Source organism: Hypanus sabinus, chromosome 32 (assembly GCF_030144855.1).
Source record: "Hypanus sabinus isolate sHypSab1 chromosome 32, sHypSab1.hap1, whole genome shotgun sequence".
In the NCBI taxonomy this organism is placed as follows: domain Eukaryota; kingdom Metazoa; phylum Chordata; class Chondrichthyes; order Myliobatiformes; family Dasyatidae; genus Hypanus; species Hypanus sabinus.
The window spans coordinates 1,197,254-1,269,342 of record NC_082737.1 but is presented as its reverse complement, the minus strand read 5'-3'; the positions used below and the strand labels follow the sequence as shown (position 1 = coordinate 1,269,342).

The following is a 72,089-nucleotide window of genomic DNA, read 5'->3' as shown; positions in this document are numbered from 1 at the left end:
TGTTAACTTTAAAAGTAAAATAGATATTAGTATTTGCACAAACATTTATAATGTACTACAGTATAATCACACCCGTATTAGTTCACATTTTGTAATATACACCTAAGCTAAGATCACAGCCATTTAGTACCTTTTTTTGCTGACGAAAATGAAAAAAAATAGGCGGTTATTAAATTGGAGTCTGATGCTACAGGAATTTATTAAGATACAAGATATTAAGATATTAAGATACAACATATTAAAGGGAATGACAATGTAATCGCTGACTGTTTATCTAGATACTATGTGAAGGTATATCTGTATTGCTTTATAGTTAAGAACACTTCTGTATTTTAACTAAACTCTGTAACCTGTAAAACGCTGTTCTAGTTAATTTTCCCCTTTGGTGAAAATTCCTAGAAGGATGGGGGTGTTACGAAGGATGAACAACTCTGATGGGCAGAAGGGTGCAGCGTTGCCCATGTCCCCTCCCCTGGGAGAATTACAAGCCGTTACTGTTGCCAGGCTGCTAATGAGAGAGAAAGAGATGGAACAAAAACATACTGGGACTGAAACATTTGCTACAGATAAGGGAGAGATAACACAGGGAGAAAGAGACTTGTTGTTCCACCATATTATGATTCCTGAAAGACTTATGGCTTCGGAGAAGGATTGTTTACTTGGGACTATCCTGTTCATTAAAATTCCTCAGTGGACAGCTGGAGTGGGCTGGTTTGATGGGCTAAGCCATTCAAAACTGATTGACACCTGAGACCCCGTGAGTAGGGATAAAAGTGAGGTCTGGGGAGACGCCCCTCAGACGCACCAGGAAACACACTAGTGAGCACTGCTTAAGTGTTGGAACCCACGAGAAGGTGTGGGGCATCGGAGACCGAACGAAGGATCGGTCAATTTTAACTCACAGTGTTTATAGCGAGGCCGGTGAGGTCTTGTGTGTGTGTCCACCCTTGCCTGGGTGACGAGTCCACCATAGAAGAACGGTCTAGCAAAAGGCGAGAGGGGTCATACCTGAATGGCCACAACAACACATCGACGGATCAAGAACGTAAAGGAAGGTTTGACTGGCTGTCACTGTTTGCTCGCTCTCTCTCTCTCTCTCTCTCTCTCTCTCTCTCTCTCTCTCTCTCTCTCTCTCTCTCTCTCTCTCTCTCTCTCTCTCTCTCTCTCTCTCTCTCTCTCTCTCTCTCTCTCTCTCTCTCTCTCCAACAATTACAACACATCGACCAACAACTACCTCAGCCTGTATGAACTGACCTGAACTTTAATTTCACATATGACAATTCATTATCCCCTAGACATCGATAGCTTGTTTATTATTGATTGTTATTATACCCACACTTATAGGTTTAGTATTACTAACGTGTATTATCTGTATATTTGCATTGTTGACATTGATTTGTATATTTTACCAATATTTTAACAATCGCCGAGGGTTTTATCCGTCGTCGTTCCAAATCCACTTTCGAATTATCACCAATAGTAGCTTATCACAGGGCTACTGTTAACACATAAGTAGATTCCACATGGGTGCCCCAATCACACAACGTGATAACCACTAATGGATGTGCTGGGTCGATGCTCAACCCAGCCTTGTGGGCACTCGAAAGTTCCAACCAGTGACCCCTGAGTCACTGGCTTCCTTCCATTGTCTGACTCCAAATGCGACTGACTGTGTGTGAGTCAGTGTCCTTCCTTAAATCAAAACAAGCTGCAGAGTCAAGTAATTCCGCCCCTCTCGCTCTTAGTCAGAGTTAAACAAGAGCCGAGACAGCCAGCAGCAGACGTCTTAACATAACAGTCCACGGCAAGATAAACCTAAGGGTTCATCACACCAGCGCTACAGTGAAGGAGACAGATTTGTGATCACTACATTTCTGATCACTGAAACATTTTCTCCTACGGAGAGTTCTGACAGTTGACATTTCCCAGTAACAAAACAAGTACAGCCTCTCCTCCAGTTGAAGTGTCTACATATTATGGCAGGAAACCTTCTTGAGCACATTTAACAAACTCCACCCACATCTCCCTCACTGAGATTCCACAGACAGAGGCAACATCTGTGGTGAAGAAGGCATACGGTGTTTTGGCCTTCATCGATCGTGGAACTGAATTTAGAAGCCGTCAGGTAACGTTGAAGCTATATAGGACCCTCATCCGACCCCATTTGGAATGCTATGCTCAGTACTGGTCGCTTCACTACAGGAAGGATGTGGAAGCCACAGAAAGGGAACAGAGAAGATCTACAAGGTTGTTGCCTTATTGAGGAGCATGCCTTATCAGAGTAGATTGAACTCGAAATTTTCTCCTTGCAGCGACGGAGGATGAGAGGTGACCTGATAGAGATGTACAAGATGATGAGAGGCATTGATTGTGTGGATAGTCAGAGGGTTTTTTCCAGGGCTAAAATGGTTACCACAAGAGGACACAGGTTTAAGGTGCTGGGGAGTAAGTAAGAGGAGATGTCAGGGGTAAGTTTTTTACTCAGGGTGGTGAGTGCGTGGAATGGGCTGCCAGCAATGGTAGTGGAGGCGGATACGAAAGGGCCTTTTAAGAGGCTTTTACATAGGTACATGGAGCTTAGTAAAATAGAGGGCTATAGGTAAGCCTAGTAATTTCTAAGGTAGGGACATGTTCGGCACAACTTTGTGGACCGAAGGGCCTGTATTGTGTTGTAGGCTTTCTATATTTCTATGTTTCTATCTCCTTCTCTTACTTACTGGTGCCTCTCATACAGTGAGATCTCCGTGTCTGAGCCGGTAGAAATCCTTCCTGAAACCTCACAGATAGACGTGATGATAAGCTCCTTCTGCCTTCATTTATTTACACGCTGTCTTTCTCCCCCCCCCCCCCCACACCCCTCACCACACTCCCTCAGCAACACACACACACGACAAATTTTCTGTTCGGGGATGTCTGCTCACGTGTGGCTCCCGATGTGGTGTTACTGTGTGAACTTGAGGGAGATGGGACCACCTACAACCTCCTCACTCTCTGCTGTGAGTGGTGTCAGACGCAGCGACGGGTCAACGACTACTTTCCACACTGGCTTCTCGAAGCAATGAAACCAGAACTGGGCGGTGGAACAGTTGATGTATGTTATGAAAAAGTACGCAAAGCAAACAAACAAACGTCATGTATCCTGAGCCTCTGCAATGAAGAGCCTATTGTTCCCAGTCAGTGAGTCAGTTAGAGGACAACCACAGTGATGGGTCAGCATTGAGCAGAGGGACAGGAATGGACACAGGTGCTGGAGAGGAAATAGTCACAGGATTACTGTTGCCAGGTTTATAATGGGTCAGTATTGTGGAGTGGAAGGTGCAGATCATCTGTAATGGACAGCAGACATTAGAGGGGGAGTGGACACAGGATAAACCCCCGGTGCGGTTGGCTATGGGTCAGTAAAGGGGAGTGGACATTGTACAGTGTCTGTAATGGAGAAGGGAATTAGAGAGAATTTTAAGACACAAAGAAGTTTATACACAGGTGCAAGTGTGTAGTCACAATGGTCCACTGTGGGGTGTTTATCTCAGACTGCAGGAAGGCAAATGGCACATTGACATTTATTGTATGGGGGGGGGCGTTGTTGGTCATAGAGTCATGGAGCATAGAAACCGGAACTTCGGCCCATCTAGTCCATGCCAGCCTGCTCCTCTGCCTCGTTCCCAGCTCTCTGCACCCAGACCATAGCCCTCCAGACCTCTCTCATCTCATCCACCTATCCAAACTTTTCCTAAATGTTACAATGGTATTTGCATCTACCACTTCCATTCCACTCACACCACCTTCTGAGTGAAGATCCCCCTCAGATTCATCTTAATTATTTCACCATTCCCAATAAAGAGACCAGAGAATAAATTCCTAATTTATTCAAGCTCTCCCTGTAACTCAGGTACTCAATTCCCGGCAACATCCTTGTAAATTTTCTCTGCACTCTGTTAAGTTTATTGATATCTTTCCTATCGGTAGGTAACCAGAAGTGCACACATTACTTTGAAATCAGCTTCACTGACATCTTTTACAACTTCAACATAATATCCCAACTCCTTACTTAATGCCCTGATTTATGAAAGCCAATGTACCTAAATCTCTCTTTTCAACTGTATCGACCTCTGACACTCCTTTCAAGCAAATGTGGATCTGTATTCCCAGGTCGTGGTTCTACCGTACACCTCAGAGCCCTAACATTCACTATGTGATTCTTATCCTGGTTTCAGCATCTCACACCCATCTGCAATAAATTCTATCTGCCCTTTCTCAGCCCCTTTTCTCAGGTGGCCCAGGTCCCGCTGCAAGCACTGGTAGCCTTCCTCGCTGTCCATTACACCCACACTCCTGAAGTCAGTGGCAAGATTGCTGATCCTTTTGACCACATTACCATCCAAATTGTTGTTATAGATTACACTGAACGGACTTAGCCCTGATCCCCACCACCTGTGACAAGCCGGAAGTTAGAAAGACAACCAACCTACTACCATTCTCTGGCCTCTCCCACTAAGCCAATATTGAATTCAATGGATTACCTCATCCGGAATGTCGAGTACATTAACTTTCTGACCAGCCTCCTATGTGGGAATTTGTCTAAAGATTTGTTAAGTTTCACATAAACAACACTCACCAGCTTTGCTTCATCAACCTCTAGGTAATCTATTCAAAAAACAGTACGTTTGTCTGGCCATGACCTGCCATGCACAAACCCTTGTTGGACTGTCTCATCAAAATACTTATGTATCCGGTCCTTGACAAAACCTTCTAATAATCACCTACGACTGATTGTCAGGCTCACCAGTCTGTAATTTCCTGGCTGATTGCTGGAGGCTTTCTTCAACAATGGAACAGCATTAACTATCCTTCTGTTCTCAGGCACTGAACCGTTGGCTGAGGATATTTCAAATATCCAACAGGGCCACTGTAATTTCTGTACTAGCCTCCCATACAGGCTGAGGGTTCCTCTTGTCAGGTCTCCGAGGGACAAATTATCCGAATTTGCCTCAAAACAGCAAACACCTCCTCCTATGTAATCTGGATATGGTCAAAGACGTGCTGTCCTTTTGCCTCAGTTCTGTAGAGTCTGTGTCTGTCTTTATTCATAAACGACAACGGTGGTCTTCAAGAGACTAATTCTCTGCCCTTTGCTATCCTTTGATCTTAATATATTTGTAGATTATCCTTGAGATTCTCTTTTATCTTGTCAGAAAGAGGACGCTCATGAACCATTCTGGCTCTCCTGTTTCCCTGTTAACTATTTCTTGCTTTCCTTATGCTCAAACACATCATTTGATAGTAACTTTCAATAACTTAATAGTTGTTTAACTTCACTATAACTCGATAGTAATAGTACATAATTCCCATTATAAAGAGAGTAAGGCAGCAGCTTTTTTTGTATTGGAAGTTTGCGAAGATTCGGAACGTCATCTAAATGTTTAAGAAACGTCTATGGATATGTGGTGAAGAGTATGTTGACTGTTTCCATCAGGATCCGGCACAGAAACAACAATACCTACAAATAAAGTAGTATGAGCACATCTATACGGATGCAGTCGCAGGAAAGCATCATCTTACATCGTGGACACCCACCATCCAGGTCATGCTTTCCTCTCAGTGCGGCCCATCAGGAAGAGGGTGCAGGAGCCTCGAGACTCACAACACCAGGTTCAGAGACAGATACTAACCGCTAACTGTCAGGCTATTAAATCAGAGGTGAAAACTTTCACTCGCCCCAAGCAACTTGTTATATTCCAAATACAGTGCAACAAATGCATTACATCCTGGCATTAAATGCCTTTGCATTACATCCCTGATCTTGCATTTTAGTCCTCCCAAAATAAATGCCAATATTACATTTGCATTCCTGAACACCAGCTAGCAAATTAACCACGAGGATTCCCTGACCCGTTTACACTTCCGAGGAGCTCTGCACACCATAGTTCTCGAGATGATGTTCTGTTTGTGCAAAGGAAAGGGGTTTCCTAGTAAGCGAGCAGGGAGAAGACCTGGAGGAATATATTGGTTCAGTCCTAGGATATATTAAGTTTTGCACAGAAATGTAATAACACAAAAGACCATTAAGGTGTTTCCTAATCAAAAGCAATGTGAGGGCACTACGCCAGGGGAGCGTGATGCAGCCATCAGGTCAGGAGACAAACAAGCCTACAGAGAAGTACGGGGAAATCTCCACAGGGGCATCAGGGATGCAAAGCGCAAATACAAATTGCGCATTGAAAATCAATTTGTAACAACAACCCCCGCAGTGTGCGGAAAGGCAGCAAGATGCTGACAGACTACAAAACCAATAATCTGCTGCCAGATGATGACGTCACCACTGCCTGATGTCCTAATCCAGTTCTTTGCCCGCTTTGATACTCAGAGGGAGGAGGCTGCTCCACTCATCAACCCACCTGATGGTGAGTCCACACTGGTCCTCAAGCAACATCAGGTGAGATTCATCCTGAGGAAAGTGAATGCGAGTTAAGGCAGCTGGCCCGGCCGGGTACTGAAAACATGCGTCGACCAGCTTGCTGAGGTGTTTACAAGTATAGTTAAGCTCTCACTACAACAAACTGCTGTTCCAACATGCCTTAAAACCTCCACCATCACCCCAGCGCCCAAAAATCAGCTCTGAGTGCGTGAATGACTATCGCCCTGTAGCGCTGACACCCATAGCCATGAAGTGATTAATGCTATAATCCCTCCTGGTCTGGACAAACACCAATTTGCCTACCGGGAAAACCGCTCCACAGTGGCTGCAATCACAACAGCCCTCCATATTGCTCTGACTCACTGCATTTAACACAGTCATCGCCCATAAACTGGTCAGCAAACTGAACACTCTTGGCCTTGTGCTCATGGGTCATGGACTTTCTCACAAACCGACCAGAGCAAGACAGAGTTGGTAAGTACACCTCCACTACCCTCATCTTAAAATAGGCATATATGGTCTTACTCTCTAATGGTGTTTCACAGTTAAAGATGTCTTGTAGGGACATTATGTATACTACTCAATAGTCTTTGATACTGGGGCATTCGCAGAAAGTATGACCTTGGTTTGCATTTTGATTTCCACAATTCTCCAGCAAACAGGAAGGTTGCTATCATAATGGGATTTCTGAGAGGGTGCAATAAAATATCTTATCAAGTTTTTCCATCCGAAACTCCTCCATTTCAGTGAACTGGTACACTTCCATTAGCACCTCCATATTATTTTCCAGTCCACCTCCGATATAATAATCCATCCTTCTTTCTCCCATTTTATTTTATAATTTTCTGTCTCTTTTTCTACAGTGCTTTGAAAGTATCCAGCCCACAAAACATGGTTCACCTTAGTGAGTATTGTAACCAGGGTTTTTGATCAACTTAACTGGAATTCTTTATTTCTGAATTACGTGCTCCTGTTTTCACAGTGGAGCTGAAAAAAAAAGTGAAGAACTAAATAATCAAAAACTGAAATGCCAGCAGTTCAGAAATAAACACAAAATTAAAGCTAAAGAGTCCTTAATTTGAGATCATTGGAGAAGGGAACGTCTCAATCTGCGTGCAGTTAACCCCTTTCTTCAAGAACCTGATGGTTGGGGTAGTAACTGCTCTTGAACATTGTGATGCGAGTCCTGAGACTCTGATACCTTCTCCCTGATGGTCATAGCGAGGAAAGTCTGTGGTCTGGGTGGTGAGGATTTCTGATGATGGACGCTGCTTTCTTGCAAGAGCATTTCATGTAGACCTGCTCGGTGGTTTGGAGGGATCTACCAGCTACCTACTGGGCCAAATACAATCACTTCTGTAGGATTTTCCGTTCAAACGCATTGTTGTTTCCATGCCAGGCTGTGAAGCAGCCGGTCATTACATTCTCCACCACGCATCTGTAAAGATTTCACAAAGTTTTAGATGGTAAGCTGAATTTTCGCAAAATGTTAAGGAAGTCTCAGGTGTCAATCAGTTTTGAATGGCTTAGCCCATCAAACCAGCCCACTCCAGCTGTCCACTGAGGAATTTTAATGAACAGGATAGTCCCAAGTAAACAATCCTTCTCCGAAGCCATAAGTCTTTCAGGAATCATAATATGGTGGAACAACAAGTCTCTTTCTCCCTGTGTTATCTCTCCCTTATCTGAAGCAAATGTTTCAGTCCCAGTATGTTTTTGTTCCATCTCTTTCTCTCTCATTAGCAGCCTGGCAACAGTAACGGCTTGTAATTCTCCCAGGGGAGGGGACATGGGCAACGCTGCACCCTTCTGCCCATCAGAGTTGTTCATCCTTCGTAACACCCCCATCCTTCTAGGAATTTTCACCAAAGGGGAAAATTAACTAGAACAGCGTTTTACAGGTTACAGAGTTTAGTTAAAATACAGAAGTGTTCTTAACTATAAAGCAATACAGATATACCTTCACATAGTATCTAGATAAACAGTCAGCGATTACATTGTCATTCCCTTTAATATGTTGTATCTTAATATCTTAATATCTTGTATCTTAATAAATTCCTGTAGCATCAGACTCCAATTTAATAACCGCCTATTTTTTTTCATTTTCGTCAGCAAAAAAAGGTACTAAATGGCTGTGATCTTAGCTTAAGTGTATATTACAAAATGTGAACTAATACGGGTGTGATTATACTGTAGTACATTATAAATGTTTGTGCAAATACTAATATCTATTTTACTTTTAAAGTTAACAGTCAACAGTCATGGTGTTTTTTTATCTTCCACATGCTTTGTCAAATTCCCTCAAAACCAGATCCTGTGGCATTTTGTCAACCCTTGTCCCTTTTCCATTTAACTCTCACATGGTTAGCTTGCTCACCAGTGCGGAATAGGCTCTCACATACTCCTTTCATAGGAGATATCTTATCACCAATGTTTTCCACTTAGCCCATTTATTGAACTTCCACATAATTCTTTATTTTTGAGCAAGTCATTAATTTTATCTTCAGGACCCTTCATTCTATTAGTTTTCAGTTTAACATCTGCAAGTTGTTTACCTTTAAATTTCCAAACAAACTGTAATTGATTCACAGGCACCTTGTTAACAAGCCATTGTTCCTTCAGCGTGGTTACTGCTTCTAAAACCAATTCAGACTTAAATTTTCTTTATTCAATTTAGGAACTACACTTTTCCCTGCAATAATATTCACATCACCACCTTTCATCTCCTCACTAGCTTTTAACACAAACAACTGAGAACTCTCACTTACGACTAGTACCAATGTTAGCCCTTTCTTCACTGAACCAAGTCCATCTGACCCAAAAGAACTGCATTCCTTTTCAACTAAATCAGATACCTCAGACTTTTCCCGAGTTTCAACTCTAGGTTCAGTACCCTGTGACTCCACAGGAACATTAACAATCTGAACACAAGCAAACGGGACATCTACCTCTTCCAGGCTTTCCATACCAGTCCCTTTTCCAAATTCTAAGTTCCCCTGATCCTCCCAGTTACTCTCTGGGCAAATCCCATCCGGAGTAAACACAACCCTGCGGGTTAAAACAACTTCATCTGCTAACGTAGCAGACTCCTTCAAGGTAATGGCATCTTTTTCAGCTAGGACTGCCCTTATATCATTATCGGGAACACATATAAATTTTTCAACTTCAAACTGCTCTGTCAAGCCAGACAGATCATCCATGTCCAACCCTGGACCTTCTAACTGCCTTATCTGTTTCTCATCTTTATTCTGTGCCTCTATACATTCTGTCTTGGCTAAGGGTAGGTCTACCTCCTCTCCTTTACTCTCTTTCACCTCACTGTTCTCCGTTTTATCAACCCCTAACCCCTCTTGGTACGGGGTCGGTAAAAACGTCTCAGCCAAACCAACACTGGACTCATTTAAACTGTCCTCTTTCTCAGCCGCCTTTCTCGATATGCTGCGAGTAATTGCGCATGCGGGAGAGATCTTAGAATCTAGGGCCGGGTCCTCAGCACTCACCGGCTTGCTTGTTAATTTCACTGCTGAACACACGTCACCACCTGCTAAATCATTACGAAGAAGGACGTCCACGCCGTCTCTCGGTAATTCCGACTTACTTCGACTGGTCCAGATACCAGGTCACATTTTAAAATGATCTTGTGCAAAGGTACAGCTTCTGTCCCTTTTCCTATACCTCTTAAAACTACCTCTCCAGTCTCAGGACCGAAATCTAACACCTTACTTAGGATCAATGACTGATCAGCCCCAGTATCTCTCCAGATTCTCACTGGAACTGGGGTCTCTCCTTCTTTCACAGACACCGTCCCTTCTGAAGTAAATTTCTCACGCCCCTCTCGTACTCTATTTACCTTTGCCTTGCTCGTCGATTTGCTGATCAGCTCAATACACCCTGTAGGGACTGCCGTTTTCCCTTTTCCTGTCTCCTTCTTCGGAGCAAAGCACTTAGATGCAATATGACCAACCTTTCCACAATTATAACAGGTCAATCCAGGAACCTTCCTGCCAGCCTGCTCCTCCTCCTTACCTTTACCACTAGCTCCCGGCTTATTCTCTACCTCAGCCGGTAGACTTCCTTTACCGTCCCTACTGCCTTTCTGGCAACTCTTATTTGAGGAAAAACTTTGTCTTGTGGGTTAGGGCATATTCATCTGCGAACCTGGCAAATTCCGAAACAGACTTATTCGTATTTTCGTTCAGATACATCCTGATATTATCCGAAACACAACCTTTAAATTCCTCAATCAGAATTAACCCTCTGAAACAATGGAAATCCTCCTCCACCTTTTCTGCAGCACACCAACGATCCACGAGCACACCCTTTTCATAGGCAAACTCTGCATACGTCTGATTCCACAGTTTCTTTAAATCTCTGAACTTCTGTCTATATGCCTCAGGTACCAACTCGTAGGCCCGAAGGATAGCCTGCTTTACTTCCTCATAATCCTCAGACTCCCCCTCGGACAACGCCGCATATGCACGTTGAGCCTTCCCTTTTTAATACACTTTGTAACAACGCCACCCACTGATCTCTGGGCCACTTCTGATTCACTGCCGCCTTTTCAAAATGCAAGAAGTAACTATCAACATCTGTCTTCTCGAACGGAGGTATTAACCTAAACTCCCTACTAACATTAAACTTCTCCTTTCGGTCTGCCCCGTTACCCACATGTTGCCAATTCTCCCTCTCGAACTACCGTTGTTCCATCCGCCTTTCAGCTTCCTCTTTCCTCCTTTCAACTTTCCTTTCTTCCTCCTCTGTTTCCAGCTGTTTTAACCTAAGTTCATTCTCCCTCTGCTTCTCCTTCTCAACCAACTCGGCTCTTTCTTTCCCCTTTTCGCCTCCAACTCCTTTAGCAGGATCTCATACTCCATTTTCCTCTTCTCCGTATCCAACCTTATTTTTTCCATCTCTAACTGAGCCACCCCAGCAACTGATTTCTTTTCAGGGAACAGGTTCAAAGCATCAGGTGTGGACACATCCTCGGATATATAATACTGGGCTATGGCCCTTTGTATCTCCCACTTTTCCATTGACGACTTCACCTCGGAGATATCTAATCGTTTCGCAACCTCCACCAAGTCGGTCTTTGCGGCACCCCCTAGCGCCTTCAAAGTCGGCTTTCCTAGAAATTTGTCTATTTCCATCTCTGCTGGTTTCCCGTCTGGTTACCCACGCAACCAGATCAAATAACGGACTTATAGCCCGATTCACTGGCCCCCCTATGTGGTATCAAATCTACAGACGAGGCTCCAATTTGTTACGTACCCCGTAACTGGGTGTCTTACCAGCAAAGATAGAAGTATCCGTTGCAGTCTGGTACAATTTTCAAAACAGTGTTTATTAGTAAAATATACAAATCAATATCAACAATGCAAATATACAGATAATACACGTTAGCAATACAAAACCTAATAGTGTGGGTATAATAATAATCAATAATAAACAAGCTCTATCGATGTCTCGGGGATAATGAATTGTCATATGTGACATTAAAGTTCAGTTCAGTCCATACAGGCTGAGGTAGTTGTTGGTCGATGTGTTGTAATTGTTGGAGAGAGAGAGAGAGAGAGAGAGAGAGAGAGAGAGAGAGAGAGAGAGAGAGAGAGAGAGAGAGAGAGAGAGAGAGAGAGAGAGAGAGAGAGAGAGAGAGAGAGAGAGAGAGAGAGAGAGGAGAGAGAGAGAGAGAGAGAGAGAGAGAGAGAAGGAGAGAGAGAGAGAGAGAGAGAGCAAACAGTGACAGCCAGTCAAACCTTCCTTTAAGTTCTTGATCCGTCGATGTGCGATGTGTTGTTGTGGCCATTCAGGTATGACCCCTCTCGCCTTTTGCTAGACCGTTCTTCTATGGTGGACTCGTCACCCAGGCAAGGGTGGACACACACACAAGCCCTCACCGGCCTCGCTATAAACACTGTGAGTTAAAATTGACCGATCCTTCGTTCGGTCTCCGATGCCCCCAACTTTTCTCGTGGGTTCCAACACTTAAGCAGTGCTCACTAGTGTGTTTCCTGGTGCGTCTGAGGGGCGTCTCCCCAGACCTCACTTTTATCCCTACTCGGGGTCTCAGGTGTCAATCAGTTTTGAATGGCTTAGCCCATCAAACCAGCCCACTCCGGCTGTCCACTGAGGAATTTTAATGAACAGCATAGTACCAAGTAAACAATCCTTCTCCGAAGCCATAAGTCTTTCAGGAATCATAATATGGTGGAACAACAAGTCTCTTTCTCCCTGTGTTATCTCTCCCTTATCTGAAACAAATGTTCCAGTTCCAGTATGTTTTTGTTCCATCTCTTTCTCTCTCATTAGCAGCCTGGCAACAGTAACGGCTTGTAATTCTCCCAGGGGAGGGGACATGGGCAACCCTGCATCCTTCTGCCCATCAGAGTTGTTCATCCTTCGTAACAGTAGATGCTAAAAAAGATAATGGTTTTAATAACAAAATCAGACTCCAGCCGTGGTCTATTACTGCTGGTTCATTTAAACCATTACGGGTACGTAACACCGGAGAGGGATTGGAACAGACGATTTGCAGGAGGGGGAAATATGATGTTATTAGGCAGAAACTTTGGAGCATAAATTTGGAACATATCTTCAGTGAAATGCACCGCAGATATGTGGCAAATGCTCCTGAAATATTTGGATGGATTTCTGCAAAGATCCATTTCACTGAGGCAGGGAAGTGATGGTAGGATAAAAGAACCATGGTGTACAAAGGATGTAGAAAATCTAATTAAGGAAAGAAAAGATTATGAATGGTCCAAGAAAGTACGTGTGGTTAGAGCTCCAGAAAGTTACAAGATTGACAGGAAGGAGCATAACAAAGAAATTCGGAGAGCTAGAAGGGGTCATGAAGAGGCCTTGGTGAGCAGGATTCAGGGCAACCCCAAGGCATTCTACAAGTATGTGAAGAGCAAGAGGCTGAGCCGTGTGGGAATAGGACAATTCAGGTGCGATAGTGGAAACGTGTGCATGGAGTATGAGGAGGTAGTGGAGGTACTTAACGAATACTTTGTTTCAGTATTCACCAGTGAAAAGGAACTTGACAGATATGGGGATGACATACAGTGGACTGAACCGTTTGAACATACAAACATTAAGAAAGAGGATATGCTGGAGCTTTTGAAAAACATTAATTTAGAGAAGTCGCGGTACAAGTCGCGGACGAGAATGGGAAGAGAGGTAGGAGATTGCTGAGAATCTTTGCACCATGAATAGAGACGGGATTGGGGGGTTGGAAATGTTGTTCCCTTATTCAAGAAAGGGAGTAGAGATAACCCAGGAAATGATAGACTGGAGAGCCTTACTTCAGTACTGAACAAGTTGGCGTAGAAGATTTTAAGAGGCAGGAGTTATGAGCATTTGGTGAGACATAATTTGGTTAGGTATAGCCAGCATGGCTTCGTCGAGGGCAGGTCATGCCTTACGAGCCTAATTGCATTATTTGAAGAAGTAACAAAACACACACATGAAGGTAGAGTGGTGGATGTAGTGTAGATGGATGAAAGGAATCCAAGGAGGCCTTGCTTTATAGATCGAGGACTGGCTTGCCCAGAGAAGGCAAAATGTTGTTGTACATGGTTCATATTCTGCATGGTGGTTGATGACCAGTGGTCTTCGGCTGGGACCTGTTCCACGACCCCTCCTATTGTAATTTTTATAGATGACCTGGATGAAGAAGTAGAAGGGTGGATTTGTCTACTGATGACACAAGCGTTGGGGTGCTGTTGATAGTCTGGAGAGTTATCAGAGGTTTCAGCAGGACAATGATAATGTGCAGAACTGGGTTGAGAAGTGGCGTATGGAGTTCAGCCCAGATAAGTGTGAATTGGTAAGACTCAACAGTGTAGAGGATCAGAGAAATTTTGGGTCCATGTCCATCGGACACTAAAAGCCGATGCGCAGGTTGACAGTATTGTTCAGAAGGCGTATGGTGCCTTCATCAACCGTGGGATTGAGTTCAAGAGCCATGAAGTAAAGTTAAAGCTGTACCTTGGTCAGACCCCACTTGGAGTACTGTGTTCAGGTCTGGTCACCTCACTGCAGGAAGGCTGTGGATACTGTAGAGAGAGTGCAGATGATATCCACAAAGGCTTTGCCTGAATTGGAGAGCGTGCCTTTTGGAAATAGTTTGAATGAACTTGACCTTTTCCACGGAGCGACGGAGGATGAGAGGGGAACTGATCGAGGTGTACAAATGATGAGAGGCAATGATCGTGTGTATAACCCAAGGTCTTTACCCAGGGCTGAAATAGCGGTTTTTTAAGAGACACAGATAGGTACATGGAAGTTAGTAAAATAGAGGGTTACGCTGTAAGGTAATTCAAGCCAGTTTCTTGAGTAGGTTACATTTTCGGCACAACATTCCTGGCCGAATAGCCTGTATAGTGCTGTAGATGGGACCTGCCTTACGCCATCCACTTTTCCGTTCCCCTCCCTCCTCATTGCCCCCTTCTCCTCTCTCCCTCCTCCCTCCCTTCTCGCTCAACACTTCTCTGGCTCCTCTATCTGAGTATACGAAAATCTATTTTTCCTAGTGATCTAAAGAGCAAAAGTGAAGTGATACTGGATGTAATGGGGGTAGAAGCACATGACAGGTTATTTCGATAAGTATCTTGCACAAGTTTTAACGAAGTTACCTGCAGTTCACTAGAAATAAGAGAGTGTCGAGGTTGGAGGGGCGTAATTGAGTGTAGTTACTATCACTAACGAGAACGTGATTGGGAAGCTGAAAGGTCTGAAGGTATTTAAGTCACCTGGACTGATGCACAACACCCCCGATTTCTGAAAAATATAGTTAGTGAGGTTGTGGAGGCATTGCTAGAGTCCTTTGTGAATCACTCTGATCTGGGATGGGTCCTGAGGACTGGGAAATTGCAGATGTCAGTCTACTCCTTAAGAAGGGAGGGAGGCAAAAATAGGAAATTAGCAGCCAGTTAGTCTGATTTCCTGGTTAGGAAATTGTTGGAGGATGAAGCTTCGGGATGCATGATAAGATACGGCAAAGCCCGCATGATTTCCCTGATGCGAAACCTTGCCTCATTAATCCGTTGCAAATTTGTTTGAGGAAATAACAGTCAGTAACAGACAATGGAGAGCCAGTGGATACTGTTTGCTTGGATTTTCAGAAGGCATTTGACAAGGTGCTGCAGCCTGGATTAATATATTTAAGTCTGGTGGCCCTATCAGAAGAAGGGTGTCCAGGCTTTGCCGCGGGTGCAGAAGACGTCAACCCGGATGCTGCCTGTATTAGAGGGCATGTGGGATAACAAGATCTTGGACAATCTGGGCTTGCTTTCTCTGGAGCGGAGGAAGCTGAGAATAGATCTGATGGAGGTTTATAATATATAAGACAGACGGTATATGTTACTCCAGGGTTGAAATGACAAGTAAAAGAAGGCATATATGCAGACTGAGATGGGGGTAATTGCAAAGGACATGTTTGTTTTACACAGACAGTGGTGGTTACGAGAACTGCTCTGCCTTGGATGGTGGTTGAGACAGGAGAATTGGGTGTTGCTAAGAGAGGTTAAAATAGGCACGCAAATTTACGGTGAGTGGAAGACGATTTAGGGAATCTGTTCCATTTTAACGAGAAGTGGTTTGTGAGAGGAATGCCCTGCGGTGAGTGGTGATTGAGAGAGATACATTAGTGAAGTTTACGAGACTATCAGACCGGCAAAGGATGCTAGAAAAAAGCAGGGTTATGGGCTGTGCAGCGGGGATGTGTGGGACAGAGTCTGCGCACGGGGCAGCTGATGCAAGGAGAGCACGCGCGAGTGGTGGGGTACAAGAAGTGCGCACAGGCAGTGGGGCGGTAGAGTCCAGGCAGCGGGAACGAGCAGTAGGTCAGTTTAGCAGGAGTTGGAGGGGGTGGGAGCATCCCACTAGACCTCACTCAGCCTGGAGGTTATACGCTGCTGTGCTAGTCTGAGAGGCGAGGGGGAAGGTAAGTGAGTGGGAGGGTGAAGTAAGAAGCTGAGAGGTGATAGGTGGAGCCAGGCGAGGGGGAAGGTAAGTGAGTGGGAGGGTGAAGTAAGAAGCTGAGAGGTGATAGGTGGAGCCAGGCGAGGGGGAAGGTAAGTGAGTGGGAAGGTGAAGTAAGAAGCTGAGAGGTGATAGGTGGAGCCAGGCGAGGGGGAAGGTAAGTGAGTGGGAGGGTGAACTGAGAAGCTGGGAAGTGATAGGTGGAAAAGGTAAAGGGCTGAAGAGACCCGAAAAAATTGTCTCTTTATTTCTCAACAAGTATCTTGAGCCTGTCTTTACTGTGGAAGTTACCAGCAGGAGAGTGTCGGGGTGGGGGTTGTGGGAGACGTAATTGAGTGTACTAACTATTATTAACGAGAAGGTAATTGGGAAGCTGGAAGGTCTGAAGGTATTTAAGTCACCTGGAGTGATGCACAATACCCCCGATTTCCGAAAAAAATATAGTTAGTGAGGTTGTGGAATCACTCGTACCTGGAATGATTCCTGAGGACTCGGATATTGCAGGTGTCACTCTACTCCTTAATAAGGGAGGGAGGCAAAAATAGGAAATTAGCAGCCAGTTGGTCTGATTTCCTGTTTGGGAAATCGTTGCAGGGTCAGGCTTCGGGTCAATGATAAAATAGGCCTAAGCCCGCATGGTTTCCCTAATGGGAAATCTTGACTCACAAATCAGTTGCAATTATGTTTGAGGAAATAACAGTCAGTGACAGACAAAGGAGAGTCAGTGGATAGTATTTACTTGGATTTTCAGAAGGCATTTGACAAGGTGCTGCACCCTGGAGTGATACATTTAACTCTGGTGACCCCATCAGAAGAAGGGTGTCCAGGCTTTGCCGAGGATGCAGAAGACGTCAACCCGGATGCTGCCTGTATTAGAGGGCATGTGGGATAACAAGAGCTTGGACAAACTGGGCTTGCTTTCTCTGGAGCGGAGGAAGCTGAGAGTAGATCTAACGGAGGTTTATAATATATAAGACAATCGGTATCTTTTTCCCAGGGTTGAAATGTCATGTAATAGAGGGCATATATGCAGGCCGAGATGAGCGTAATTCCAAAGGACGTGTGAAGTGCAGTTTGTGGGTGCGAGGACTTCTCTGCCTTCAGACACAAGCATTGGGGAATGTTAAGAGTTGTTAATAAAGGCACGAAAATTCACGGTGGTTGGAAAACGATTGAGGGAAGGTGTTTGAGTTTAACGGGGAGTGGTTTGAGAGGAATGCCCTGCGGGGAGTAGTGATTGAAAGTGATATATTAGTGAATTTGACAAGACTATCAGACCGGCAAAGGCATGCTGGAAAAAAGAAAGGTTATGGGCTGTGCAGTGGGGAGGGGCAGCTGACGCATGGAGAGCACGCGCGAGTGGTGGGGTAGAAGGAGCGCACACGGGTAATGGGGCAGTAGAGCCCAGGTAGCGGGAACGAGGAGAGGGTGTGGTTTAGCAGAAGTTGGAGAGGGGGAGGCATCCCACTAGACATCACTCAGCCTGGAGGTGATATGCTGCTGTGCTGGTCTGAGAAGCTCTGGACCACTGTTGGAATGACTGGGCTGCGGGGGACAGCAGTAACCTTACATCACGGTTACTCCTCAAATCAGACTCAAGTTCAACACCGCAACTGGAAGCTACAGCGGTTTGCTGATTTAATCCTGACAAATGTAAATTACACAACTCCAGCTAACGTGCGGGAATAAATAAGCATCTCCCGATTCACTCACAGGCACACACAATTACTTGACCGACGTCAATGAGTGACAGCTTGAATAATCAGTCCCGTTTCTCACCATCACTTTGTATGGGGGTGTCTAAAACCCGATGCAAAGGCGCAGGTGCCAAGGATGCAATGAGACCACAAAACAAGTGATAAAACTTTTACTCTTTATTCATGGCATGCTATGGGGGGAAGTTACAGACTGATCTCCCAAAGAGCCAGTACAGACACCGCCCTCCCCCAAATCACAATTCTCCACAATTTATAACATTGATCATCACAGGAAATATAATTACGCGAGTTAATACAGTTTTAGAACAGTTTCGATCACAAGCTAAGATACAATTAGATGTAAAATCATCATTGGTTAGTTATAATTATTTCTATCAAAGCTAGCCTGGAGACAACATTAGTACCTCATGCTGACACCTTCCCCTTCTCTCGAAAGATCTACCCTGTACGCATTCGTACCCATATTTAGTCATGTCACACCTCAAAATGCTTTGTGTGACCAGATAATTCCTTATTTGGACCTATGTCTAACACCATTAGGGAACAAAGTCTGGTACGTCACTTGTTGCTGGGTAAGGTTCCCTTTTGGCTGTCCAGCAACTAACATAAAGTGATTGATCATTAACTAATCACAGCCCTTTAATCTCTTTTAATCTATCCCGCTATTTACCTATCCCTTCACTCCATCAGGGACCGATGATTATAAAGTTACACTTCACAGCAGTGTTCCAGATCGCTGCAGATCCAGGGTCACTGCCAAGGTATTTGTAAATTTAACATCATTATATCTCCACACAACAAAGAATGTACCGTCCTTAGCAAAGGGAGCAAAATTATCCATGGATAATCCCACCCCGGAATACTGGTGTCCTAGAATGAGCCCCACACACAGATTTTTTCCAGACTGTGTAATTCCACAGGGCGTCACTTGGCGAAGCACTCGGACCCGGACACCCGGCGAAGGAAGCGCTGCGGACGCGAGGCGGAATTACATGACTTCAGAAACGCCTGGACGTAATACAAGGCTTAGCTAAAGACAAGATTAGTTAACACTAATTTATTGTGGAGTATTGTGCACAGTTCTGGTCACCGAATTATAGGAAAAATGTCAACGAAATAGAGAGAGTACAGAGAAAATTTTCTAGAATGTAACCTGGATTTCAGCACCTAAGTTACAGAGAAAGATTGAACAAGTTAGGTCTTTATTCTTTGGAGCATAGAAGGTTGTGGGGGCTCTTGATAGAGGTATTTAAAATTATGAGATGGAGTTTATAGATGGAGTTGACGTGGATAGGCTTTTTTCCATTGAGAGTAGGGGAGATTCAAACAAGAGGACATGATTTGAGAGTTAGGGGGCAAAAGTTTAGGGGTAACACGAGGCGGAACTTCTTCACTTAGTTGTGTGGAACGAGCTTCTAATAGAAGTGGTAGAGCCAGGTTGGATATTGTCATTTAAAGTAAAATTGGATAGGTATATGGACAGGAAAGGAATGGAGGGTTATGGGCTGAGTGCGGGTCAGTGGGACTAGGTGAGAGTAAGCGTTCGGCACGGAGCAGAAGGGCCGAGATGGCCTGTTTCCGTGCTGTAATTGTTATATGGACATATGGGTATATGGTTAACACCGGTGGGAAGTCAACCTGGAGCGCAGGCATTAAAGGGGAGGGTGGTGGTTAAAGGGAATGCCGTTGAGTAGGCCAAAATGTCCCCAGACGGGGATGTTCACACACTCAGATGTTCACGTGATCACAGTCAGTCGGGGTCTGATTTCCTTCAGAGATCTCAGTTGCTCCCTCCTTTTCAAATAGAATCGATTCCCTACCAGTCTGAAAGAGGAAATAAACGAGTTACTAACACTGTCAGCAACACGGGCTTGGGTTCATGTTTCAACAACTCTCACAGACAAATATCACCAGAATCCCCGCGGATCCGCTGATATTTCATCACATTGAGCACTAACACAAACACTCACCGGATCCACTCCAGACTCGGGAGTGTCTGTATGAGGCGGCGGACAGTGGGGACTGATTGGTCTGTGAGCGAGTTTAATCCCAGGTACAGCTCCATCAATGATCTGTTTGTACTGAGAGCGGAGAGGAGATCCTCGGCACCAGAATCTGTGAGACCGACTCTCCCCAGCCTGGAGATGTGAGAAAGTGAAGGTGAAGGACACAGAGAGAAAGGATACGGTAGAAATTCCCAGTGTTTATCAGTAACACAGTTACTGATCACATTACTGTTCAGTGTCTGACACCCAGTGACTGTGAACGCAATCTCCCACAGTCTGGTACTTACTCCAGTCTCTGTATTTTACACTCCGGGTTCCTCAGAGCCGCAGACACCAGTTTCACTACTGAATCTCCCAGTCTATTCTCCTTCAGGTCCCGGTCCATCAGTGATCGATTTGTACTGAGAGTGGAGTCGAGATCCTCGACACCAGAATCTGTGAGACTGACTTTATTCAGCCTGGAGATGAGAGAGGATAAGGGTGAAGGACACAAAGAGAAGGAAGATGGCACAACCCCCCTGTTTTTATCAGTAATACAATTTCTGATCACATTAATGTTCAGTGTTAAACACCCAGTGACTGTAAACATAGTATTGTAGTTTCTACTCTGGGTTACTGAGAGCCGCAGACAGCAGCTTCACTCCTGAATCTCCCAGGTCATTCTCCACAGTCTAAGCACAAACAGGCAAATTGATGAACGAGGCAAACACGAGGAAATCGGCAGATGCTGGAAATTCAAGCAACACACACAATATGCTGGTGGAATGCAGCAGGTCAGGCAGCATCTATAGGAAGAAGCGCTGTCGAAGTTTCGGGCCGAGACCCTTCATCAGGATTAACTGAAAGGAAAGATAGTAAGAGATTTGAAAGTAGTGGGGGGAGGGGGAAATGCGAAATGATAGGAGAAGACCGGAGGGGGTGGAGTGAAGCTGAGAGCCGGAAAGATGATTGGCAAGAGGGATACAGAACTGGAGAAGGGAAAGGATCATGGGACGGGAGGCCTATGGAGAAAGAAAGGGGGAGAGGAGGACAGGCAGAGTGATGGGCAGAACGAGAGAGTAAAAACCGGAGGCGGAAAAAAGCTAAATATTCTAGGGATGGGGTAAGAAGGAGAGGAGGGGCATTAACGGCAGTTAGAGAAGTCAATGTTCATGCCAGTCCTTCCAGGTGAGGCGACACTTCACCTGTGATTTGGATGGTGTGGTATACTGCGTCCGGTACTCCCGGTGTGGCCTTTTATATATTGGTGAGACCCGACGCAGACTGGGAGAGCGTTTCGCAGAACACCTATGCTCTGTCCGCCAGAGAAATCAGGATCTCCCAATGGCCACACATTTTAATTCCGCGTCCCATTCCCATTCTGATATGTCTATCCATGGCCTCCTCTACCATCAAACTTAATCCACACTCAGGTTGGAGGAACAACACCTTATATAGCGGCTGGGTAGCCTCCAACCTGATGGCATGAGCATTGACTTCTCTAACTGTTCGCTTATCACAATTCCACACAGCCTGATTTACTACAGTTCCGTCCAGATTCCTAACATTAACATAACACAATGGAACGTGTCACAGTTCACAGTCAGAGAGAAATGAAGTTACCTCAACTCCTGGCACTTATGCAGCTCGTGTCCCAGCCGTTGGAATCCTTCACGCTGAATGTGGCAACCAGAGAGATCCAGGAGTTTGATTGTATCACACAGTCCGATGACATGGGAGAGAACCGCGCAGTCAGTCAGGGTCAGTGTTGTTGCACTGAATGAAAGTGTTTCCACAGATTCCAGTACGGCCTGAGCCAGTCCTCGATCCTCAGACTCAAATAGGTAGTACATTGTGTTCAGGAGGCTTCTACCGGCTTCACTCCATCTGCTTTTACTCTGGTGTTTAACTTCCTTCTTCACCCAGTCAATCACCTGGCAGGTTGTTTGTTGAGCAAGTGGACCCAGAAACTCTTCCAGGACCAGAGCTGTCTTTCGGGATGAGAGACCAGCAACAAAACGGAGAAATACCGCGAATCGCCCGTCTGTCGTGTTGTGGGCTACAGTGAGAAATTTCGAGATATCTTCGGGATCTAGAGTCAGGTATTGTGCGAGCGCAGCTACAAACTCTTGGATGGTGGGGTGTAGGAATTTGTACAGCACACAGCGGTCGGAATCCTCCCTCTCGAAAAACTCCGTCAGGAACCCAGACAGGAACTGGGAAGGATGGAAATTGTATTTAATCAAATCTTCATCTGTAAACACAATGTTCCTCTGAGGCACTCCTTCGAATGCCATCTGACCAACTCCGAACAACACATCACGAGCGTATTCAATCTCACTGCCGTGAATTTTTAAGATGTTGTCAATATAGCAGGAATACAATTGGGTGATGGTCCTGGGAAGTCGCTGAGGGTCCCTGACTCTTTGGGTGAAGAAGGGGCCCAGTGCCAGAGCAAGAATGCAGCAGAATGAGGGGTTGTGGCTCATGGTGTACAGGATCTCGTTCTCCTTCACGTGTTTGAAAACAGCGACCGCCACCGCCCGATCTTCAAAATATTTGATGAAATATTGCTTACGTTCTTCACCAACAAATCCCAGGATTTCAGCCCAGACACTGATTTCTGCCTTTTCCAATAAATGTAACGCAGAGGGACGGGTTGTCACCAGCACTGAACACCCTGGGAGCAGTTTGTGCTGGATTAAACTGTACACAATGTCGGACAATTCACACCAGGACTCAGGATCCGGGCAGTGGTATTGAGGTTCTGTGTCTCTCCGACTGTCAGTAAAATCGATTCTTTGTTTGAATTCATCCAAACCATCAAATATAAACAACAATCCCTTTGGGTTTTTCCAGACCTCTCTCAGCAAATTCCCAAAGTAAGGATACTGGTCCAGAATCAGTTTTCTCAGGTTCGTTCTACAGTTAATTGAGTTTAAATCCTTGAATCTGAAACGGAAGACAAACTGGAATTGTTGGTATATTTTCCCTGTGGCCCAGTCATAAACAATCTTTTGTACCATTGTCGTTTTCCCAATTCCCGGATCTCCAACCACTGCTACCGAACTCCCTGAATTGATTTCACTCTGGGAAAAGCTGCTCTGGAACAACTGATCAGTCCGGATTTTTTCCAGCTCTTCGCTGAGATGTTTCTCTCTCCTCTCCTCGTGGTCTCTGCCTCTTGCCGTCAGCTCATGTTCCACCAGTCTCCGATCTCTAACAGTAGAAATGACCGTGAGTTCAGCGTATCGATCAACCAGCTGGAAAACCTTCTCCTTCTCCGTCATCAGGATCGTGTTCACTCTCAGTGTTTCAGTTTCTGTCCGCAGAGTCTCCTTGTGTTTCTGTTGAACATCTTCCATGGGAACAGAGAATGGTAAATGGCTCATTTGACAAAGAACTTTATAACAGCATTACGATATTGAGTGCCAGAGATAACATGAATTAATTCAACCCCTCCACGGATGTTGTTGCAGAAAGTAAAATTCTGCTAACAAACACCGTATTTGACAGGAATGAATATCCCAGATAATATTCAATCATCATCTTCAGGTACAAATTCCATGTGAAGATAACATCCTTCTGACATCCTATTCCGTGTGAACGAATATCCTATTGCAATTCTGACTGCACTTCTGTGGACGTTTTCCTTTACAACAACATTTCTCTATATTTAAAGCATTGTTATCATTAGCAAGTGATGTGAATGTGGAAATATGGACAGCGGACCCTGTGCATTTTCACATGTACACACTGGGGATTCACAGGTGTCTACTGCATCCTGCATCAAAGCAGGAGCAGAATATGCGCGAAATTCTCAAGTAGGGCCGCATCTTTATGTTCAGTGTTCTGCATCTTTCTCATCCAAAGTACTTTTATACATCTCTCAAAATCCATCTGCTACTTTATTTAATTGTTTTAGCTTTACTGATGAAGGAGTGTATAATTTAAAATCGTCCATGAATAGAGGATGCATGTTTTATTTGATTTTTTCTGATTTGAGACACGATCTTCATCCGATTCAATAAATTAGAGAGCGGGCTTCAAGCTGGACAAAACAGGTGAGATGTCCGAAAACAACATTGTAAAATAAAAATAATACTGAGCATTTTTGAAAGATTTGAAAATGCATTTTCCAATTTAAAATAAGAACACCTTAAGTGTTAATTTATGTGTAAGAAATGTTTGTGAAACATTCGTACGCATCATGCAAATGTAAATGTTATGGTTTTTGTCGTTACACAATGAGTCTCAGAATGAAAGGCATCCCTTTAGAGGGTGAATCTTTGGAATTCATTGCTGTAGTTGACTGAAGGCCAAGTCACTGGGTATATTTAAACCAAAAGTTGATAGTTTCTTAATTAGTAACAGTGTGAAAGAGGAGAAAATGATAAAAGAACGAAAATAAATTGGCCATGATGGAACGGAAGAACAGACACGATGGGCCAAATGGCCTAATTCTGGTCCAATGTCTTATGGTCCAGTCAAAACCATAGTGGGTTTAGAGAGTCGCCCTGAAAAAAATACTGCCTCGGTTTATTTTAATAATGGTGGTTGTTCTTTGTTGGTTGTTAATAGATGGGGTGAGTATAGTATGCCAATGCTTCATTAGATTTTGTAGGACCTTGATAAGTATTATTACTGTATTTTGTATCTTTTCTCAACTCAATCTGCTAAAAGCTGGCTTGTGGGCACTGGCAAGCACACTCATTTCTCAAATTTTCGAAACGTTTTGAATATGCGAGTGGCGGTTAGTATTGTGGATTTCTGGAGAATCACATAAATATTGCTGTGCTGGACTAATTGATTAATGCTATTGGGATGATATCAGTTGCAAATATTGCTTTTGGGACAATTTGTACCCAGTTCATGTTCCATAGTCTTTTATTTCCTCTTTTAATTTATCATATTTCTCGTGTTTTTCTCTAATTAATTTCTGTTTCCTATGTGTGTTTGTAAGTGTTCTGTCTATTTAGTAAGTTGTTCTTGCTTTATCCTGACGTTTTTTATGGATTGTCTTGTCTGTAACAATGGACCGTTCATAGTATAATTTGTAGATACCGGACTCTAAAACTAGATCAGCCTTGTATTTATATTAAGGCATGGGAGTCCTTGTTTGTTGTTGCAACCAGCTTGCTACTCTACGCGTTCTCGTTACCGTCTGAAATCTGGCCAGCAATATATGTCGTCAGGAAATTTGTACATGGTATTGATATTGCGAGGGTAGAGCAGTGGGCTAAAGCGAACATCTTTGAAGTGAGCCACTTTTGATTACCAGGGAGGAAGAGATGTTAATTCCAGTCCACACAGACTGTGGTCTTCCGGTGGGGAAGCTGAAGTTCCAGTTGCTCTGGGAGGCACGGAACCCCAAATTTTGAAGCTTTTGATTATACCTGTAGGAATGATTATGTGAAATAGCAGTCTAGCATAAGAATTAGTATTGTCCAGGCATTCCAAGGCCTCACAAAGAGACAATGAAATCGCACCAGTTGTAGACCTATTGTAGCAATGGGCAAATTGCAGTAGGTCCAGGTCCTTGTTAAAGCTGGGGTGTGTTCTAGCCACAGCCAATCTTGCAAAGCTCCTTGTGACCGTAGATATGGTACGAATGTTGCGCTTTGGAAGCTGGTGGGAACTACCAACTGTAGCAATGACAGATTGAAAATGTCTTTCAGCAACTTTGGTTGGCACAGATTGCAGATGCCTACCCAGTACACCATCGGGGACTGTTGAGCTTGCGAGGGTTTAACCTCTTGAAAGACTTTCTGACGTCACTCTCCGAGACAGATCACGGGCTCACTACGTGCTGCAGTGTTCCTCATAGCTGCCATTTTGTTCACCTTTACAGAGTGTGAACAACGGCCGTTGAGCACACCTGGGAATGAAGTATCCCTGCCATTCATGTTAGCTTTCTCTTTGCTGGATGTAATGATCTTCAAACCCTACCAGACCACGTCCATCCGACTCAGAATTGTTATTTTGCTCTTGAGATCGCCCACTGCTGGTCTTGTATAGTCCTGGATTTCAGGCGTGAAAGCGACAGATCTAGCCCCCGGCAGAGTACGAATCTCCTGGTTCATCCACGACTTTTGATTCGTTTATGTACGTTAGGCATACACTCATCTACACGTGTTTTAATGAAGCCAGTGACAAATGTGGCGTACTCACCTAGATTCGAAGATGAATCTGTGACTATCGCCTGGCCCATAGACTCAAACCAGTCCTGTAAGCGCTCCTGTGCTTCCCTTGTCCATTCCTTCTTGGTCCTCTGTACTGCTGTTGCGGCCTTCTGTCTCTGCCTGTAGTCGGGGAGTAGAAGTCCAGCCGGGAGATCAGACTTTCCAAAGTGCGGACGTGGGATGGCACAGTTAGCACTCTTGACGGCGGTATAACTTGCTTCAGTGTCTTGGCTCCTCTGGCTCCACAAGTGATGTGTTGGTGACAATTCTTGAAGACTTTTTTAAGCTGGACTGGGAAAATTCCCAAAATGGATGACGCTTGATCGTGAAATGTTCCAGGTCGAGTGAACATGACAGGGGTAAAACCGCCACGATTGTACAACACAGGGAGTTAATAATGAAACCTACTCAACCTCCTCTTCCTTCGAAAGACTCCACAGTCCTACCTTGATGGCGAATGTGAAGCCAGCGAGCTGTATCACGGCATCCTGGTTGGTGGGAGATGTTCAAGTCTCCAAGAAACAGAAAACACAATGTGACCGAATGTCCCTCTGTGACAGGAATGTTGCTCTGAGATCTTTGATATTATTTACCAGCGATTGTATGCTCGCTGGACGATCGTCGGTCGTGGAAGTCTGAAGTCTTGTCTCCTAAACCAAACTCATTTTAATCCAGCGCGGCATCCTCTCTTCTGCTGTCTTAATGGGGAACTGGACCTGCGACTGGAGACTGCTGTCCGAGATTCTTCCGAGTGATAGATTTTTAATCACCTTAAAACGATGTTAATTGCAGTATTACACATAACTGTGCTGTGGATTTGAGCTGTAGCTGTCTGAAACCGGAATATGTGATCACTTCCTTCCAAGCTGCTCGCACAAGTCGCCGACTTAATGGCGCCCCAGAATCTGTTGAATGTTCTGCACTTATCTAGTGTAAAGTTAATCTTTGGAAAATAGTTCCACAGTTTTGAATTAATTAAATTCGATTTACTGATGAAGGAGAGTATTAAATAAAATCATCCATGAACAGGTGTCTCAACGTGCCAGCGTATAAATCATATTGCCTTTTGTTGATTTGGTACCGTATTTCCAGCCAATTTAATAAATGAAAGAGTGGGTTTAAAGCTAAGCATGGCCACAGTAGGCTTGGAGAGTCACCCTGAGTAATTCCTCAGTTTATTTTGATAATGCTGTTTGATTTTAGCTGTTAACAGATGGGGTGCTTATAGCACGCCAGTCCTTCATCAGATGTAGGAATTTCACAGAATTTCAGAACCTGCGTATGTATTAAGAACTTCTATTAAGCACGAGTGTGGGATAGAATCAAATATTTTTGGGAATCAATGTAACGATATGAAAGATTTCTGCTTTTCTCGGGGCTTGATTTAGAATAACAGAATCTATTATCAGTTGTCTTTACATACTTTCATAACCTTACGGCATTCTTTCTGCTCTTCTGCAAGTATGTCGTGCTCACCCAATGCGTAATGATTAGTTGAGAGACACAGGATGTTGCAATTTTATATATCGTTTATAAGCAAGTACTAGGACGAGGTTTTGATGGGTCATCTGTGATTTCTCCTTTACGCAAGAGATATGTTTTACCTTGTTACTATATGTAGTATTATTAAGAGTTCATCTTATTTGTTACGGGCAGAAAGCCAGGGAGTGGGAAAAAAGTATGTACGTCCCATTTGAACAGAGACGAAGAGAAATTTATTTTGCTGCCCGGTGGTGAACCTGCGATTGATTGATTGATTGATTGATTTATCTATCTATTTATTTATCTATTTATCTATCTATCTATCCATCTATTTATTATTTATCTATCTATCTATCTATCTATCTATTTATTTATTTATTTGCCATGGTTGGCTGCGGAGTACAAGTCATTGGTTATATTTAAAGTGCAAGTCGATAGGTTCCTTATTAAAGCTGTCAACTTTACAGGCAGACGGCAGGGCAGTGAGGTTGACAGCAATTACAGAGCAAATTCGAATAGCCAAATGACCCAATTATTATCCTCGGTCTTCCGATGGCCCATAATTGGCTCACGATTGGAGAGGATGCAGAACAGGTTCATCAAAACTTTGCTCAATTTGAGGGCACAGGTTACAAAGAAATGTTTAAGAAACTTGGTTTGACACCGGAGGCTGAGGGGAGATCTGACACAGGTGTATAAGACTGAGAGAGGCATAGTGATCGTCGGGAGCCTGAAATGCCTAAGACCAGAGGGCATTTGGTTTCAGCGAGGCGGGGTACATTCAAAGAACTTATGGGTAGTTATTAATTTTTTGTTTGTTTATTTTCACAAAGAGGTAGGTGCCTGGATGGTCAGCGAGGCAACGATGACATGCCTGTTAAATATAGTCCTAGATATACACATGAAAGGATATGGTTCACAGTATAAAGGAGAGTAGAAAACGTTTTCTCCTTCCTTTACTGGGTATATAAAGAGTATAAGAAAGGAGAAAGTAGATATCCAACCAGTGGAAAATCATGTTGGAGATGTAGTAATGCGGGGAAGGGAAATGGCGGATGAACTCAGTAAGCATTTTCCATCGTCCTCACCGTGGAAGGTGCCAGCAGTATGCCGCTATGTCAAGAGTATCCCGGGGCGGAAGTGAGTGCAGAATTCTGAAGAAGGAGAGAGTGCTTTGGAGACTGAAAGATCTGGGGATTAAAAAAGTCACCTGGACTGTAAGATACAGTCTATCAGGAACCTGCCTGGGGTGTGTGGGGATTTCTAGCCCGTTTGGGCCAGTGTGAAAGTCTCGGCAGAACCAGCTGCTGGATTAATGGAAAAATACATTGTAGCATATTCACGCTGCAACAAGAGACTCTCTGAACTGTAACTTGAATCCAGGGATCGGCAAATGGTTTGTGGTTAAAACCAAAGAGCTGATTGTGGACTTCAGACAGACTTAGATGAGGGAACACAAACCGGTCCTCGGAGGGATCAGAAGCAGAGAGATTTAGCAATTTCAGGTTGCAGAGTGTCAGTATCTCTGAAGATGTTACTTGGTTCCGACATATTGATGTAGCTTTAAAAGAGGCAAGACAGCGGCTATGTTTATTTCGGAGTGTGAGGAGATTTAGATTGTCGCTTAAAACATTCAAAAACATCTACAGATGTACAGTGGAGAGGCTACATCGGCGTTTGGTATGGGGGACACTGCACAGGATCAAAAGAATCAATAGAAAATTGTAAAATTAGTCAGCTTTATCATGGATACCAGCTGCAGCACTATCAAGGATATATTGAAGGAGCAGAGCCTCCACTATGAAGGACCCTCATCACTGAGGACACGCCCTTTTCTCAATATTACCGTCAGGAAGGAGAACATAAACATGGTGGCTTATTCTCAGCGCTTCAGCGACTGTTTCTGCCCGTCTGACATCCGATTTCTAAATTGACACTGAACCCATGGACTCTATCTCACTCTTTTATCATCTCTGGTATCGTACTATTTTAATTGAACTATTTAATGTACACATATATTTACCGTAATTCAGTTACTAATTTTACTATATCACAAGTTCTGCCAAGCACAATCTAACATTTGAGATGTGGTTTGAACTGTGGAATACATCACTCACCTTTCAGTTGAGTGGGTAGGTCTTCGCTAATATTTATGTGTACTTGTGGATCCGGGCCTGTTTAAAAAATTTTAAAAAGATCTGATGAAAACCAAGCTATTACAATTAAATCTATTTATTTCAATGTGACTTTGCGTTCAGTGCGTGGCTTTAACATACCCAGCTCCTGTATTTCTTTCAGTATTTTGTCCAACATCGGTAACTCAGTCCTCATTTTCGCAAAGGATTCCCATATCGCCCTCCGGGTTCGCAAGCCTTTCCCCATCACCAAATTTACGAAGCGTGTGGAACTCTCTGCCCGGTTACCCTTCTCTGCCAGTTCAGTGACTTCCTATGGAAGGGAAACAATAAATTTTATAAACAATAAGCAATAATAGCAGACAGAAAGACATGGAGGACAATATGCGTCCTTGTCGCTGTAGCTTCAGAACAGGTGCAGTCACTTGACTGTCAGCTCATCCCCTGTTAATTCTCTGAATTCTGTCATTAACAGAGAAACAATAACTGAGGGAAATTCAAAATCAATGCTGGGCGAGAAAAAGGCTTCACTGACACTCTGCAATAGATGCAACGAGATTAATTTCCTCGATCTGTCAATGTACAACATTAAATCAGCAAGATGTGGCAACAAGAACGGGGAGAGCGAGAGAGAAAAAATGGATGGGAAGCATCACTGATTCGTGGCTGAAAGAAAATCATAGTTCTGTGCTCACATCCAAGGATACATTTTGTATCGAAAGGATAGGCTGGTAGGCTTGGATCGTCTCTAATGTTAAAAAAAATCTTTAGAACGAAGTGACATCGTACTGGATAATCACGTCTTTAGAGTTAAGAAACTTGAATACCCATTTAACATTAAACAGTAGCCCGATGTGGAGATAGTTAAAAAAACTTGGAAAAAGGGCAGTATTAAAAGAGCTATGGGGGTAGCTGTGGTGATTTCAATATGCTGTTAGCTTTGGAAAATCAAGTTGGTGCTACATCCCAAGCCAGGGGATTTGTATAATACCGACAAGATACTTTTTAGAGAAGCTACTGGTTGAGGCCACGATAGTGAAGGCGAATTTGGATTTAGTGTTGTGTTTTGAAACACAAGAAGTGCTGGTCAATGATAAATTGAAAGACGACACCTTTGACTAGATGAGGCTGCATACCCAATAAGAGCCCATGATATGATAGGGAAGATAGTAGCACAGAGAAAGGATCCATATTCTTACTCTAGTTCAACTTCAGGCTGACTATCAGGAAGCAAAGAATGGGAAAATAGTTGGCCTTTCGATTTTGATGCCGGTGGATAGTGCTGTTCTGCAGGGGTTTGGGGACCGTTTCTTTTCTTGTTATATGGCAATGATTTCGATGACGGAATTGATGGGTTGATGGCCAAGTTTGGTGTCAATACGAAGGTATGTGGTGGGACCGGAAGCGTTGAGAAAGCAGGGAGTTCACTGTAGGAAGTAGACGGTATGGAAAAATGGACAAAACAGTGGCAGTTTGAATATCGTATCGGGAATTATATGGGCATGCACGTTTGTACAAGTAATGAAGGCATAAACTATTTTCAAAACTTTGATAAACTTATGTGGAATCTTCTGTGGAAAAGATGTTCATTACAGCGGAGAGTCTCAAACCAAAGGGCACAGCCTCAGTACAGAAGGACCTCCATTTGGAAAAGATGAGGAGGAATTTCTTTAACGGGAGGGTAATGAATCTGTAACTTTCATCAGCACAGACAAGTCATTGTGTATATTTATAATGGAGGTTGGTAGGTTCTGGATTAGTCAGGTCGTCTATATTTACGGGGAGAAACCAGGAGAATGTAATTGAGACGCATATTAAATCATCCATGATGGAATGACGAACAGAAGTAATGGACATCTGCTCTTCTGCCTCTGGGACTATGATTAATAGGTAAAGACAACAGCATGTTAGTTAATGTTGGTGCAGCTGGCTCAGGATTCACATGATTACTGCCTGGAGTACAGGATCTGGGATGTTGTTTTATTTGAGGCAAATTTACAATATTGTGTGCAGTTCTCGTCACCTGCATACAGGACAGATGGAAATAAGTTTGAACGACTACAGAGAAAATTTAACTTGGATGTTGCAGGGACTGGATGACCTCAGTTCTAATGGTATATGGAATAGGTTAGAACTTTATTCCTGGAACGTAGAGGGTTGAGGGGAGATGTGATTGAGGTATACAAATTTATCATGAGGGGTATAAAAAGGGTACATGAAAGGAGGCTTTTTTCCACTAAGGTCGGGTGGTACAACGAGTGTTCAACAGTGAAGGACGAAAGAGGAAAGATGAAAATTTCATAGGGAACTTCTTTACTGTGAGTTAACAGCAGAAGAGTTGGGGGCAAGCTCGATTTGAACGGTTAACAGAAGTTTGGATCGCACGTGGATGGTACGCGTAAGGAGAGCAATGGTCCGGGTGCATTCGAAGGGAGTGGCCCGTTTAAATGGTCTGGCACGGACTAGATTTGCGGAGAGGCCTGTTGCTGTGATTTAATTTTCAATTACTCTATGAATGGGCAGTTATGCATTGTTTGGGAACTCGGATGGAAATGGAAGCAGGTTTGGTTAGTAGGATTACAATCCCTCCGAGACTGCAGTGAGGCGAGTTGGCCCAACTTACAATATGACATCCTGATATTTATCCTATATTAATAAACGAATGAATTTGTCAGACGGTCTTGTTAAGATGGGAAATTCATTTTAAACTGAATGCCTGTTCAACAGTCCTAATATACCAGCCACTGCTCTTAAAACTCACCGGTAAAAACAGCAGGTGTGAGAGGAAATGATGACACTGAACCTGAAGTTCACAGTGCTCCCCAACTTAACAGGCTTTTACAGTTGAAATCAAATCTACTGGAGACAAGTTACAGATCAAATCTTCATTGCCATGTAGAACGATGCGTTGGAGATTAACTTTGATCACTATTCACTCTGATACCAGCAGTTCTGTGAGAAAACACTAAATGCCTCACCGCATGTTCTTGTGCATTGAAATATCCCTCCTTTGTCAACATCCAGCTGAGTGGTTCAATCCCATCTTCAATCGCTTGTTTCAGTCTGTCCCTGTAGGACTGTTGGTATTCATCAAGTCGATATTCATCCCGCTGTGTCAGGGTGTCAGAGATCGTAGACACTGGATCTGCGAATGTGAAAAGGAGAAAGTGGACAACGTCTCAAACATCCATTGTCTCCATCGCTCTCAAAGCACTCAGAAAAATCATCATGTCTCCAATCCCAGTGTTCACCTATCTTCAGCTGCAAACACGGATTTCATTCAAATCTCCAACAAAGGCCTTCAACCCAGCAATGCCCTAGGCATTACTTTACCATGAGGACCATTACAACAGAGACCAGTCCGCAACCCACCCACTCACACAGTTTCATTTGGTATGGATAATAAATGCTGGTGATTTCAGTGATTTCTGCTCCCCGGAGATACAATCGCCATCACGCGGGCTGTATTTCCTTCAATTCACATCCTGGAAATACTCTCCTCATCCGGACAGCTGCATTTTCTTTATTTCACATCCCGGAAATACTCTCTCATTTGGACAGCCGCATTTCATAGAAACATGGATAACCTACAACACAATCCAAGCCCTTTGGCCAACAATGCTGTGCCGAATATGTCCTTATCTGCGAAATTATCTATGGTTACCCATATCCCTCTATTTTTCTAAGTTTCATGTACCTATCCAGGGGTCGCTTAAAACAACCTGTTGTATCCGCTTCCACCACCATCGCCGGCAGGCTATTCCACGCAATCACCACTCTCTGCTTAAAAAAAACTTACCCCTGTCATCCCGTCTGTACCTTCCTCCAAGCACCTTAAAACTCTCTCGTTAGCCATTTCAGCCGTGGAAAATAGCTTCTGACTATCCACGCCATCAATGCCTCTCATCACCTTATACACCTCTATCTGGTCACCTCTCATCCTCCGTCGCTTCAAAGGGAAACGGCCGTTCACTCAAACTCCACTGCATCTTCTCTATAGTTTCCAGAGCCTTCCTGTAGTGAGATGACCAGAACTCCAAGTGGGGTCTGACCAGGTTCCTGTGACGTTATCTCTCGGCTCTTGAACTCGGTCACACCATTGATGAAGGCCAATACACCAGATGCCTTCCTAACCACAGAGTTAACCTGCGCTGCAGCTTTTGAGTGTCCTAAGGACTCGGACTCTAAGATCCCTCTGATCCTCCAAGAGTCTTATCATTAATACCATGTTCTGCCATCATATTTAACCTACCAAAATGTATTACCTCACTTTTATCCGAGCTGAACTCCATCTGCCACTTCTCAGCCCAGTTTTGCATCCTATCAATGTCCCGCTATAGCCTCTGACAGCCCTTCACACTATCCACAACACGCCCAAACTTTGAGTCATCAAAAAATTTACTAACCTATCCCTCCACTTTCTCATCCAGGTCATTTATATAACTCACGATCTGAAGGGGTCCCGGAACTGGTCACTGAAGGACACCACTGGTCACCAACTACCATGCAGAATATGACGCGTCTACAACGACCACTTTGCCTTCTGTGGGCAAGCCAATTCAGGATCCTCAAAGCAAGTTCCACTGGATTCCATGCCTCCTTCCGTTCTCAATAAGCCTTGAATGGGGTACCTTATCAAATGCCTTTCTGAAATCCAAATACGACATCTTCTGCTCTGCCTTCATCAATGTGTTTAGTCACATCATCAAAAAAAATGAGTGTCGTAAGACACGACCTGCCTTTGACAAAACCATGCTGGCCATTCCTAATCATATTTTGCATCTCCAAGTGTTCATAAATCTTGCCTCCTGGATACTCTCCATCATCTTACCAACCAGTGAAGTAAGATTCACAGGTCTATAATTTCCAGGGCTATCTCTACTCACTTTCTTGAGGAAACCCTCCAGTCCTCTGGCACCCCTGATGATGCAAAGATCATTGTCAGAGATAACTCCCGCGCCTCCCTCTGTAGCCTGGGGTATATCCCGTCTGAACTCAGTGAATTATCGAGCTTGGTGCGTTCCAAAAGCTCCAACACATCCTCTTTCTTAAAGCCTATATACTCAAGCATTTCAGCCCGCTGTAAGCCATCCCTTTTTCATAGTGAATACTGAAGCAAAGTACTTATTAAGTACCTCTGCTATCTCCTCCGGTTCCATACACAGTTGATTGGTTGTATTCTGTCACGCTTATCTTCCTGCTCTTCATATACTTGAAGAATGTCTTGGGGTTTTCTTAATCCTGCTTGCCAAGGCCTTCTCGTGGTCCTTTCTGGCTCTCCTAATTTCATACATAAGCTCCTTCCTGTTATTTTCCAGATCTGTATCATTACCTACTTTTGAACCTTTCGTAAGCTATTCTTTTCTTCTTGACTCGATTTTCAACAGCCTTTGTAAAGCATGTTCCGGCAGCCTACCATCCTTTTCCTGTTTCAATGGAATGTACCTATGCAGAGTGCAACGCAAATATCCCCTGAACATTTGCCATATTTCTTCCGTACATTTCCCTGAGGACATCAGTTCCCAATTTATACTTACAAGTTCCTGCATGATAGCTTCATATTTCCCCTTACTCCAATTAAACGTTTTGGACTTCTCTGTTCCTATCTCTCTACAATGCTATGGAAGTAATGGGTTCCTCTCATTCACATCCTGGAAATCTTCGGGTCACGTAGGACATTTGTGGTAGTGGGGCAATGGCTGCCTTCGACACAACATGTACCACAGACACACAACTCTCTCTCCTCTCTGGCCATCCCTCGAAGAAGGCCGCACCCGTACCCTCTTCCTTGCCACAATATGTGAACGCTTCACCCTCATTTCTGTCTCACCTGCTCCTTGTTGGACCCTTGACATTCCCGTGTTTAATGTGTTTCCGAGCTGACGCGCGGTCGCCTCACCTGTGCCGGTTCCAGCGTGCGGGGCTGTGTCACTGACGTCACTGTCTGTAGACTGACTTTGCTCCCCCTCCACTGTGGCTGAACCGTTTTCCATTGGGACATTGCTTTCAATCCGACCCTGCTTTGTTGTCTGGTTTCCCTCGTCCCGATCATCTTCCCTCGATGATTGGACTGGAAAATATCTCTTGAGATCTCTCCGTACCCGATTTAATTTCCCACCTAAAATTAAAGATGAATAGTAGGTTATATTGGAGTGATTGAGGGCTGACAAAACAAAGATTCAGACTGGATGGCTGCAAATAATTGACCTAATTCTTCTGCTGACATGTTTTGAGTGGGACTGTGCAGGTGAATGTGAACCGTACTACCTGCCACGTGACCATCCCATTAATCCCGTGACTGGGCACGACGACTCGCAGAAAAAGAACAGGAGAGACACAGTAATAAGATCCCTGGCTGCGCAGTAGTTGAACACATTGAGGGTCAAGGGATTTTAATAGCACAACTGCAAGTGATACCGGGAAATAACACTGGGATTATCTTCCACAAGCAAAAATCCCTATGGGTCACACACCTCCCGGTCATGCACTGTGTCCACTGTGTCACACATTGACCATACCCTGAGGCGCATGTTGTCCAGTTCTGCAGTGGCCAGACTGATGCAAAATCTCTCTCAGAAATCTACTTCACCCTCCTCACAGAGAAAAGCGCATCCTATCAAATAATCTTTTAATCTTCTGGTGCCTTCACTCACACAGCACTGTAACATGCATTTGTAAACTTTGCCGAGATCTACTCTCAGTCTTTTTCTGTTTAAAAGGCCACCTTTCATTATCAGTGAGGCCTGAGAACATAGTGAAAGTTCAATGTAAATCTATTATTGTATATTCAGTACAGTACCAGTAATTCACATTAGAACAAAGATACAGAATAGAATCAATGAAGGGTTACAAACAATGCTGACAGCCAACCAATGTGCAGACAGCAAGCTTTGCAGATACAGCAAACAAACAAGTACTTAATTTAATAGCAGATGCATAAAAGCAGAAATAAATAAACGTTATGAGAACAGGAGTCATTAAGTACTTCATAGATTGCGTTCAGTGATCTGCTAGGTCCTGTGCAGAGTGAAGTTATCCACTGTTTCATTAGCATGATGGATAAAGGATAATCACTGTTTCTGATCCTGACAGAGTGAGACCAAAGGCTCCAGTACCTCCTGCCCAATGGAGCAGCGAGGAGACAGCGTGGTCTGGATGGTGGGGTGCTTGTTGATAACTGCTGCTTTCCTGCGACAGCCTTCCTCGGTGGGCTCTGATGGACTGAGCTTCGTGAAGGCTTTTCCATTCATGGTCAGCAGTGTTTCCATAACAGACCCTGATGCCTTCAGTCAGGATGCTCTCCACTGTGCCTCTTTAGAAGTTTGTCTAAACTTCTCAAGTCACCACGGGCCCATATTCTGCCTTCGTTTGTTCAGAAGCTCACCTCAATAACCTAGACCATAATCAAGATGAAATACACCACCTAAACCCTCCTTCTCCACTGACGGAAAGGTCAAATGGAGAAATGAGCTTTTTCCTGCTCCTCCCCAAGATAAGGGCACGCAGATGTAGCTCAGCAAAGGCAAGGCAGCCGTCTAACTCTGCTGCAGGGAGAGGTCCCAGCCTATTCTATCTCTCCTTATAACCCCCCTCCCATTCCTGTTAATTATCTCACAAATGATTCTGTACATCTTAATGTCATCAGACCTGTGCTCTATCTCGGTATAGAAAGAATTTCAGCAGAATATGCATCCGAACCTTTGGTTTTACCCACTCTGCAACACCTTTCAGGGCGCTACTATTTACTGTGCAAGTCCTGTGCTGCTTTAAGTTTACAAAGTAAACCAATTATTAGATGCATTTTCCACGTTCCTCTCGGTCTCCTTCATTGTCCATTATATCACCAATTTTGATGACATCTACAAATTTACAAACGACAGTGACAACTTTATCTTCGAAATCACTAATACAGATTGTAACAGTGGACTCAGCATCCACGCCACTGGTGACAAACCTCCAATCTGATTAGCACTCTATTAATAACCCTCTGATTCCTTCCAACGAGCCAATTTCATATCCTGTTGGCCAGCTGGTCCGCAAGCTGATGAACCTCAGGGCAGTATATGGTGACATATTTGTACATTGATAATACAGTGAACTTTCAACTTTTAAACTTTCAATAAATCCATTATCACTAAATGTGACGTCACAGCAAGACAAATATATTGAGACGATATTTCACATGTTCAAAACAATTAATGTTCCCGTTTGCTGAAAATTCTCTGTGCCCCGTTAGCGCCCGAATAAATTTCTTCATCTGAGTTATTGTTCACCAACAGGACAGAAGTTAACATCCCAGTGATCATACCTGTTTCCATTCTGAATCCTCCTGTTGATAATTCGGTCGCGGTGCAGGAAAGCTCCACCTGCTGGTAATATCCTGAATTACATACAACAAACAGACATTGAGTCAGGGAGAGTACGATTATTTTGCAGCATTACAGTATCCCTTCTCCGGTATCAGAAGAGCAGTTGACTGAGGGAGTAAACATTCCTCGTGAACATCAACTTCCACACCTTGTCTGTATGTCTGTCCAGCGATATCTAGTGCATCATACTGACAGAGACATAGAGCAACAGAGCATGTATACAGAGTCTTCAACCCAACAAGACCATGTCATCCACAGTGATCACCGAAATAGTCCGAATTTCCTGTGATGGGGCCATATCACTGCATGACCCATTTACCCGTCCGAATTACTCCTTAAATGATTATATTCTAACTGCCTCATCCACTTCCTCCGCCACTCACTCCACATGCAGTGCCCATAAAAAGTATTCACCACCTCCCGGGAGTTTCCATGTTTTATTGTTTTACAATATTGAATGAGAGCTGAATTAATATGGCCTCTTTTCATGGATCAACAGGATATTGACACTTTAATGTAAAAGTGAAAACGGATCTCTACAATTAAACTAAATTACAAATAGAAAACTCAAAATTATTTATTGCATTATTAATCACCCCCTTTAATATGACACACTAAATCATCACTGGTGCAGCCAATAGGTTTTAGAAGTCACATAATTAGTTAAATAGAGATCTATTTTTGGAGTTCTGTGTGCAGTCAAAGTGTTTCAATTGTTTATAGTAAAAATACTCCTGTTCCTGGTAATAAATTTCTTCATCTGAGTTATTGTGCACCAGCAGGACAGAAGTTAACATCCCAGTGATCATACCTGTAGCCATTCTGAATCTTCTTGTTGATACTTTGGTCCCGGAGCAGGAAAGCTCCACCTGCTGGTGGCGCTCTGAATTTACACAACAAACAGAGATTGAGTCAGAGAAGTTACCATTACTTTGTAAACATTAGAGTATCCCCACACCTGTATCAGGACAGCAGATGGCCGAGGGAGAAAACATTCCTCGTAAACATCAACTTCCACACCATGTCTCTCCAGTGATATCTAGTGCATCATACTGACAGAGACATAGAGCAACAGAGCATGTATACAGAGTCTTCAACCCAACAAGAGCATGTCATCCACAGTGATCACTGAAATGGTCAGAATGTCCTGTGATGGACCCATATCTCTGCAGGCCCCTTCACTCCATCTACCCGTCCAAATTGCTCCTTAAATGATAATATTTTACCTGCCTCATCCACTTCATCCGCCACTCACTCCACATGCGGTGCCCATAAAAAGTATTCACCACCTCCCGGGAGTTTCCATGTTTTATTGTTTTACAATATTGAATAACAGTTGATTTAATTTGGCCTTTTTTACACTGATCAACAGGATATTGATACTTTCGTGTAAACGTGAAAATGGATGTCTACAATTAAACTAAAATATAAATAGAAAACACAACAATATTTATTGCATAATTATTCATCCCCTTTAATATGACACACCAAATCATCACTGGTGCAGCCAGAAGACACATAATAAGTAAAGTAGAGATCTATTTTTGGAGTTCTGTGTGCAGTCAAAGTCAATTGATGATAGTAAAAGTACACCTGTTTCAGGTAGGTACAATTGCAGGTGAGTCAGTATCCTGGCAAAAACTACATCATGAAAAGAACACTCTAAGCTACTCCATGAAAAGGTTATTGAATAGCGGAAGTTATGGGATGGATACAAGACAATATCCAAGTCACTGTATATCCTTGGAATACAGTTAAGTCAATCATCAAGAAATTTTAAAAAATGTCACAGCTGTATATATGCCTAGAGCAGGCCATCCTCAAAAACTGAGTGGCCGCGCAAGGAAGGGACCAGTGAAAGAGGCCACCAAGAGAGCGGTGACACCTCTGGAGGAGTTACCAGCTTCACTGTCTGAGATGAGAGAGTTGTCCAGTTGCATCACCAGTCGCAGCTTTATGGGAAAACGGTAAACAGAAAGTCATTTTTGAATTAAAAAAAACACATGAAATCTCGGCTCGTGTTTGCCAGACAGCATGTGGGAGGCTCTGAAGTCAGCCGGAAGGAAGTTCTATGGTCTTATTAAACCAAAATTGAGATTTTTGTCCATCAGACTAAACGCTGTTTAGCATAAGCCAAACACCGCACGTTATCAATAACACAGCACCCATTCCGAGGAGAATGGTGGTGGCTGCGTCATGCTGTGGGATTGGCTCACTGCAGCAGGCCCTGAAAGGCTAGTGCAGGTAGATGGTAAAATGAAAGCAACAAAACACGGGGAAATCCTGGAGGAAATCTTGGTGCTGTCTGCAAGCGAATTGCGACTTGGCAGAAGGTTTGTTTTCCAGCAAGACAATGACGCCAAGCATAATGACAAAGATACACAGAAATAGCAGAACAGAAATGTTAATATCCTGGAGTGGTCAAGTCAGGGCCCAGACTTCAATGGGCTTGTAAAGGGCAGTACACTCGCGATCCCCATTCAAAATGACAGAGCTTGAGCAGTTTTGTAAAGAAGAATGGGGAAAAATTGCGGTCTCCAGATGTGCAAAGCTGATAGAGGCCTACCCACACAGACTCAAGGCTGTAATTGCTGCCAAAAGTGCATCTACTAAGTACTGACTTGGAGGGTGTGAGTTCTTATGCAATCAATTTTTTAAAAAATTTTATTTGTGTAATTAATTTAGATCATTTTGTAGAGACCTGTTTTCACTTTGTCAAGATGGAGTCTTTTTCTGTTGATCAGTGTAAAAAAAAAGGTTGTAAAACAGTAAAACATGAAAACTTCCAAGGGGTGTGGTGTATACTTTTTGTAGGCACTGGAATGACCAATCTCGGAAGGAAAACTTTGTTGCCCATGTCCCTTTTGTAATTTTCTTTCACATCAAAACCTATTTCCCCAGTTCTGCTCCCCCTGACCTCGGGACAGACTGTGAACACTAATCTATCCCTGCTTCTCATAATTTTAATCATTTCTGTAAAGTCGCTGCTCATTCTCTTATGTTCGAAGGAGTGAAGACTCAGAGTACCCGTCCTCTAATTGTGACTCAGGACTTCAGTCTTGGCAACATCATCGTAAATCTTCTCTACTCTCCAGTTTAGCCACAGCTTTTCTATAACAGAGAGACAGAATCCACGCACAGAGAGATGTAGTTCTCCACGCGCAACCTCACGAAAGGCGACTGCACATGACGTCAAAACCTCCGTACTTAATATCCCGACCGGTAAAGGCCTGTAAGCTGAACACCCTGTAGTCCTAGTGGCCTCTGGTCCACTACACTACCTAGTGCCCTATCACAGCCCTACGTTGGATTGATATCCAAAATTACTGATCTGTATTTGTATGGCAATCTTTTCACCATTCGTCCGTCTATTTCCTCAACTGATTATGATCCCTTTAACCTACAACCTATAACCTATAACCTCCTAATTTTGTGTCATCCGCAAGCTTGCTAGTCAGGCCTTTTGATCCACACCCAAATCATTGCTGTAAAATAATAAATATCAAAAGCCCGAGCTCGTAACCCCGTGGCACTCTACGAATTTCCAGCGTCTATTCTGCAGGGGAACCTTCAACTACCACATTTTTGCTTTCTACCTCCAAACTGATTTTGAATCAATTTACCCAGCTCTCGGTGGACTGCCTGATACCTAATCTCCCACGCTAACCTGCCAAAGGCCTTTCTGAAATCCAGTGTACGACACGCACTGCCCTAGTATTATTTACGACTTTAGTTAACTCTTCAAAATCCTTAAGGAAGCACAACAATGCCAAACAGAATGCTATCTGTCCTTAATTTGGGCTGCGGGGACAATTTTATCCGAACAGCTCAACTCAGTCAATATGCCAATTCTGACAGTGAGAAAACACACCCTGGTGAAGATCAGTTCACAGTCCCATAAAATTCAGTATCAACTCTCTGTCTGAACACTGACACAGGCCGTTCTGAATCACATTCAGCCTCTCTCAAAATAAGAATGTTCTAAAAATAGATTAACTTTAAACAATATTACATTGCGTGTAGGACCGATGACAATAGAAATGGCAGGTGTATATCAAATTGAAACCATGTATTCCATCTTGCATCTAAATCAAAGAAGTTAAATTATGAAATAAACTTCAAAAGTGTGTAATTCCAACAAATGGTTAACATTTGATGATATTGGTAGTTTCAATGTAGAGAAAAGTTTTAACCAGAGAACAATGAACATTACAGAACAATGCCACCCCGTTGGCATTTTGAGATGATTATGACGTAACACAGCCAAACAAAGAATCATCAAAACCTGACTAAAAGCTGCTCAAGATGATGCAAGATCTTGAAATGAGTAAACACTGTGAAGGAATGGGAGTGGCTTTAAAATGCTGAGCTGCTGACAGCACATCACCAGACAGGAGTGATTGCAAGTCGGTCTAACAGAGGCATAAATGTGTACAATGACTCCCACTCGAGCATTTTCATATCTTCCTTTGCACAGGTATGTAATGTCTATAGGATCAGTGTTTGAGTAAACGAGACTCACCAAACTTTCTACTGACTGAAAGATTAGAAACTTTGAACCAGAAGGGCTCACCAGTTGAAGACCTCAGTCCTCAGGCTGGTTCACCTGTTGCTATTCCCTTCTCGTCAGTCTTGGTTTGCTTCCACTTGTAGGATTTTCTTCCAATCAATCTCTCACCGCAGTTCTGCCTTTAACCAGAGAAATACGTTAACAATACAAAGAACAAAAAAAATCTACTCAATCTTCCTAAAAAGAAAACTCGCTGAAACTTAAATATAATGATCTCAGTGAACAAATCTGGAATTGTCCCTCACACTTCACAAAACCTGACATGGCATAAAAAGGTGTTATCGATCAGTCATGGTAAAGCACAAGATATAGCAACAGAATTAGGTCATTTGGTCCACAGATTCTGGTGACAGATTGATTGGACCAGATTCTGGTCCACCATTCAATCAAGGCTGCTGTTTTCCCCAAAGCCATATTCCTGACTCTCCCTGTAACCCTGAATCTACTTAGCATTTTAGAATATATTTGCCTGAATATACCCAATGACAGCACTCACCGCCCTCTTTGGCAGCAAATGTCACAGATCAACCATTTGGCTGAAGAAATTTTTCTCATCGCAAAGAAGTCAAGGGACAAAATTTGTAATCTGAAATATCAGTCCAGTAATCTATTCAAATAAACATGGAGGTGGGGGCGTTCTTACATGAGTATTTTACATCTGTATTTTCTCAGAACATGGACACAGACTCTAAAGAAGTGAGGTAAAGCAGCGGCGATGTCATGGAAACACTGCAGATTACAATGAGGTGTTTGCTGTCTTAATACTAATTAAGGTGGATAAATCCCCAGGGCCTGCCAATGTGTTCCATCGCACTGGAACCTGATGATCCTTTGACTGAGCGGGAAAACTGGGCCGTGGGTCGCCAGTGGCTTGGATACATTTCAGCTTGTCTCCAGCAGGTAAATTGAGCACTTTTGTTCCTTATCCTGTTGTTGAAAGGCGTTCCGAAGCAGCGCAATTGGTCGCTACATTTCCCGGATGTTTTAAATATAAAACTGAAAATGAAGCACTGGAGATCTGTACAGGCGATTCGTATTTTTTTGATATACAACGATTGACTGCTTGCAATCTGTTTGTGACGTACTGAACAGATTTGCATAAATGCTAAGCGTATATTATCACTTCATTCCAACACAGACAGCCTGCATTCCGGACAGTAAATGCACAAAGCATCCCTGCCTCCACACCCCCTCGTGAGGTCACCCCAAGGGGCCGTGATCAGCGCGCATAAAAATATTCAACACTCATTGAAGCTCTGGTGGGCTGTTACTCTGGCGACGGAGAAGTGACTCACCAGAACTTCCTGCAAAAGAAAACTGCGTTTCATTGTGACTAAAATGAAGAGTGAATGCTCAGCCATTTTGCAATGGGCAATATACAATAAACAATAGACAGTAGGTGCAGGAGTAGGCCATTCGGCCCTTCTAGCCAGCACCGCCATTCACTGTGATCATGGCTGATCATCCACGATCAGTACCCCGTTCCTGCCCTCTCCCCATATCCCTTGACCCCGCTATCTATAAGAGCGCTATCTAACTCTCTCTTGAATGCACCCAGAGACTTGGCCTCCACTGCCTTCTGGGGGAATAGCATTCCACATACCCACCATTCTCTGGGTGAAAACGTTTTTCCACATCTCTGTTCTAAATAGCCTACCCCTTATTCTTAAACTGTGGCCTCCAGTTGTGGACTCACCTATCAGCGTGAACATGCTTCCTGCCTCCAGCATGTCCAATTCCTTAATAATCTTATATGTTTCAATCAGATCCCCTCTCATCCTTCTAAATTCCAGTGTATACAAGCCCAGTCTCTCCAACCTTTCAACATATGACAGTCCCGCCATTCCGGGAATTAACCTCGTGAACCTATGCCGCACTCCCTCAATAGCAAGAATGTCCTTCCTCAAATTTGGAGACCAAAACTGCACACAATACTCCAGGTGGGGTCTCACCAGGGCCCTGTACAGCTGCGGAAGGACCTCTTTACTCCTATAGTCAATTCCTCTTGTTATAAAGGCCAGCATGCCATTAGCTTTCTTCACTGCCTGCTGTACCTGCATGCTTGCTTTCATTGACTGATGTACAAGAACACCTGGATCTCGGTGAACTTCTCCTTTTCCTAACTTGACTCTATTTAGATAGTAATCTGCCTTACTGCTCTTGCCACCAAAGTGGATAACCTCACATTTATTGACATTAAACTGAATCTGCCATACATTTGCCCACTCACCCAACCTGTCCAAGTCACCCTGCATTCTCATAACATCTTCCTGACATTTCACACTCCCACCCAGCTTTGTGTTATCAGCATCCACACCTCAACACTTACTCATGAGGTCACCCCAAGGGGCCGTGATCAGAGTGCATAAAAATATTCAACACTCATTGAAGCTCTGGTGGGCTGTTACTCTGGCGACGGAAGAAGTGACTCACCAGAACTTATGAAAAAGGAAACTACGTGTTGTGCGTTTCATTGTGACTAAGATGAAGAGTGAACGCTCACCCATTTTGTAATGGTCATTTTATTTGGTAAAGCAAGTCAGCCAATCATGAGGCAGCAGCTCGGTCACTGTAATAAAATCATGCTGAAATGAACAAGGGCTCGGATATTTTCAGATCAAACATCATAAAGGGGAAGGAATGTGCTCAAAGTGTCTTTCAACATGAAATGATTGCTGGTGCCAGACAGTCTAGTTTGAAATTTTCAAAAACTGCAGATCTCCTGGGATTTTCACGCACAACACTCTCGGTTTGTAGAGAATGGTACTAAAAAACACCAAACAACCAAAAAATGCACGAATCACCCAGTGAGCGAAGGTTCTGTGGGCGACAACGCTTTGTTAGTGAGAGAGATCGGATGAGAAAGGCCAGACTGGAAGGCGATAGTAACTCAAATAATCACGTGTTACAGCCGGAGTGTGCAGAGGAGCATCACGGAATGTGTAACATGTCGAACATTGAAGTTGACGTACTACAGTAGCAGAAGGCCCCGAACATACACACACGCAGTGCCCATATTGTCAGGCGCAGAAGGTACGTACACAATAAAGTGACACCTGAGTGTAGATTTCGATGTTTTTTCCATGAGTGAAATTTATTTCAGTAAGTTCTAATTATCAGTGCCAGATGTGTCCCGTCTTTACTAAAAATTACACATGCACAGTGGTAAAACATACAGATCAGTAAAGCCGCATAATGGGAAGGACAGTATTTCACTGGAAACATTATTTGTATCGTCTTTGTATTTGTATTTGTATTTGTATTAAAACACCGTAACGCTTTCCACCCAGTACAGTCTCTGTCCTTACTTTGTGCTGATCTCCTCATTCTGTTTCCAGCGAATCCAAACACCTGGATTTTGTGGGCCCGAACAGTAAGTGAACACGACCTGAGTAATGGTCAGTTGATAACACCCTCATCCTAATCATCCCGTACCTCCACACACTGCTCCCCATACCTTGAACTGAACAACACAGAAACTCGTTCAAGCAAATCAGGTTTAATATTGTACTTCAGCGTACGGTGACAAAGATGACATACTGTATATCGTCTCCATTCTATTTGTTCCAGGGAGGAACGGTTGCCCACATCCTGCTTCATTCCCGTTCGTCTTATCGCATTGAATTATTCTTTACTTTGAGAGCAGTTTATTGTCAGACTATAAGCCCCAGCGACAGCTCGGGACAGAGACAGCTGTGGGTTTTCTGCACAGAGACAGCAAAGGGGAGGGCACTCTGATGAAGTATTATGCATTTGGAATAATCATTTCCTTTCAACACTGAGCACTGGCTTTTTCCAGATTTAGCTCTGATCCCATCACCTCAAGTGCATTGATTTCAAGGTCAGCCAGTTTATAAAACCATCTTTAACTATTGCCCGCAGTTAAATGTAGCAGAATACATGTATACATGGTAAATGGTAGGGCATTGAGGAATGCGTCAGAATGGAGTGATCTAAGAATAACGGTGCGTAGTTCCCTGAAGGTGGAATCTCATGTGGATAGGGTGGTGAAAAAAGCTTTTGGTATGTTGACCTTTATAAATCAGAGCATTTAGTATAGGAGTTGGGATGTAATGTTAAAATTGTACAAGGTATTGGTGAGGCCAAATTTGGAGTATTATGTGCAGTTCTGGTCACCGAATTATAGCAAAGATGTCAACAAAATACAGAGAGTACAGAAGAGATTTACTAGAATGTTACCTGGGTTTCAGCACCTAAGTTATAGAGAAAGATTGAACAGGTTAGGTCTTTATTCTTGGGAACATAGAAGGTTGAGAGGGGACTTCCATCGAGGTATTTAAAATTATGAGGGGGATGGATAGAGTTGACGTGGATAGGCTTTTTCAATTGAGAGTAGGGGAGATTCAAACAAGAGGACGTGAGTTGAGAGTTAGGGGGCAAAAATTTAGAGGTAACTTGATGGGGAACGTCTTTACTCAGAGAGTGGTAGCTGAGTGGAACGAGCTTCTAGTAGAAGTGGTAGAGGCAGGTTTGATTTTGTCATTTTAAAACAGGTGGATAGGTGTATGGACAGAAAAGGGATGGAGATTTATGGGCTGAGTGCAAGTAGCTGGGACTAGGTGAGAGTAATAATAGGCACCGACTTGAAGGGCCGAGATGGCCTGTCTCCGTACTGTAATTGTTAGATGGTTATATGGTTAAACAATCTCATTGATGAGCCAGCTGGGTATCAGCTGTGCCGAGGCTTAAATCACCCCCCCCCCCCCCCCCGAGATAACTACAGGTCAAAGTCGACAGCAAGATACGAAAGCCCTTCCCTTCAGTTTACTGCTCACTTGCTGGAAACAATTTACTAAATCATATGTAATTCCGACCTTTCCCCTCTAGTAGAGATAACTAATCCCATGTTGGCAGTTTACTGCTTAGTTATTGGAATAGACTGGGGGGAAAAACTCTCTGCTTCTCTGTTACGTTCAGGAAGAACGAACTAGTCCCAGCCCGTGCAAAACAAAAGGACATTTAATGGATCTTTATCTATTTCTGCTCAATCAACAACAGGCAGACATGTTTTCCACATTCCTGTCAAGAAGCCACTTCATGTTGTTTGCTCCCAGCAAGCGCTCAACTCATTTATCTAAACACCAACAGAGAGTCTCCTCTCATTCACCTGTTTATCTGCGAATGCAATCAACTCCCCGTCTTTATCTAACAGCAGCGTATACAGTTTAAATCCACCGATTCATCGTGTACCGGGAGATAAAATCACGTCTATAAAATCGCGTCTGTATGCATCTATGAATAATTAGAATGAATACTGAAAGTTACATACTTTTGATTTTACTTGTTAATTGAAGGGAATAATGAAACAGAGTACAATAGGGAAAAATCTCACGTTTCGTAAACCTTTCCTAGCTGTGTACGTTTCCATCTGTGCAGCGACAAAAGCTGCGTGCGGCCACCCATTAGGTGATGCGCAGCGACCATCTATCTCTCTCTCTTTCTAGATCAGCCCTCCCTCATAACAGGTATATGTGTCCACTGATTGGTCAGCGACAACCTGTTGTTGGAATTCGGCCCAGACCTCATCCTTGCCCATGCCTATAATGGGGGAGAGTGTTTCTAAATGGAAAATACACTCGGTGACCTCTTTATTAGGTACATCCGTATACCAGCTCGTCACTGCGGATCAGTTAATCCGGCGATAGCAATTCAATGCATAAAAACATGGTGATGAAGTTCAGTTGTTCTTCAGATCAAACATCAGAATGGGGAAGAAATGACACCTAAGTGGCTTTGACAGTGGAATGATTGTTGGTGCCTGACGGGGCATTCAGAGTATCACAGAAAACGGCTGACCTCCTTTGATACTCACGTACAAGCGGGTCGTTTTACAGAGACTGGAGCAGGAATGAAGCAAAGAACCAGACGTAAAACACAGTGAGAGGGAGCTCTGCGGGTGAAAATGCCTTGTTAACAACAGAGATCAAGGAGATTGTCCAGACTGATTCAATCTGACAGGAAGGCGACAGTAAGTCAAGTAACCACGCGTTAAGACAATAGTCTGCAAAAGTGTGTAACTAAACGCGTAGCATGCCGAGTATTGGAGACGACGGGCAACAGCAGCAGAAACCGCGAACATGCACTCAGTGCCCACATCATTAGGTACAGGAGGGACAGTGACTACTGCGTGTAAACTTAGATATTTTTTATCAACAGCCAGTGACATTTATTTCAGGAAGATTTATTTTAAATATCACGGCCAGGTACACCCCTTCTTTTATTACGACGACACAAGGCGTATTATAAGTTACATACTCATTATATCCATAAAGCTGTGCAATTTTGGGGGCAATATTGAACCGATAGAAACACTAGAAAGAGTGCCGTGACAAGTGGGCGTTTTGAAATACCACGACGTTGCCCACCCAGCACAGTTTCTGTTCTTATCTCACAGCGAATCGGAGCATCTGAATTTTATGGACCTTAACAATAAGGAAATTAACCCTGATTATAAATTCCAGCGTAAACTCAGGGTAAAGTTCACCATTGCTTTATTGCATAGAGATAGCAGAATAAATGTCTATGAACTGTGATCAAATATGCATTTGGAATAATCTTTCAATTTGACTGCTGGACATTCCCTTTCTCCTGGTGTAACTGTGTCTCAGATGTCTGGAGCCGATCTGAGCTCAGGGTCAGCCCGATGATAAAGCCATCTTCGATAGTTGTCCCCACTTGGACCATAAGGTAATGGGCAAGGTCGCAACATTACCGTGATTACCATCTCCCAGAGATGCCTACCAGTCAAAGTCAACAGCAAGATAACAGTGCCCATTATCCTTTAATTTATTGCAGATATGCTGGAAACAAGTTGCCACATCACAGCACCATCATATGAAATCCCCACCGTTTACCGCTGGTGAATTTGCCCGACATCGCATTTATTCTTCAGAGCCATCAACAGCTTCTCGTCAAAAAGAGATAGAGAAATCTCTAAACATTAAAATCACTTGGTCTCTAATTTGTCAGCGTGTGCTGCTGGCATTTGGAATTAGTAACAGGACATTCGCCCCTCAATCCTATTCCGATATTGTTCATGATCACAGCTGATTCTATTCAGTCAGTAACAGTGCGACAATAGATTCACCTTTGACACCTCAAAGTTAGCGAAGACTAACTTTGGCTGATAGGTAATTTTTCACAAGAGAATTCACATCAACGTACTCAACCTTCTTTGAACTACGACGGACGGAACGACATCCTTGCTGAAATCAGGGAAAGAACACTCCATGCGGTGATCCGTCTCCGGCCTCAGCACCAGTCTATATAGTAGGACTACCTCTTTACATTCCCCCTCACTATTATGGGCAATGCAGGTCGAGTTCCTTATTAACCACCACCAGAACCTTCCTACAGAAATGCAGCTGGGGATGGGCAGATAGTGTCGATACCACCAGCGATCCTTCTGTCCCTCGGTCCCGGATCTTTAAAAACTCAGACTCTGTTAAAGTCCGCCTCTTGCTGCAGGAAACACCGGGACGGACCAGAGCTGCGGGGATCTCTCACTTACAGATCATGTAGCAGAAAACTGGTGGGGTGGTATCTGAGGACAAGAGGAACCCTATCCGTGGTGGGGTGGTGGAAAATAAACGTGAGGGTAGACATGCGCGAAATAAAAGAGATGCGGTTGAGGGCAGCGTTGATGGGAGAGGAAGGGCAGACCCTTTATTTGAAGGAGGACATTTCTTCAGGTCTTGAATGAAGAGCATAATCCTCAGAGCAGAAGTCCCCGAACGTGCACTCAGTTAGCACCGAATTAGGTACAGGAGGATCAGAATAAAGTGCCCACTCTGTGTACACTTCGATATATTTATCAACAGCCAGTTAATTTACTTCAGGAAGTTTTACTGTAAATATCACCGGCAGAAAAAGATATACACAGGCAAAATAAAAGGACAGATAGGGAAACCCGTGCAAATTAAAAGACTGTAGTGAACTCGGATAAACACCAGAAATACCGCTGTGACAAGTGGGCGTAATGAAAACCCATAACTTTTCCCCGTATAGTCTCTGTCCTTACCTGGTGCTGAACTCCAGGGTCTGGTTACAGCGAAATGGAACAGTTGAACTTTATGGGCCCGAACACAAGGAAACACGCCCTGTGCAATGTTCAGCTGATATGCGCTCATAAACCTGATCAACACCTTATTCAGCACTTAACGCTGACATTCGCATTCTCCAGGTTTAACTGCGTGCCCATTGACTGGAAATGCACCGATTTCTAGATCAGCTCGTTTATAAATCCATCTTCAGCGGTTGTCCGCTGGTGGGCCGTTGCAGTAATGAGCCAAACATGCCGGGATTACGGTCTCTCCAAGATAGCCACCGGGGTCAGCAGGAAAAGGTCACAGTCAACAGCAGGATCAGAACGCCATTCTCCTTCAGTTTACTGCTCACTTACTGGAAACAAGAGACCATGTCACAGCAGAAATCATATGGAATTGGGACCTTTTCCCTCTGGTTTATTTGCCTGACGTCGCATTTATTTTACACAAATATCTAGCTTTCTTCGCCGGAATTCGAGGGAACAAGCCCGGACATTAAATAAATGTTTCTGGGTCTCTTGTCCGCTGGTATGTAGAATTAGTAACAGGACATTCGGCCCCTCAGCGCGGTTGTATCATTCTACGTGAAGACAACTGGACTGTGATCTCAGCGGGCCAAGTCTGCGACCGCCTGCAACACTACACCCCCTTGCCTGTCAGGAATCTGTGCTCTGCGGAATTAAACACACCGAAATAAACCCTGCTTCTCTTTTCCTTTCAGGAAAAGATTTTCAGTTCGTTGATGTGAATCAGTGAATCAGTGAATCATGTGGCAGCAACTCTAAGCATAAAAACCTGCAGAAAAGGTCAAAAAGTTAAATTATGGTTCAGTCCACGGATCAGATGGGGTAGAATTGCGGTCTAAGTCACTTTGACACTGGAATGATTGATGGTGCCTAATAGGGTTGGTTTGAGTATTTCTTGAACTGCTCATCCCCAATGATTTTCACGTAAAATGGATCGGGTTACAGAGAATGGTGCTAAAAAAGCTGGCAAAAAATCCAATGAGCGGCAGTTCTGTGGATGAACCTCCTTGACAATAAGAGAGATGGAAGTGAAAGGCCAGACTGATTCAGTCTGACAGGAAGGCGACAGTAGTTCAAATGGCCACGCCTAACAAAGGGAGGACACATACTAGAACATACATTAGTGGGAAGTTGGAGAATAGAGAAGCTTTTAAACACCAACAGAAGCCAATTAAAATATTATTAAGAATTAAGATGGAAGACAACGGTAAGCCAGGCAATAATGTTAAAGGGGATTCCAAATGTCCCTTCGGGTAAGTAAAGTGTAAAAGAGAGGCGAGAGTGGATATCGGACCACTGGGAAACAAGGCTGGAGAGGGAGTAATGGAGGACAAGGAAATGACGGACGAACTGATTAAGTATTTTGCATCAGTCATCACCGGCAGTATGTGGCTGTTTCAGGGGTTAGGGGTCAGAAGGCAGGTAGGGGACGTTAAGGTCAGCTAGAAGAAGGTCATGAGTGAGTGAAGTTGCCATTATCAGAGAGAAGGTTATTGGTAACAGTAAGGTCTGAAGGTGGATAAGTCACCTGGACCAAATAGCGTACTGAATGGTTCTGAATGAGGAGGCTGAAGAGATTGTAAATAAGACAAGTTATTATGAGCCAACCAATCCAGTATTTATTCAACTAAACACTTTAAAATTCAGAAATTTCGTAAATTTTAAAATAATACAAATTACGTATAAAGTATCCAAAGGATTATTTTTTGAATGAGAGAAAGTCAACATGATTTGAGGGGAACGTGTATGTCAAAAACAAAGGATAAGAACAAATGTGAAAAATAATAGCATTCCAGTCAAAGGGGTGAATCTATGGAACAGTTGTAGAAAGAATTTAAAAACATGCACTATACTTCATTTTATTATACTTCAAGTTATTATGAGCCAACCAATCTACTATTTACTCAACTAAACACTTTAAAATTCAGATAATTCGTACATCTTAAACACAAATTATGTATAAAGTAAAAAATGGGCAGCTACCACAAAGCATCCAGAGTTTTTTTTTAAATGAGAGAAAGTCAACATAATTTGAAAGGAACATGTGTATTTCAAAAACAAAGGCTAAGAACCAATGTAAAAAGATAAATGTAAAAAGTATTTCGGTCAGAGTGGCGAATCTATGGAACAGTTGTAGTACGAATTTAAAAACATGCACTATACTTAACAAGTTTAAAAAATTATTTATTAAACAGATATAAAATACATGAATTAAACTGAATTCGAGTAATGTAAATAAATGACATTTGGAATTGGATTTTGTGTTAAAAGATTATGATTTATTTTTGTTTTTGATGTGACGATTGACACCAAGTATATGGTTGTATAAGTAATAGGAGTAGGCGTGATAAGCTGTAACTTCAGCCTACATCCTTTCGGTCTGTTTTAAAGAATATCTATGTTTTTGTTGTAATCTTGTCCTATGAATTCATCGTTTTGAATGATGCTTTTTTATGTTTGTACTGACCAAAGTAAATTAATTTCATTCATTCATTTATTCATTAGATTGTGGAAACATAAATAATGATCTTTTATGATTTTTAAATGGTTCTTGAAGTCTAGAACTTTGGCAATGTTACCCAACAATTTATGAAGGGAGAGAGGCCGAACAAAGGAAACTAAGGATAGTCTGACCTCAGTCGTTGAGAGTATGTTGGAGTCTATTATTGAGGATGAGGTCTCAGGGTACTTGGAGACACATGACCAAAAAGGCAGCAATCAGCATGGTTTCCTGAGGAGCAAAATTTGCCTGGCAAACTTGGGGGAATTTTTTGAAGAAATACCAAGCAGGATAGACAAAGAAGAATAGGTTAATGTTGTGCTCTTGAATTTTAGAAGGTTCTTGACAACGTACCATACGTAAGGCTGCTTGGAAACCATGAGCCTATAGCGTTAAAAGGGAAAAAAAAAGTTTTTCATGGATACAGAAATGGTTGATTGGCAGACGGCAAGATGTTGGAACAAAGGGACCGCTTTCTGATTGGCTGTTGGTGACTAATGGTGTTTCATAGCAGTCTGTGTTGGGACTGATTCTTGTAACGTTATATGTCAATGATTTCGATGATGGGATAGATAGCCTTTCTGCAAAGTTTGCAGACAATACAAAGACAGGTGGAAGCGCAGGTTGTTTTGAAGAAGAAGAGAGTCTGCAGAAGAACTCAGATTAGAAGAACAGGCAGAGAAATGACAGACGGAATAGAGCTTCGGGAAGTATCTGGTCATGAACTTTGGTAGAATAAAAGAAATTGCAGACTAATTTTCAAACTGGGGAGAGAATACAAAATGGTGAGGAGCAAAGGGACTTTAAAATCCTTGTGCATGATTCTCTAAAGAGTAATTTTCTGTTTGAGTCTGAGGTGAGGAGGGCAATTGCAATGTTAGCATTCACTTCAGGAAGATTAGAATATAAAAGTAGAGATTTCATAGCACCGTTGAAGCCCCGCTTTGACTATAGCGAGCAATTTAGGGTCGTTTATAACAGAAAGATGTACTGAAACTGGAGAAGGTTCAACTGATGTTCAGAAAAATGATACAAGGATTCATTGGTTTGTTAAATGAAGAACGTTTGATGGCTCTGGACATGTAGACACTAGAATTCAGAAGAATGGAGCGAGGGTGGGGGGCTTGTGGTGGGTATCATTCAAACCAATCAGATTGTAAACGGATTTGATGGAGTGTCTGTGGAGAGGATGATTTCAATTTTGGGAGAGTCTACGACCAGATGACACAATCTCAGATTAGAGGGGCATCGTTTTGGAACAGAGAGGAGAGGGAATTTCTTTAGCCATAGAGTGGTGAATCTGTTGAATTGTTGCCAAATGCAGCTGTGGAGGTCGTCTTTATGATCGATTCCTGATTGCTCAGGACGTGTTGGGATATGGAGAGAAGGCAGGAGTCTGGGACTGAGAGGAAAGTTTGGATCAGAGGTGATGAAATGGCGCAGCTGACTCAATGGGCCAAGTGGCCCAATTCTCCTCCTACAGTGCCTATAAAATGTGTTCACCCCTTTGGAAGTGTTCATGTTTTATTGTGTTACAACTTTGAATCACAATATATATAATTTGAGTTTTTTGACATTTATCACAGAAACACCTCCAACCTTTGTGTCATCAGTAAACATTTACTAACCCATCCCTCCACTTCCTCATCCAGGTTATTTATAAAAATCACGAAGAGTTAGGGTCCCAAAACAGATCCCTGAGGCACCACCAGTAACTGACATCCATGCAGAATATGACATGTGTACAACAAGCCTTCTGTGGGAAAGCCAGTTCTGGATCCACAAAGAAATGTCTCCTTAGATCCCATGCATCCTTACTTTCTCAGGGATCATTTGCATGGCGTTCTGCATCGGTATGTTCCATTGAGGTACGGAATGGATGACGGGGTAACAGGAATATGGTATGCATAGAACGCAGGAAATCCAGTTAAGAAGTAAAGAAAAGCTGATGAAAGTTTCCAGAAACAAGGTAATGTGAGAGTTCTAGAAAATTGCAAGGGTGCCAGGAAGGCGCTCAAGATTTAAATAAGAAGAGCTGGAAGTGGCGATGACACGATTAAGGAAAGCCCGAAGGCATCTTGAAAGTATGTCACTATTCACATGTGTGAGAATAGGACAAATCAGGAGCGATAATGGAAACATGTGCATGAAGCTGGAGGAGGTAGACGAACTACTTAATTAATACTTTTCTTCAGTATTCACCAGTGAAAAGTGGGAATGAGTGACAGCGAACTGAAACGTTTGAGTGGACAGACGTTCAGAAAAGGGATGTACTGCAGATTGTGAAAGGTATTAACTCGCAGGAAACGGACGAGATTTCCCCCAAGCTACAGTGGGCATCGAGGGAGCGGATTGCTGAACCTTTGTCTCTGATATTTGCATCATCAGTACGGATGGGAGAAGTACCAGACGATTGAGAGGTGGCAAACGTTCATCACTTGTTAAAGGAGTAGAGAAAACCCAAGAAAGTATGGACTAGTGTGTCAGTCGTGGACAAGTTGCTGGTGAAGATCGTGAGAGGAAGGATTTATAGAAACATAGAAACATAGAAAACCTACAGCACAGTTCAGGCCTTCGGCCCACAATGTTGTGCTGAACATGTCCCTACCCTAGAAAATACTAGGTTTACATTTAGCCATTTTTCTAAGCTTCATGTACCTATCCAAAATTCTCTCAAAAGATCCTATCGTATCCGACTCCACTACCTTTGCCGGCAGCCCATTCCACCCATTCACCACTCTGAATAAAAAAAAACTTACCCCCGACATCTCCTCTGTACCTACTTCCAAGCACCGTAAAATTATGGTCTCGCGTGGCAGCCATTTCAGTCCTGGGAAAAAGCCTCCAACTATCCACACTGTCAATGTAGATAGTCATTTCAACATCTTGTACACCTCTATCAGGTCAGCTCTCATCCTCCGTCGCTCCAAGGAGAGAAGGCCGAGTTCACTCAACCTATTCTCGTAAGACATGCTTCCCAATCTAGGCAACGTCCTTATAAATGTCCTCTGCACCCTTTCTATGGTTTCCACATCCTTCCTGTAGTGAGGCGCCCAGAACTGAGCACAGTACTCGAAGTGGGGTCTGACCAGGGTCCTATATAGCTGCAACATTACTTCTCGGCTCTTAAATTCAGTTCCACGATTGATGAAGGCCAATAAACCGTACGCCTTCTTAACCACTGAGTCAACCTGCACAGCTGCTTTGAGCGTCCTTTGGACTCCGACCCCAAGATCTCTCTGATCCTCCACACACCCAAGAGTCTTACTATTAATGCTAAATTCTGTCATCATATTTGACCTACCAAAATGAACCACTTCACACTTATCTGCCACTATTCAGCCCAGTTTTGCGTCCTATCAATGTGCCGCTCTGATCTCTGGCAGCCCTTCACGCTGTCCATAACACCCCAAACCTTTTACTAACACATCCTCATCCAGGTCATTTATAAAGATCCGTAGGGGTCCCAGAACAGATCCCTGAGGCACTCTACTGGTCACCGGCCTCCATGCAGTATACGACTCGTCTACAACCACTGGCCTTGTGTGGGCAAGCCAGTTCTGAATCCACAAAGCAATGTCCCCTTGGATCCCATGCCTCCTTACTTTCTGAATAAACCTTGTATGGGGTACCATAAAATGCCTTGCTGAAATCCATATACACTACATTTACGGCTCTACCTTCATCAATGTGTTTAGTTACATCCTCAAGAAATTCAATCAGGCTCGTAAGGCACGACCTGCCCTTGACAAAGCCGTGCTGACTATTTTAATCGTATTATGCTTCTGCAAATGTTCATAAATCCTGCCTCTCAGGATCATCTCCATTAACTTACTAACGACTGAATTAAAACTCACTTGTCTATAATTTTTCGGGCTATCTCTATTCCTTTTCTTGAACAAGGGAACAACATCCGCAACCGACCAATCCTCTGGAACGTCTTCCGTCCTTATTGATGATGTAAAGATCATCAGCAGCGTCTCAGCAATCTCCTCCCTCACCTACCACAGTCGCCTGGATTATATCCCGTCTGGTCCCAGTGACTTATCAAACTTGGTGCTTTCCAGCAGCTCCAGCACATCCTCTTCAGCCGAAACAAAGTTGTTCGTGTCAAGGCGAAAACTGATCTCTACAAAGTGATCTAAACTAATTACTAATATAAAGATGAATTAATTGATTGCATACGCATTTACCCCCTTCAAGCCAGTATTTATTAGATATGCCTTTGGCCGAAATTACTTCCTTGAGTCTGTGTGTATAGCTGTGTGTAAATTTTCTCCGAAGTTACAGTTCTTTTGCAGACTGCATCAGGTTGTCCTCCAAGATTTCCACAATTTGGCAGTAGTCATTTTTATCCTCTACGTTTCCAAGACTTCCAGTGCTTGCGGCAGTGAAGTATCACCACAGCGTGATGCAGCCACCACCGTGCATCTTGGTAGGCATGATGAGTTTTTGGTCATTTCGCCAAACATAGCGTTCAGTTTGAGGGCCTTCATGATCAATTTTGTGTTCACCAGACCATAAAACCTTCTTCCAGCTGACCTTAGCGTCCCCCACCTACCTTCTGGGCAAACTCCAGCCGAGATTTCATGTGGGTTATTTACAACAGTGGCTTTCTCCTTAGCACACTCCCAGAAGGCTGCGACTGGTGAAGCAACCGGACAACAGTTGTTATAAACGCGATGTCCCCCATTTCAGCCACTGAAGATGGTAACTCCTCCATAGTTGTCATAGGTCTCTCTTTCCACTTCTTGATTATTGACTGAACTGTACTCCAGGGGATATTCTGTGACGTGGAAATTATCTTGTATCCATCTCTCGATTTGTGTTGTTCAATAGCCTTTTCGCGGAGTTGCCTGAACTGTTATTTTGTCTTTATGGTGTAGTTCTTCTGACAGGATACTGTCTCACTGGCAGTTGGACCTTCGACATATAAGTGTATTTTTACTACAATCATTTGAAACAGCTTGACTGCACATGGTGATTTCCATTTAACTAATTATGTGACTTGTAGAACCAATTGGCTGTGCCATATTAAATTTGTGGAATGAGCTTCCAGTAGAAGTGGTCGAGGCAGGTTCGGTATTGTCACTTAAAGTAAAATTGGATAGGTATATAGACAGGAAAGGAATGGAGGGTTATGGGCTGAGTGCGGGTCAGTGGGACTAGGTGAGAGTAAGCGTACGGCACTGACTAGAAGGGCCGAGATGGCCTGATTCCATGCTGTAATTGTTACATGGTTATATGCTTAAAGTGGTTGTGATGGATAGAGTAGATGACCAGCAAAGCAAACAGCGGGATATATATTAGTTGCAGAGATGGGCAGAGAAATAGGGGCCAGGGTTTAGTCAGACCAAATATGGGTATTTGGGACATTAAATATAAAGGAACAGTATACGGGGTCTTGAGAGGGCATGAATTGACGATGAGAGGGGGTAGGTTCAAAGCCGATGTAAGAGGTAACTTATTTTTCCCAGAGAGTGGTGAATGCTTGGACTGTGTTGCCTGGTATGGTGGTAGAGGCAATTACATCAGAGGTTTCAAAAGACGCTTAGACAGGCACATGATTCTGAGGAAGATGGAAGATTATGGGCGTTGTGTAAGGAGGAAGAATTCATTTTTTGGAGGTTTTGGATTTACTCTTCAGCTGGTTCAACGGAATATATTTGCCCGAAGGACCTATGGTGTGTTGTACTCTTTTATGTTGTATGTTCTGTCTCTTCCTGCTGCAACACCCCTTCCCCCATTTCCGGCAGCACGAACACACACCCGATGCTGGGACGCCTCTGGATAATTTACCTCCTCCTTCAGAGACACAGTTTTTGACATCCACTTACCGTCCATACAGGACCATGGACGAACCTCGTGTTTGAATGATGTGAATAAGGAATTAAATCAGGTTTGGTGAACGACTCTATGCTAAGTTCCAGTTTTTCGTTCAGAAATGCAGGTAGACGCACCACTTTTACAATACTGCGCTCAGCTGTGTGTGCTTTAAGCTGTTGCCTTTCAATGGGATGGTGCATTGTTTCCGTACGTTATGTACACCCACCAGTAACGTGAGGCTGAGTGACTGTACGCTACGTGAGACTGAATGAACTCTAAATAACGAATGCTTTTAGAAAGGACAATTGAATATCAAAATGATGCATTTTTATGTTTTATTGATTTCACTAAAGCATTCGACAAAGTGCAACATGAAAAATTTATTTCAAATTCTCGCTAAACTAAACATTGACGGAAGGGACCAACAACTGCTTCAAAGTTTATATTGGAACAAAATGGCGGCGGTAAAAATTGATGATAATATAAGCAGTTGGACTAAAATTCAAAGTGGAGTTAGACAGGGATGGGCTGCCTCACCGGAATTATTTAATATCGACAGTGAAATGATTGTCAGAGAAATAGAAGACCTAGATGGGATAAAAATTGGAGATGTTTCATCAACAATATGCAGAAGATACCAAGTGCTGCAGAAGATCTGCAAATCCATTTGGAGAAAGTAGGACAAGCAAGTGCAGATTTTGGTCTAACCATCAACCTAAAAAAAACAAATGCATGGTAATATCAAAACAGCAGGATACTCCCAACTGCCAGTTTTACATTGGTAACCAAGAGATCTATACCAATTTGACCATAAGCCTGAAAATTATCGTTCATGGTACTCCTCATGCACCGATGCAAACGGCGGAGTCCAGCTCACAGCAATCCAAGAGTTGGATCTTATGACAAAATGGCTGAGAAAGGAATCATGTGAACATGTGAGATGCATACGTTCAGTGGACGACAACAACCCCAAGCTCGCCTTACGCAAAGCACGGGAGAGACTTCTGGAGTGCTATGCGGCCCCTGAAATTATTGAAACGGCACAATTGCGACGGCTGGAAATTTTTTCTAGAGTGTCAGCCAAGGACCACACTAAGCAAAGAGAGCTCGGAGACTTACTCACAGGCATAATCATGACTTTCCAGGCGCAGATCCATGGTCACGCGAGACTAACGGATGCCACATCCACCGAGGTATTTGTCATTTCAGTACCATTATATTGGCCGGGCTACTCAGCAAAGTCAGCAAGAGAATTCTCTCCCCGCATAATCCCACACCGGCACGCTAGTGTCGCAGACTGAACCCCGACCCCAGGCTCTTCCTGGTTTTGTAATTCCACGGGGCCTCACGGCGGAGCACTCGCACACGGACATCCGGCGGAAGCGGCCCCGCTGGACAGGCGGGGGAATAACGTGATTACGAGAACGCCTTGACGTCACAGAGAGTTCGATTGAAGTTGGGAATTGAAATTAATGTCCGGTTCCTACGAACGGGGATATTCACACATTCAGATGTTCACAGGATCATTGACCTTCCGGGTCTGCGTTCCTGCAGAGGCCTCAGTTCCTTCTTCCCGGTGGAAGTGAAATTATTGTTCACAAGCCTGAAACAGATGGAGCATAAAGAGGAACTAAACAAATTACATATCAGTGACATTAACAGGAGACTGTGGTTAATGTGTTAACAACATTCCGAGACAAATACCACCAGAAGACCGCAGTTCCGCTGGTATTTTATAATATTGAACATTAATGCCAACACTCACTTGATCCACTCCAGAGTGGGGAGAGTCAGTATGAGGGAGCGAAGGGTGGGGACAGATCGGTCTGTGAGCAAGTTGCCTTCCAGGTTCAGCCCCGTCAGTGATCGGTATGTACAGAGAGCGGAGACAAGATCCTCGGTACCAGAACCTGTGAGACCGATACCCCACAGCCTGTAGATGAGGGGGGAGGGGTAGTGAAGGGGACAGAGATAGGAGACAGTACAAATTCGTAATGTTCATCAGTAACGCAATTACTGATCACATTAATGCCCCGATCAGACTCCAAGTGACTGTTAACACAATATGCCACAGTCAGATACGTACCGTAGTTCCTGTATTTTACACTACGGGTGCCTCAAAGCATCAGACATTAGCTTCACTCCTGAATCTCCCAGCTGATTCCACCCAAGGCTAAAGACAAACAGACAAATTGATGAACAAAGTGAATCAACCCGTGGATCTGAGACAATTCCATCATTCCGATATTTCATGAAACATTATATCCTTCAGTGAATCACTAATCGAATTACTATCGATACCTCTCACTGTGCAGCTCACCGAATGTCAGTAATTTACACTTTCAGTGTGACCCGGTAAACTCTCCATATTCTGTCTCTTTCCCCGAAGCTGAGAAAAGAATTTATGAAGTGTGCAGAGTTGACAGAGTTGAAGGGTGAAAGGAAGTTCCACAGTGAGGAGCAAGTCTGGGTGGCAAATGGCGGAAGAGACTCCCACAAGAGGAAAAGAAGAAGAGAAATCTGACAGGAGGACGGGAGATCCCCACAGAATGGTCGCGGGAGACGACCGAACAGACCCCCACTGGAGGATAAGGCAGATCCGACAGGAGGAAGAGGGGGGCCGGAGAAAAGGGCTCCGGCCAGGAGGAAGAGGGATGGGGAAGAGGGATCCCATCAGAAGGAGGATGGGGAAGAGATAACACCTTCAGGAGGAAGGGGTTGGGAAAGACAGATCCCACAAGAAGAAAGAATAATAAAGATACCACAGGAGAATGTGGACTGAGGAAGAGAGATCCAACAGAGGAGAGAGATCCCCACGGTAGGTGGGGAGATAGGGGACAGAGATCCAATCAGGAGAAAACGGTTGGGAAAGAGAGATCTGGCAACAGGAAAAGAGAGAGAGAGAGAGATCACAGGACAATGTGGACTGAGGAAGAGAGATTAGGCAGGGGAAAGAAATCCTCGGATGAGGAGGAAGGATGGGGAAGAAAGATCCCCACGTAATGAAGGGCCAAGGAATGGAGAGATATCTCCATAGCAGGAGAGCATGGGCTTGATAGGTCCCATAAAATGAATGAACGTGGAGCAGAGCGATCCTACCTGACGATAGCGGCGAGAAAAGCAGATCTCCCAAAAGGAGAATTCACATGAGGACTGGGAGTGAGCAAAGTCACAGCCGTGGAGTGAGGAGATGCTCACTTTCGGGGAAGGGCGAGGGGAAGACAATCTCACAGTGGGAGTTTTCACTGGACAATTCTGTCAGTCACTGGGAAGGGGACCTGAAGCTCCAACCCACCTGCTACAGTCAGCATCGCTCCGGGTGTCAGTAACAGTGAGAAGGAACATTGTTAATAGTCGTGTCAGAAGCAGCGATAAACATGGCCATATCTGTGATGTACAACCATTAAAATAATGGATGTTTATCAATGGTCTGATGAAGTCTCCACTATCAGTTCACAAGGAAACACGGAACACCCCGCCCGCCTTCTTGAGGAATTACTGATAGATCCCCTGGCCATTTGTCAAAATCCTGCTCATTCTGATTTCTCTTCAGTTTTACCCAAATCACTACACATTGAAACAAGACAATGGAACAGATTCACAGTTCAGAATAGGAGTTAAATCGAGTTACCCCAAATACTGGCACTTGTGCTTCCCGGGTCCCAGCCTCTGGAGCCCATCACACTGAATGCGGCAGTGAAACAGGTTGAGGTGTTTTATTGTATCGCAGAGCCCGATGGCATGAGACAGGACCGCGCAGTCAATCGGTGTCAGTGCCATTCCACTGAATGAAAGTGTTTCCACAGATCCAAGTGCGGTCTGAGCCAGTTCACAATTCTGAGACTCAAACAGGTAGTGTTCAGGAGGCTCTTTTTACCAGCTGCACTTTCGGTGTTTTCAGTCTGGCGTTTAACCTCCTCCTTCACCCAGGTAACCACCTGGCAGATTGTCTGATGAGGAAATGGACCCAGAAACCCCAACAGGTCCCGAGCCGTCATTGGCGAGGAGAGACCAACAACTAAACGGAGAAATACCTCAAATCGCTCATCTGTTATGCTGTGGGCCTCACTGAGAAATTTCTTAATGTCCCCGGGATGCGGATTCGGGAATTGTGCGAGTGCAGCTATAAACTCTTGGATGATGAGATGTGGGAATGTGTACACTACACACCGGGCGGAATCATCTCTCTCCAAAAGCTCCATCAGAAACCCGGGCAGGAACTAGGAAGGCTGCAGATTGTAGTTTATCAAATCTCCACCTATAAATACAATCTTCTTTTCGAAGAGTCCTCTGAAACCCATCTGACCAACCCTGAGTAACACATCACGTGGGTTCTCAATCTTACGGCCGTGATTTTTCAGGACGTTGTAAATATAGTAGGAATAGATTTGAGTGATGGTCTTGGGAACACGCTGTGGGTCCTTGTCTCCTTGTGTGAAGAAGGGGCCCAGTGCCCGAGCGAGGGTACGGCAGTAGGAGGGATTGTAGCTCATGGTGTACAGGATCTCGTTCCCCTCTAAGTATTTGAAAACAGCTGCCGCCACCGTCTGATCTTCAAAATACCTGATGAAATATTCCTTCCGTTCCTCACCAACAAATCCCAGGATTTCAGCCCAGACACTGATTTCTGCCTTTTCCAATAAATGTAATGCAATGGGACGGGTGGTCACCAGCACTGAACACCCTGGGAGCAGTTTGTGCTGGATTAAACTGTACACAATGTCAGACACCCTACAATGGACTTCAGGATCTGTGCATGTGTACTGAGGTTCTGTGTCTCCCCATCTGTCAGCAGAATCGATCCTGCCGTTGAATTCATCCAGGCCATCAAATATAAATAACAACCCCTCTGGGTTCTTCCAGACCTCTCTCAGTAAATTCCCAAAGTAAGGATAGTGATGCAGAATCAGTTCCCTCAGTTTTATTCTGCAGGTAATGGAGTTTAAATCCTGGAATTTGAAGCTGAAGACAAACTGGAATTGTTGATATATTTTTCCCATGGCCCAGTCATTAACAATCTTTCCTATCATTGTTGTTTTTCCGATCCCCGGGACTCCGTCCACTGCTGCTGAACTCCAGGACTTGGATTTATTCCGGTAAAAGCTGTTGTGGAACAGCTGATCAGTCTGGATTTTTTCAAGCTCTCGCCGGAGATACTTCTCTCTCCTCTCCTCGTGGTCTCTGCCTCTTGCCGGCAGCTCATGTTCCACCAGTCTCAGATCTGGAATTGACCGTGAGCTCAGCGTAACGATCAACCAGCCGGGAAACCTTCTCCTTCTCCCTCATCAGGAGCGTGTTCACTCTCAGTGTTTCAGTTTGTGTCCGCAGAGTCTCCTTGTGTTTCTGTTGAACATCTTCCATGGGAACAGAGGACAGAGTCACAAACATAAATGGCTCTCATCTGACAAATAATTTCATAACAACATTTCAACATTCAGTGCTTGAGATTACACGAATTCATTTAATGCTTCAATTTTAGGACAGAAATTAAAATTCTGCTCACAGCCACCTGGAACGTGGACAATGTATTGCCCAGAAAACATCCAATTCTAATATTGTGTTACTAGTTACTTATGAAGGCGAACATTCCCCTGATATCACATTGGAATCCTGACAGTCCGTTTTCCCTTCAGAGGTTTCACTGCACTCCTGTGGAAGTATCCCTTACAGGAACATTTCACTATTTTTAAAACATTGTTTGCATCATTAACGATGGTAATGTTGATCTGTCGTGGACATGTGGAGAGCAGGACACGCACGGGGGACTCACAGGTGTCCACTGAATCCTGCATCAAAACAGGAGCAGAATGTGCCTGAAATACTCTAATCGGGCAAGCAGAGAGAGGTTTCCGATCGATTGAGATGAGAAATAAGAAAATTGGACGTTTCCAGTTGCAGGGATGGAGGAAATGTGGAAAGATGGAAGGGATAGCCCATGAACGTCAGAGCCCACAAGCGGCTCAGTAATGTACTTGTGGGAGAGGGTGGTGAAATCCTGCTGCTCATCAGCCTGGCAGCGGGGCTGAGCGGAGCTATCTTATGGACAACAATAAGTCGGTAAATTGGTTTATTACTGTCACGTGTACCAAGGTACGATGGAAAACGTTTTTCCTGCTCTCCATACCGATCATTTCACTGAGGTCGTACGAGGGCAAACAGAACTCAATAGTTCAGTGTTGCTGAGAAAATACAGTGAAGGTAAGAGGTCAAAGGATAATTAGCGGGTCAAGTTTTTTTTTATTTTCCCTCCTAAAATGTACAATTCAATAGTTAAAACTGCAGTTTGTGCAAACAGCTTAGACACGTATGTGTAACTAAGAGCTTAAACTTTTCCAAGTACTGTGTAATGGGATGCAGACTCAGAAGTCACTTTAAAACGCCATGAATTTGTCTTTTATTTTTATGTTTGCACTTTATCCCATCGTCATGCAGTTTGAACTACATAGCTTGACTGAAAGTGCTTTCAGAACAAGCTATTATTATCAGCTTTGTATATACTTTTCTCATCAAGCCCGTAAAACCTGAGGTACTGGCATGGCCAAACACATTAATTTCACAAATACTAGGACTATTCTAGTGGTGTGCAGTATTTTGGATTTCTGGAGAGATACATAAACGTAAGGTATGTCGGACTAATTGTTTAGTGTTATTTTGTAGTTTCCTTGGGATGATACCAGTTGTTGATGTTACTGTTGGGATAATGTATACCCTGTTCATATTTCATAGTCTTTTAATTCAGCATATTACTGGTGATTTACACTAACTGATTTCTGTATCCTATATGTCTCTGGAATGACTATACCTCTTCAGTAAGTTGTTCTTGCTTGTTATCCTGTAATAGTACATCCTCACGGTTATTACGGGTTACCCTGTTAGTAATAGAGGATCGGTCGGAATATAATTTTTAGGATTCTGACACTAAAATTGAATCGGCCTGGAAACCCAGCATATTATACAAACGCACACACACACACATATATACACATAAGCCTTCACTTTAACGGAGGTGAAAAAAAATGAATCCTCGTGCAGGCTTCCCTAAAGGCGAATCTTCAGGTTGAGTCAGAAGGCAGATGCAATGCTACCATTCAATTCGAGAAGACAGGAATAAAACTGGACTGATGTTATGCTCAGGCTTCACAAGGCAGTGATTAGACCATATTGGGAGTATTTTGTGAAGGTTTGGAGCCAATTTCTAAGAACGGATGTTCTGGCATTGAGCAGGAGTTTCAGGAGAGTGATCCCGGGAATGAAAGGTTTAACAGTCGAGGAGTGTTTTAAGGATCTGAGCCTGTGCTTGCTGGAGATAAGAAGTATGGGCGGGGGGGGGGGGGGGCGCTGTGGAGGGATTCCCATTTAAACGTATCGAAAGTCGCGAAACATTGGAAGTAGAGAGTATGCCTCCTTTAGTGTAGGAGTCTTGCACTGGAAGGATTGGAGACGGAGCAGACCGGTTTCACCGGGATGATGCCTGGATTCGAGGGCACGTGCTACAAGATGTTACAGAAACTTGTTTAGGTTTATTCACTCTGGAGTTTGAGGATCTGATAGAGGTGCATAAGTTTGCGAAATGTATGGTTTCAGATGACAGCCAGTATATTTCTATAGCCACTACTGACATGTTCAACAACAGAGGGCATCCGGTTAAGGTGAGACAAGGTACATTCAATGAACACTTGAGATTTATGTTTAAGACAGAGTATGGCAGCCTGGCATGTCATGTCTCAGTGGTTGCAAAGGCAACTATGGTAAGTGTGTTCAAGATGCTCTTAGATATACACGTGAATGCACAAGAAATAGAAGGAAATAGTCAAAATTATATAAGAGAACAAGAAAAGATTTTCCCCTGGATATATAAAGAGTTTAGAAAAAGAGGCTGGGTATCAGAACGCTGGGAAAGTATGCTGGAGAAGACGAGGAAATAGCAGGAGAACTCATTAAGTACTTTCCTTCGGTCTTACCGTGGAAGACAGGAACAAGCTGCCATCATGTGTCAGGGCCAGAAGTGAATGTAGCTGTTATTGCGGCAAGAAGGTGCTTCGGAAGCTGAAAGGTCTGATGATAGATAAGTCATCTGGACCGGGAGATACACTCTATCAGGATCTTGCCTGGGGTGTGAGGGGATTGCCAGCGCGATTGGACCAGTGTGAAGGCCTTGGCAGAACCAACAGCTGGATTAGTGGAAAAAAAATCTTGCAGCATCTTCAGGCTGCAACTAGTGATTCTCTGAATTTCAACTTGAATCCAAAGATTAGCGTGTGATATATGGTGAATTCCGTTTCCCAGGTCCTGCCAAGTCATATTTGAGATGTGGTTTGAAATCTGCATTTCATCACTCACCTTTCAGTTGAGTGGGTAACTCAGATAACCCTAGGCCGCGGTTAATGTACTCCTGGGGATCAGGACCTGTTTAAATAAAACGAAAGCTATCTTGAAAACTGACCAAATACGATTAAAACTACACACCCAAAATGCTGGTGGAATACAACAGGCCAGGCAGCATCTATAGGGAGAAGCACTGTCGACGTTTCCGGCCGAGACCCTTCGTGAAGACTAACTGAAAGAGATTTGAAAGTAGGAAGGGGAGGGGGAAATGCGAAATGATAGAAGACCGGAGGGGGTGGGGTGAAGCTGAGAGCAAGAGAGGTGATTGGCAAGCGGGATACAGAGCTGGAGAAGGGAGGATTTACCTGTGAGTCAGCTGATTTGGTATACTACGTCCGGTGCTCCCGGTGTGGCCTTTTATATATGGGTGAAGCAGACTGGGAAACCGTTTCGCTGAACACCTACGTTCTGCCCGTCAGAGAAAGCAGGATATCCCAGTTGCCACACATTTTAATTCCAAGTCCCATTCGCATTCTGATATGTCTATCCATGGCCTCCTCTACTGTCAAGATGAAGCCACACTCAGGTTGGAGGAACAATACCTTTTATACCTGCTGGGTAGCCTCCAATTTGATGGCATGAACATTGACTTCTCCAACTTCCGTTATTGTCCCTCCTCCCCTTCTTACCCCATCCCTGAAATATTTAGTTTTTTCCTCCCTCCTCTTTTTTTCTCTTTCTCTCTCTGCCCATCACTCTGCCTGTTCTCCATCTCCCTCTGGTGCTTTCCTCCCCCTTTATTTCTCCCTAGGCCTCCCGTCCCATGGTCCTTTCCCTTCTCCAGCTCTGTATCCCTTTTACCAATCACCTTTCCAGCTCACAGCTTCACCCCACCCCCTCCGGTCTTCCCCTATCATTTCGAATTTCCCCCTCTCCCTCCCATTTTCAAATCTCTTACTATCTTTCCTTTCAGTTAGTCTTGCCGAAAGGTCTCGGCCCGAAACGTCGACAATGCTTCTCCCTATAGATGCTGCCTGGCCTGCTGTGTCCACCAGTATTTTGTGTGTGTTGCTTGATTTCCCAGCATCTGCAGATTTCCTCGTGTTTACGATTAGAATTGTTTATTTCAATGTGACTTTGTGTTCAGTGCGTGGCTTTAACATACCGAGCTCCTGTATTTCCTTCAGTATTCTGTCCAACTTCGGTAACTCGATCCTCATTTTCACAAAGGATTCCCACATCGCCCTCCGGGCCCGGGAGTCTTTCCCCATCACCAACCTCAGGAAGAGCGTGGATCTCGCTGTCCGGTTCCCCTCCTCTGTCAGTTCAATAACCCTCTATAAATGGAACGAGCGAATTTATTGTGTAGAAGAGAGAAAGACATGTAGACCGTGGTGGTAAATATGTGTACATTGTCTCGGTAGCTTCAGAACAGATACAATCACTGGGCTGCCGTCTCATCTGCTCAGTTACTCCCTGGGTTTTGTCATTAGCAGAGAAAAAGTAACTGAAGCAAATACTAAATCGATATTGTAGAAGGAGAAGTCTTTACTGACACTCTGCAGTAGATGCAACATGATTAATATTCTCGATCCATCAGTGTGCAAGATTACATCAGAATACCTAATAGTGACATGACGCACTATATAAATAACCACCCTGCAATAATGGAAATGTATTTGACATGTTAGATATTTTCTTTCGGCACAGCAACTATTCATATAAAACACCACACCACATTTCTCGCAAAGAGTTCAGAGAATTAGTGTAGACAAGGTTTCTGGGAAAGCTATTATTTTGCTGCAGCAAACAGCGTTTCAGGGAACATTCCCGAAGGAGTCGGCAATGATGCCGTAACAAATCAAAGTAACCTGACGAGTGAGGGCGCGCGCAAAAAATTGGTCAGGGGATGGAATTTCACAGACATAAGAAGACATACGAATTCTGAGAAGTTTCAGTACCGGAAATCAGAACAGGCCTCATTCATTCATAGCCGGGAGGGAAATATTACTGGAAATGTGTTATATCACCCCAGTGTTGACTGTTCATCCATAATTGTCCTTTCAGAAGAAGACAGCAATTTATAACCTCTGGTGAAGTTAAGACATACAGGAGTGTGTGCGAGGCATATCCAGGATTATATCACAGTGCTGAGGAAGTAATGGTGAGATATCCAATAGCCAGGATGGGCTGAGATTCGAAATGGATGCGCCAGCTGGCGGGGACGAGCTTGTCCATTACCTTTTGCTGAGTAGATGGATTTGCATGTTTGGGAGATACTATGAGTGCATTAGTTCGGGGAGATGCAGACATTGCTTGGTGGAATAAATCGATACTTAACGCTGAATAATTTACAGCCATCCAGCACCACCTCATGCTTCTTGATCTTTTCATGTGTTCCTGCAGTAGCGCTACGAGACATATGCAAACTGCACCATCATTGTCTTAACTGACGTCTTCACGGAAGGTTTGATGCAAAAAGAGATTCCTTCCGCTGCTCTTACAACCATGTTGTGTGTGGCAAGTGTAGTCCATTTCCGGACGTCCTCCGACCTCCATGACATGATGGTAGAGGGATGAAAGCAGAACGCTAGGACTGAGGATAGAGCAGTAGGCATACAAGTAGGTGCGGTGTGCAGAGAGACTGTGAGGAAGGACAGGAACAACTTTGCCATCAATGGGATGAGTTGCAATGTGAAATCGGAGTGGGGGGAGGGGGATCAAAAATGATGACAGACACAGGACAATACATGTGTTGTATTTTAAAGCTTGCTGAAGGTGAAATAATGTCTCTAGTGAAGTTAGAGATTGGTAGGTGTGATATTTTGGGCATCACGGAATCGTGGTTGAAAGCAGATCATTGCTGTTTGGTGCTTAATTTCACGGATAAATATTGCATCTAAACAACGGGCAGGCGGTCGTAACAGCGGGGTAGGCTCTGTTGATAAAAGTCCTTAGAAAGAGCTAACATTTTATTGGGCGATGCAGAAACCTTGTGGGTGAGTTATAAAAAAAAGAACTACAAGATTAAAATGACCCTGATGTGATTTATACGCAGGCGATTGAACTGTTGCCAGGATGTGGGCTGCAAAATTATAGTGGAATATAGAAAGAGCATGTAAAAAGGATAAAGTGAAGATAGTCAGGTGGTTCAATAAGCGGGTAGTTTTGAAAAATCAGGTTGGTGCTGAACACCAAGACAGGAAATTTGTATGTAACGCTCTGTAACGGTTCCCTGCTAATGTAATGGTTTCTCTGTAGGTGTCACAAGTGCGGAGCAACGGTGGAACCAAATGCAGGACATAAGCACGTTTTGTAGGGATAATTAAATAGAGTTTATTAATAATTACACGGAAAGCCATGACGCAAGGATAGAACAGAGAAAAATCAAAGAGTGAGCAAAGCAGAAGTGGGAATAAAAGTAATGGACTAGGGAGAGGACCAGGTGTATCAAGAAAGCAAGGGAAGTGGGGAAAAAAACGACGCTGGTCAAGACACAGACCCTGAATAAGACTAGGATACAGGGCCTGGGCTAGGACTACACTAGGAAAGTGGGACCTGGACGAAGAGCTAGGAACTTGGAACCTGGACAAGGACTCCGAGCCAAAGACTAGACAGAGGCCCGAAACCCGGGCCTTGACTCGGGCTCGGGCTCCGGATCTAGGCGAGGACAAGAAGTGACAAGGCAACAGGACTGGACGAGGATCACCTCCACAGGACGAGAACACAAAGCTTTGACTTGACTTGGAACTGGGACCCGGAACTCGGGACCCAGACATAGACTGTATACTTGAACCTCGGAGCTTGGACTTGATACACGAAACCTGGACTTGGACTTGGACACGAAGAGACAATTCTTAACTCAGGGTAGCGGCAGACTGCCAGGCCTACCCTGTGGAGGCATGGACAATAAACACTGAGTCAGGGCTCCTCCTTTTAGGGTAACAGAATGATTTGCAATGTAAAAAGTGGACAAAATTGAGAAGGGTGATTATGTTATATTTCAATGTATGCTGCTGTGCAATGTACCGGAATAGATTATGGAACTCAAGGAAATGGAACTCTTCCGGAGAAGTGTCCGCATTGTAATCGAATTCACATTACAATTTGAAAATGAGAAGATAAATTCAGATATATTAAATAAATTACCCCATTCCTGATGAAGTGTCTCGGCCCGAAACGTTGGCTGCTCTTTTCTCACGGATGCTGCCTGACCTGCTGAGTTCTTCCAGCGCTGTGTACGTATTCTTTGATCCACAGCATCTGCAGTTGTATTTTTGTGTTCAGATATATATTAAAGCATAGTAAGGGCAATTACAGAAACATTTCTGGGAGCAATTCAGAATGCGCAAAAGAGGAAGACGTATGCTAAATGACACAGCCTTGGCTGACAAAAGAAGTCAAATCTAAGTTACAGGGAATCTAGAGGAAATGGAAGCTTTTGAAAAATCTAACAAAGGGTAACTAAGAAGTCATAAAGAGGAAAAAATGGAATGCGAAGATAAG

The 72,089-nt window shown here is 43.7% G+C and overlaps 1 protein-coding gene across 2 annotated transcripts; it reads right to left on the bottom strand.

The window, feature by feature from the left end:
- Positions 1-18,342: 18,342 nt before the first annotated feature.
- Positions 18,343-60,498, bottom strand: LOC132384385 (NACHT, LRR and PYD domains-containing protein 3-like). 2 transcript variants are annotated; one of them, XM_059955489.1, is made up of 12 exons: positions 60,382-60,498; positions 42,793-42,959; positions 39,082-39,153; positions 38,210-38,281; positions 35,801-36,019; positions 32,880-33,046; positions 30,043-30,214; positions 29,884-29,940; positions 21,726-23,460; positions 20,411-20,581; positions 20,088-20,255; positions 18,343-19,941 (listed from the first exon to the last, which is right to left on the bottom strand). In XM_059955489.1, the coding sequence occupies exons 3-12, from the start codon at positions 39,089-39,091 to the stop codon at positions 19,854-19,856; spliced, it is 2,859 nt and encodes a 952-aa protein (XP_059811472.1). In that variant the 5' UTR covers positions 39,092-39,153; positions 42,793-42,959; positions 60,382-60,498; the 3' UTR covers positions 18,343-19,853. The 2 variants fall into 2 exon arrangements, with proteins under 2 accessions (XP_059811472.1, XP_059811473.1); XM_059955490.1 differs by lacking the exon at positions 60,382-60,498 and adding an exon at positions 46,381-46,425.
- Between the last annotated feature and the right edge of the window lie 11,591 nt (positions 60,499-72,089).

What these genes read in the sequence shown, in the direction of transcription:
- LOC132384385 (XM_059955489.1), bottom strand. An exon ending in AGGATTCAGAATGGAAACAG is followed by an intron (nt 36,020 to 38,209) that starts GTATGATCACTG and finishes CTTTAATTTTAG; the next exon opens with GTGGGAAATTAAATCGGGTA. An exon ending in CCGAGTCTGGAGTGGATCCG is followed by an intron (nt 19,942 to 20,087) that starts GTGAGTGTTTGT and finishes TTCCTCTTTCAG; the next exon opens with ACTGGTAGGGAATCGATTCT.